Source organism: Saccostrea cucullata, unplaced genomic scaffold (assembly GCF_032062105.1).
Source record: "Saccostrea cucullata isolate Sc308-1 unplaced genomic scaffold, CSIRO_AGI_Scuc_v1 ctg666, whole genome shotgun sequence".
In the NCBI taxonomy this organism is placed as follows: domain Eukaryota; kingdom Metazoa; phylum Mollusca; class Bivalvia; order Ostreida; family Ostreidae; genus Saccostrea; species Saccostrea cuccullata.
This window is the reverse complement of record NW_026919713.1, coordinates 83568-155656: the sequence shown is the minus strand read 5'-3', so window position 1 is coordinate 155656 and position 72089 is coordinate 83568. Positions and strand designations below refer to the sequence as shown.

At 31.4% G+C, this 72089-nt stretch overlaps 1 protein-coding gene across 1 annotated transcript; it reads right to left on the bottom strand.

Moving 5' to 3' along the window:
- Positions 1-52127: 52127 nt before the first annotated feature.
- Positions 52128-61223, bottom strand: LOC134236447 (uncharacterized). The gene is made up of 6 exons (XM_062718635.1): positions 61159-61223; positions 57253-57463; positions 54847-54951; positions 54482-54551; positions 53134-53188; positions 52128-52157 (listed from the first exon to the last, which is right to left on the bottom strand). Exons 1-6 carry the CDS (start codon positions 61210-61212, stop codon positions 52128-52130), a joined length of 525 nt encoding a protein of 174 aa, XP_062574619.1. The 5' UTR covers positions 61213-61223.
- Positions 61224-72089: the final 10866 nt, after the last annotated feature.

Sequence of the window (72089 nt, the reverse complement as noted above, 5' to 3'; positions counted from 1 at the left end):
AGACCGTTACAGATGTTCCCAAAACGCTCCACAGCTCGCTTCAGGTATTTTACTTTCTGTCAACTTCATCAAATAGGTAATCATGTATATTACAAATATGGTCATTTTTTGCAATTCACGCGAGTGCATGTGCATGTATTTTTATGTCATTTCATCTATACTATAAATGTATCTTTAAAAACAGTTTATATAGAAAATAAAAATAAAATCGCGTATAAATCGAGAATATTGTTCATCTTAACATTGTGTTTAAAATGTCCATGATGTTAGCTTGCCTAGGTATACTATCGATATATTTAAGTACTGAGTATCAAAACATTTCATCAAGAAATACAAAAGTTACGGCTTTATCGTCTACACTTTCAATATGTCTCTATATGCTAAGTCATGTAAGTATCAAGGCTTTTTATCAAGAGATAAACGTTAAAGTTATTTTAGGGCTTTGATATAATGGCCATTTAATAACTGCAGATGGTTTTGATATTACGTGGAGTTTCGTCGAATTGTTGGGGTAATTTTGTATCCTTTGGAGAACACTGTACCTCACATGTTTTTCCCTCTGAAGTTTCTGATTTCTTTTCTTTAGGTTTTACACTAAATCTTTACCTTCAATGCATTTCTTAGATCTTTGGAAATGAAAAATAGCAATTGTTCCAATGAAAATTTTTACAAAAACAAGCAAAATTGTGTTAACTATGAGTATAATAAACATTTCAGTGCCGTGTCCGTATGTGTTCTGAACGTCTTGCCTTGGAATGGAGTCACCACTGAAAATAAGAACGTTTAAACAATATTTCTATAGAAACCCTCTTGATTGAATATCCAAAGATACATTTTACTGATTGTTACACTTATCACATTGACATCGACTGTTATTCTAAAAAAGAACGGACATCTTCTTCAATTAATAAGAAACTATAATTAATTGTTTTATAAAAAAAAAATATATTAAAATATTTTAATGAATTTATTACACTTTATTCCGAGGTAATTTAAAGTATCTTCAGGAATACAATGAAAATATTAAAGCTGAAAACGACCCGTAAATAGGCATATTACGTCATTTTTGATATCATTATATAAATTATCTACGATACGTCACAACCAGGGTATACTCCTCGCATTTTTTTTTTACACCTGACTGCTTTATTGTCATTGGTATCTGTATGGATATCACGATGTTAATCATAAAACGTGGTTGTTGGATTCCCATTAACGTTTTTTTTTCAAGTAAAATATTTAGATATTAAAAAGATTTTCCAGACTCTGTGGTATTTTACTTCAATCTCACCGGGATATATCGTATCAACATACATGTACTAGGAATTAGCACTGTTCATTAACAAATTGCATCCTCGATATCTATAAATGCCGCAGCAAATGTTTTCTTCTTTTCACGGATAAGATTTTGAGTTCTGCTTCATATTACAAACAACAATTGTTCTGCTACATGTAAGAACAAAGCTTATTTGATATCCATGACAACATGGCTGCATAGAGGGTTCAAAGTGTGTGATCAATCGACAGCTATGAATATTTCTTTTTAATACTTCGTTGGCACCTGATCTCATCTCTAAAAATTTTCATATGTTGTGCTTTGTATGTTGACGACGAATTTGAATAAGCTTTATTTCTATCTCCAAATTTCATGTTCTCCTGAATAAAATCTACATGAAATAATTGTTTTGTGGAACATTTTTTATATAATGTTTGACTTTGTTTATTCAAATCCCATTCAGATAAAGATAAATCATGGTCTAACCCACAACTACGATTGCTTGTTAACAAAGACAGAACGGAAACAAATAACATACCTTGTTATTTTTGTACAATTAGATATTTCAACACTTTGGTTCATAGACACCAGTCCATAGCACTCTTGATCTGGGGAAGAAACAATATATAATAAAAATCATTTTGAAAAAAAAGGTATAAAATTTTGTGTTTTTAACAATGTCATTAGAGGTAACTACTGATAATGAATGTATGCAGATATGGTATTATATGTAGATAATAGCAATACTTAATTATAAACATAACATATAACGAATTCAAAAAAAAAAAAAAATAAAATAAAAAAACGGAAAAGAAAATCGAAAGCGTATTTTGTTAAAGGTAGTTAAAAAGCAAATTAAATTAAATCCTCTATAGTAAAATTGAAGTGATATAGAGTATTTTTAATTGTATTTAACTCCCATGAAATACATTTGTATGCCTCTGTTGACAAATACGGAGAAGGACAGGTCTTGCATTTAAAATGTTGATGATCTTGAATGGCTTTTCTTCCATTGTTGTACTCTGCACAACTACCTTTTTGTAAAAGAAATAAAAAATTCTCATGGATAAAGCAAAAAAGACAATTTTTATGAACTTCATAGTGATAAGAAACTGTTTAAATTAGTAAATTATGCAAAACATGGATACCTCTTTCTAAAGTAACTACCACGTTGGCCATTTTTTGGAGAAGGTAACATTTCAAAATAACCAAAACGAATTTTAAAGTAGGTAGAAATGGTAAAAATAAAATTATCTATTTCAAACACAACATTTAGTTGAATAAAATAAAAACTGGAATATTGACCTTAATATTTCATAAGGAAACGGATAGCAGAAAAGAGTCGATTTATATTATGTTTAAGTACACATTTGTTGAATTTAAGTTCATTTCCAATAGAAAGTATTGTACAGTAAACTCCATATTAAAAATTTGCTTTCAAAACGTGAATTATTTTTACCTAGTATGATATTTCTGACGGGAGCGCAAACTTCAACTGTTGCGTTTGCAAAAGCATTCATCAAACAATGGTATTGGAAGTTTTCCTTGTGAGTACAGTTCTGCTCTACAATATGGCATTGTTTTCGTTCAGCCTCGGCATTCCATTCAGCCTCTGTTCTTGGACATGTCTTTACGTAGGCAACCGTAGGTATGGATTTTTCACAAGAACTGTCCTGAAAAGGTTTTTAATGCCTATTCACTTCTTTCAGCTTGCAAATTTTTCTACTCTCCGTTTTCAATAGAACACAAGGACAAAGATTTTTTTAAGAGAACACTTGTTTTAATCCTTGTCCAATGAAGTATCAAGGCAATTGAAATATAAAGTCGAGGTAATTCAAATCATGACCAAGAGCAAATATAACATGTTTAATGAAACGTTTTTAATCAATTGTCGAGAAAGAAGTCCAGAGCGCTGGGAAATGCCTCCGAACAATAGGATCTACTTTGCATTTCTTTCTAAACAATTGATAAGAAACGTTTAATAAAACGCGTAACACTGATGATCTCAAGTGTATAGTAGTTTAATAGAAGTGGTAGCTGTTTTTGTTTTTTTTCCTTTGTTTTTTTTTTTAACTTTTTTATGCGCCTGATTAGAAAGATTCGATGACCTTGTGACCTTAACTGTGACCTATATGCTAAATATAGCTTTTTTGAACTTTTGCCGTTTTTTTAACTCTTAGAGATAGAAACTTCATATATTTGGTATGAATACTTCACTGAATAAGTTCTTTCAAGTGCCAACAAGGTCAATGACCTTGTGTCCTTGACTAAAACTTATATGGTAAAAATACCTTTTTCGAACTTTCACCATAACTTTTGAATTGTTGGTGATAGAGACTTCATATTTGGTATGCATACTGCACTACTGAATTGCTCTCAAATGACACCAAGGACAGTGATCGTGTGACCTTGACTGTGACCTATATGCGAAAAATTGCTTTTTTTTACTTTGTTGCCGCCGGGCGCATAATGTTTCACAAACACTTCTTGTTGACTTTTTATTTGTTTTGAGGAAAGGAAAAGTTGTCTCAAGATTTGACAATTCTTATTGTTCATGTCGTTGGTCATTTTTAGTACTTGATATCAAAATCAATCCATGACCTTTTAACTTTGTAGATCCCACATATATGATAATTATACAGTGTTGTTGGATTTTTAGTGCTTTCCATATAAATATTGTATAAGCATAGTTATTGAAGTATCGTTATTTTGAGAATTGCAAAATGTAAGAATCGCATGTTTTATGATGATTCTTTAGATATGTAAATATCCCAGTGTAAAGCCACAGGTCGACCCAGTGTATTTCGGGTTGACATTCTGTCCTTTTCTTTTTTGTATACATAAAGTGATAACGAAAAATCAAATACAGTATGTTACCGGCCCCTGTGTGTAAAGCGTAATCTTTAATATCAATTCTAAGTGACACAGTACAAGAAATTACAATGATTTGTAAGCGCTTTATTGTTTGGATCTTTAATGGCTATGTTTAAAAATCAAAACAACAAAAACAAAAAAAAGAAATATTTGTTGTAAAATTTTAGTGCTGTTTACAGATACTCTTTTTTTCATTAGTTTTGCGTGCTTTTAAGATACAAAAGGCATTTTCATTTACAATGTATATTCGTGCAAAAATCACCTTGTTATTCTTTAGTTGGTCTCGAATTACGTAATAGGACACAGGTACAGTGTACCAGGTTTTGAATTCAAATTTTCTATTATTTGTCAGGTATGACAGAGAATACAAAAGTAGGGCATCGTGGGAATTTAAAACCATGCATGAATAAAGAAGTGTATGCCATTTTGGAGGTTTTTATATCATTCTATTGACTTGTATCAATCTAAGTTCGAAAGGAAGTTCAATTCCAAAAGACTCAGAAATTTGTTTTAAAAATCTTATTAACATTTAGTAATTAGTCTGTTCTCAATATATTATAAGATATGAAACATTAAAAAATTATTGCACAAATGAATCTCCTGCAAATACTTAAAAAACATCAAATGGATACGTACCAAAGATCCTATGAGATGATTTATCACCAAGTTAAGGATAAATACAACCTTCATAGCTTTCTGAATGCGGAAAACAAAGCAAATAATCATAATCACCATTCCTTGCATAGGTATGTTGTTTAAATGGTATCATACAGCCTTAAAAAATGTCCTTCAAAATTCGCAGAAATTCATTTTTAGATAGATTGGGTTTACCAGTATTATATGGCTCATTACTGTGTTCTGTGACATTTTCATTTTTTCAATTATTAGTTATTATACTTTAAACATCATTATAGATTTCATAGAAACATTACAGAATTGTTTTTACCAGATGATTAAGAATTTTCATAAATAGGAAATTGTAAAGAGTTGCATGATCCATAATTCATGACTTCTGTTATGAGGAGGCCTTACAGTGCCTTGACATTGAGCATCTATCATTAGGTTTTCTTCAATTTTGTTGCTTTATTTTTTTTTACTGCAAACTGTGGTCACGCTGGACACTTATGAGCGGTGACTGAAATATAGTTAAAAACGATTACTTGTAATTGATAATAACACAATGATCTCAAAAGTTCCTAAATTCACGAAGTTTCGAGCTATTAATTATTGACAAAGTTCATTCTCTTTTAGATTATATATTATGGCGATGATTAGACCAAATTTAAAAAATAAGACCCAAATACTTCGTCAGAATGAACTGAAGGTCATAAATTATATATATAAAAATTCTACCTAAAAGTAAAAGATTCAATATATATGCAAACAATTTTTATCATTCAGAATTTAGTGAACTTCACGAAAAATTTGGAACAATACTCTCTTTGTAATAAGGATCATTTAATGTTTTATACACTGTACTTTAGGAGAATTTGGTTTCAATTATATGCGTGGAAATCCAACTTATACTGACAGTTCACTTTTGACGGGGAAAGTGTCATAATTTTTTCACATGGTATGTCGATTTTTTGGGGGCCTTGTTGTTTAATTCAAGTGCTGACATTGTTTTTATGCTCCATGTGCTGTTATGATTTTGAACATTTGAAATATAGATATCCCTTTTCCTTTCGCTTGTCCAGTATGCATATATTCAAACAAAAGCAAAAATTATATGTGAAACTCTCCCCTTACACGTCTGTGGACAGAATTAGAATTTATGAACCGTGTTTATATTTAACTGGCACAAGTGAAAGACAAGAATAAATTGAAGATATTCTGCGTGAATCTAAAAAAGAAGTATGTCCTCTTACTGAATTTTGCTGGGGGACCGTATGCAGTTTATCCATTTTTGTATTAATCGCAATAAAGAGTGGAAAATACCCTTTTTATGTTGGTAAGTTGAAATTCTCGTAAAATATTTTCTTAAGAAGTAAAAATTAAGCCAGCCCTCAGCACTTTTTATGTACCAGAGATCACGATGAAATGATCTATTAAAAAAAAACTTTGCACAATAATTTTGCATTTGTGCCGAAGCGATTTTTGTGCAAAGTTAAAGAATATCATAAATGTCCGTCACGTGATCAACACAGTCATGTAAGATCACAGAAATGCTTTACTATATAATACCTGATTAAACCATTATCTCAAGTCGACTGCAATTTCAAACAAAAATCACATATTGAAATTAAAATCTAGCTCAAAATAAAATGTATTTTTTAAAGCCGTTTTAAGCCTTCGGACAGCCTTATCATAACTAAGAAGTTGAAGTTTATTTTCCTTGCCTATACTTGATTCTCAAACTTCATACAAAAGTATTAAAACAAATTGCGCCATGTCCAGCAAATAAACCAATTCCTGTAATTTTTACAAAAGTATCAATTGCTGTGAAAAAAACTTCAGACATACTGTACATCAACATATTCCAAAAGTGATAAAATCAGAAGTGATCCCCCCGAGATTGCAAAGAGCTAGATTCACTTTATGCATAATATTGCACTGAACTTATATCAATTTATTAACTATTACCCTCTTTCAAATTTCATATATTAAAATAGATAAGACACTTGGTGTTTTAATTCCCATAATAATATTTTATTTTGAGAATCCAGATATTTGATAACAGACTTTGAGAAATTGCAATGCTGAACTACCTTCAGCTTAATATTAAAATATGAGTACAGCTCACGATTCTTAAAATAAAACATGCTTTTTGATCTTCAGAAAAAGATCTTTCACTAGGTATTAGCTTATTGTGAGTCAGAAGTTGTACGCTATCTGCAGATATAAATATTTAAAAAAAATACTTCACCTTTAGGCCATTTTCAAAGGAATTTACAGGATATTAGGAAAATGACGCATTTTATGACGTCATAATGCATTGACAGGCGGGAAATTGTGTCATAATTAATAGATACATGGTCACCAATACTCCAAGTGATAAATACTGCATTTGCAACCTAAACTGGGCGGTTTTTATTTTTCAGGAATTCTCAGGGCCAATAAAGCCCAAAGTGGTCTTTGCTCCTAATTCTTGTTTCATAATTTCACCAACCTCCTTTAAATACATGAGCATTTCGCGAGTTCATTCATCCTATTGTCCTTATAGTGAACTTGTAAGCAAACAAACATGTAAACTATGATTTGGTCGTATTTTGGCTGATGTGTTATACCAATTGTTAGTTTGAGTTTTATTTTATATCAGAATTTAGATTGTTATTTTCACCCTTATTGACGGTGCGGTCAGTCATGTGGTCATCTGGCTATGCTTATTTCTATTAAACACATAATCTAACCTTCAATGCAAATGCTTTCCCGTATTAATGTTATAGAAGTTAAAATTTTTACTAAACTAAAATCAATTACATTAGGTACGATGGTCACTTTCTGATAAGTTTTAGTTCTTTTTGAAATCTGAATTCTGAAAATTCTAAAACAAAATCATTAGGGAAGTTTATCAATTTTTAGCATCATGCTATGATTTCACATGAATGATCTTTGCATTTCATGATGAGAACTGGTTTCATTTCTGTATAATAATATTGGAATAAATATATTTTAAAAAAATTACATTGGAATCTGCTTGGAGTTATTAAGGCTAAAAATTCCATTTTGATTTTTTTAATTTTAATGCAGAGAAATTAAGATATTCGGTGAAGGAAGTTTTTTAAACACCACTTATTAAGTTCATAATAAAACTTAATATGACATTTATAGATATATTAGGCAAGAAATTCTTTGATAAAATCAGTGCCTATTTCCATAATTTGATTATGTAGTGTTAAGGTTTGAAATGTAGTAAGAGTGAAAACTGAACACGACGCAAAAATAGACATACTCCATTTTCGACATTATCATATGACATCAACACCAGGATATACTCTTCGCATTTGTTACATCTGACTGCTTTATTGATACGGGTATCGGTATTGAAAAGCGATCCGTATTCGTTTTGGTTATCTTGCATTACCTATATATATTTACATTTTATTGCAGTTACGTTCATCGGTGTTTGTTTGGTTACTGCACTGACCTGAACAACTGTTATAAGATTATTGGTATCTTATACTTCCCTGCATTAAAAAAACAGTGACTAAGTCAGGCTCTTTACATAGGAGTCGTCGGATATAGCGATGTAGTACCAAATAATAATCATTTTAATATTTTTCAACAAAAGTGGAGAAGGCAATAAATAAAATTCAGATACTTCTTCTATTTAAGAGCATCTCTTTGTCGCTGATAAAAATGGTTATTAAAGATGAAAGTTAAAAGTTTCACTTCATTGCTAGGAGCCAATGATCCTGCGTTCATTCAATTCATAACCGTTTACTGGGCATGAACGGTTCCAAAAACAAAAATAACTTTTCCCCGTAATTTTGCATTTTACACTTTTGAATAACTTCCATAACAACAACCTTTAGTTTCAATGAACATATGCCACTGTCCTGCTCATGTGCGAATCACGAGGTAGAGGCAGTAACATGACCTGCTCCGTACCAATCTGTCACAAAAGCTGAACGATTTACCCGAGTTTTATATTTCTTCCATTCAAGTTGATTGTAAGTAAAACTAATTTCCGGTTGTGTGCGCAGAATTTTTTTGAGATGTTTCCGTAGATACTGGTCTCTGGAGCTTTCTGAAAAGTGCTTACATAAAGTTTTATCTTGATTTCGGAAAACCGAGGAGTCTTTCTTCTTAAAATATCCATCAGACGGCTAGAATATTGGCACAGTGTTTCAATTTAAGTCTTTTTTTCTGTCAAGAAATTTCTTATGTAATTTTATAGCACTATCTCTATCATCAAACACACCGGATGCATTTTAACCATATTTAGAGAATCTTTTCGTACATCACATGAAAAATATTTGATTTCGTCTCGCGCATTTCCAGATAAATTTTGGTAAATTAGATCCGCCCACGCAGCACAGTAAAGGTTACAAAAGGGGAGCGGAGCCTAATTTGTACGAGAAAACTTAACTATGACATCATACAAAATAAATTTCATACAAAAGTTCTTTAAAATACCGCAAAATGAGGTGTTTTGATATTTTAACCTGTAGGAAACTATGAAACTACATCAAAACTTACTAAAGCATGCTGTTTTGTCGTTAATTAAATCCCACATACCAAGTTATACCATTTCACTGATCGCATTCCACTTGTGAACGTGACGTCTTTTCGTAAAACGTGACACAGTTTGTATGCAATGAGAGGCAGATCAAGTAACATTTTCTCTACGAAAAATGCATCCTATTATTTAATAAAATATTATTTGCAGATATTCCATAGGACATTAACTTGGATTCATTGTCTTCTACACGATTTTATGAATACAGTTTCTGCATATTTCGTACTTAATTGATGCTGCCATAATTGAGGCTGCCCAAGAACATGGGTGGGTGTTGTGGGGGTTTTAATAAATCTTTCTAGTGCAAGGGCATACACTCAATTAACTCTTAAAGTATTAAGGTGTCTGAAAAGTGCTGCGATCCTGATGAAATCTTGAAAATAATTTAATTATATCAATACTTCATCCCGTTGACCAGGAAAAACTACAGCATTCGGTCGTACAAATATGATTTTAACAATGAAATTGAAGAATCTAGATATATAGAATCGCAGCGTTTTTCAGAAACTACAACGCGAAATGAAAATATTGATACACTAAACTTAGAATTTTTTCTTGGTTATGCCATTGTACTAGTGAAAGAAGAGGGTACAGTTTCAATACAAATTAAGCCCTATATTTTTCTAAAATGTGAAAGTGATATAAAAAATAAAAATTCATTCTTTCTAAATCATAGGAGTTTCCTACAGTAAGAATACCAACCCGTTTTTCTCATATGAACTCCTAAATGCTAATTATGACGTCATTAACCTGTGCATTTTCCCGTATTTTCTCAAAAAGTTGCAGAAGACATAAATTTTTAGTGGAATTTTCTTTCAGAAAACATACTCTGCCACCGTCGCCCAGAAAGATTTTGAGATATGTGATTTTTCATAGCATTTTACATAATCTATCCAAAAATTAAAGCGGGCGGCGGTGGCAGACACTATTTTCTAAAGGAAAATTAGCACGGAAATTAGTCATTTTTGGGCTTTTCTGCATTAAACTTAGAAATGCACCAAATTGATGACGTCATATTTCCTGAAAGGCCCGCCTTTATGCCATATTCTTTAATGATTTATCATATTCATCTTCTCAGCTATTGTTAAAGCCAATTTTATAACTTTTTAAGAACATTAATTTTTTCGGGCACAATAAAGCTAAAAGTGTACCCTCTTCTTTATAGGTAACCCCAATTCTACAGGTAAATTTGCTAAAATCACCTGACGGCTACATCACGTGACAAGTCTAGATATAAAATCTGATTGTCCTGAAAATGTTGTTTTTAACCATAATTACAATTATCCGATATAAATAATTTACTAAAAATAATCGCCATCCCGATTATGAATACATTTTTAAATTACAAAATATTGCGCACCTTAACTGTACTGCGCATTTTTCCTCCGTCATACTACGTGCTGCATATTGAACGTTTTTCATCCAGTCTTTTGTATCCATGTTATTGCCTGTGAATTTCGGAACAGTGCGATCTCGCTGAATATAAACAGTTTTTCAGTGTTTTTGATTCTAGGAAAATCTAGAATGTCCATAGAATTTCTAGGTTTCCCAAAAAGTCATAGGTTACTCTCACAATCTGATTTGAAGAAATCCAAATGTTAAAAGTCTTGAATTTGAATTTGAACTTGGATTCCCCAAGACTTCATTATTTAACATTTCAAATAAAAATCTTGCCAATGCGTTTCATTGTAAAGCAGGATTTACTTATTCTTATGATGCACCCATATTCTAGAACATTTGACTTACTCCAAGGACTTTTGTAAACAAGACATATTATAAAATTTTAAATGTACATATTAATAAATAGTTATTAATTGGTGAGAATTTATATTCCTTTTAATTAAAAAAAAAATATCCTAAAAATCATGAAACAAAAACAAAAAAAAAAAAAAAGAATTGATTCACACATACCTGTAATATACTTTATACTTAGAAAAGCACTCAACCTAGTACATTTTTTCGATCACTAAAATACTGAAACTGTCAAAGAGATGGATAGATATAGTAAAAAATATGACACAATATTTTACAATTTTCAAATCATACAAGTTCTAATATTTCGGAGGTGATCTTTATCCGTTAGAATTAAATTGCACCCATTATCTTTAGACTGATTTATTCATGGGACACTGGCACAAAATGATGTCTCAGCAGTTTCAAATGTTGTAAGGATGTCAGAAAAACAAATCACAAATTTAAGGTAGTTGTAAAGTAATGTCCTCAAAGTCAAATGTCACCTGTCAGACTAAAAGAATCTGTTTCTGATTTTACCATCTTAATCATCTTGATCCAAATCTTTATTTTTACAGTTCTCATAATCCATAGCATCCAGAAATACTGAATTGAAGAAACTAAATATGAGTCATTGAAACATTAAGGTACGTTTTGTAGTAACTCTTTCATTGTGTGATAGATAGTTTGAGAATATCATCCTGGGAAGTTTTGGCTTTATGATTCCTGAGATATTCCTAGCATCTTTTAATTCGAATTATCCAAGGACATCCCAGGAATTCCTTGACCAAAAACATCCTAGGATAATACAAGAACAAAGCTGGGATATTTTCAAGATATTCTAGGAATAAATTTTGAGATTACTTTAGGATTTCTTGGGATATATCAGGATGATTATGCAAAAGTAATCTTGAGCAATAAAAATTAGAAATAGGTAAGGTATATACTGTCATTGGTAATAATCCTCAGTCAATGTCAGCTTGCATAAGAAAAAGGATGTGGATGGTTGCTGTAATTCAAGGAAATGTAAGGGTATTGAATAACAAAGTTAGACTACCTGTAAAATGATAGCTTTAATGGTTCCGATCGTAAATGATAGTTAAAGAGAAAATTTCTCGAAATTAAACTCTGTGTTCAAAAATGATGGCTGACTACTAGTTCTGTATCTTAAATAGTAGAATGTTATTTTTATACCGTTCTCAATTAAAATGAAACACTTATATTTTAAAATTTATTCATCTAAAATGTTTTACTAAGTGTTTATTACAACCACTAACTATGTTTTGTTTATAATACTGTGTTCGTAAAAGAGCTTGTCAACATTTTCAAAAAAATCCTTCACACAAATAATTCTTTTTTATTATTTGATTAATATTTTGCCAAACACAATTTTATTTGAGAAAGTAGATACGGGGAATATGAAATTTAAATTGTCAAACATCAAATATACAATGTCGTTTACATTTCAACCTACAAGTATTGAATTTTATTTAAAAAACAATTTTGAATCTCCTTCCTAACGTCATAACGTCATACATTTCATTAATCAGAAGACTGTTCAGCTTCAGTTACAAAAGAAATATGCACGATACTTCAATGACAACTGATGCAAAAAAAATTCATTGAACCTTGATTCGCACATACATTTTTCTACACGTATGAATAAAATGTTTTAAGCTCCAGTTTTACAAGTCCAGTCATTGCAGTCGAAGAGCAATTTTTTTAGTTTATGTTTTCTTACTGGTGTCACTGCCATAAGAAATAAAATGAAGAAAAGTAATAAAAAAAAGAAATACGAGGGGCGTTCAATAAATGATGCCATCAAACGTATTGCATTTGGCGGTGTACAGCCTTAAGGATAAACAACGTCCTTGACCACCTCGAACTGCTTCATCTGATACTTGCAAAAATAACCAAAATCATCACTAATGATGGTCGATTAACCATTAAGGAGATAGCAAATTCAGTAGGTATTTTCATCGGGGACAATTTTCACAATTCTAAAGAAACATCTTTACCTCGGAATACTGCACGATGGATACCCCATCTTTTAAAAGAAAAACAAAAACGATTGTGTGTTGAAATGTCTAGAAAATTACTTAAAATCTACAAAAATGTGATGCACGACAATTTTCGGAAATAGTTACAGGTGATGAAACAGTGATACACTATTTTGAACCTCAGAGGAAAATTGATGACAAGATGTGTTTTACTAAAAAATCCAAACGTCCTGTTATCGCAAAACGATGTTAGAATACTAAGATAGTATTGTGCGCAATTTTCTTCAATAGTGAAGGTCCTGTAGTACAGGTTGCTATTCCAAAAGGCCGATCAGTCACCGGGCATATATATAAAAATCATGTGCTAAAGAAGGTTAAGAAATACAATGAAAGGAAGAGAACAAAGTCTGGAATCCGCAATATTCAACTTCTTCATGACAACGCCTCAGCACATACATCAAAGATTGTGGCGTCATTTTTGGAGAAAGAAAATATTCATGTTTTACCCTACCCGCCCTATTCACCCGATTTGTCTCCCTTTTTTCTTTACCCAAAATTGAAAAAAAAAACACTTGTCAGGAAGAAAATATGCTTCAAGGAATGCTTTGTTTTCTACCGTTCATCAGTTCAAGAACACCATTCCCAAAAACAGAATATGAATGGTTTCAAAGCATGGATAAAACAGCTGAAGTTATGTGCATCTGTCAAAGGAGAGTATTTTGAAGGGAACTATTCAAAAATCAACAAAAATATTTTCTTGCGTTTTTTTTTAACATCGATGACATCATTTATTTAACCCCCTCCTTATTTCAAATGATTAATTTAGTGATTGCATTTTGTTTAATGTCCTATTCGATAACTTTTCACTCATACATTGATATAACCAAATATCGGTAATGGGGTTTAATTTAGTTCCTTACCTGGCACTAACGGTCATAGGTGTAGACTTTTCTTAGTTATATGAAGATGTCAAAACATACCGATAGATAGCTACAAATTTTGACCTAAAGTTGGCACTCAGGGCTATTGAGCAGTGAGATATCTTTCGTACCGGCATCTACTGCGACACGGGACATCAGTTAACAGTCTCATCTAAAGAAAACACTTTCCAAGTTCAGCAGTTTGATTGGAACCAGCAGCGAACTCCTTACTTAGCGACTCCAGAAAAAATCGTCTAACAATGCGCCAAGTGGGTGACCTCATGACCATTGAAAAGTTATAGAATTCTTATCATTTCATTAATGTTAACCCCACATAAAATTGCATTATTTTGAAGGCAAATATTAAGGACGTATCCATAGGGAATTCAAAAGACAATAAATATAATTTTTAATTAACAATATTTTTAAATTTGCAGAAGCAAAAACAAGATACTTTAATTAATAATTAGAATTATTTTATATTTAAGTATGCTCATTCGTTAAAAGGTAAATCTGAAGAAGGTTTGAACTTTATTCAAAGCCTAAAAATGTTATCATCAATTTTTTGATATACTTCTATGTTTACAATTAAACAAAATATTATGCAAGATACTCAATTATGATATGTATTTTTCCGTTTTTTTCCATGACTACAGTATATATTAAATACCAATATTAACTTTTACCAATTAACTTATAAGCTTATTAACAATAATAACTTTTGTTCAGAATACCTCCCTGCTTTTTGTAATAGGAAACACGTGTTTATTTTTTTTTGTTACGAGACCAATAAATGTTTTAGTTTTAATATTTTTTTCTAACGCAGTGTACCATACAGTATGCTCTAATTAAAGTTCATATGAAATTGAAGAGTTTAATTTCTATTAATGAAATTATATTATTTTGGCAAAAACAGAAACACCAATCAAATACTTTATCATATGTATATACTATATTGTTTAGTATCATATTATACGCGTATACAAAAATTCACGTTATAGATTTTGAAAAGTAGCTTGAACTTCAGGTACCAAAAATTATCCCTTCAATATTTAAAAACACTAACAAAAATATCTCTTAATTCTCGAAATAATGTATATTTACCCGAAGAAGAACCTTATTAAAGTAATTAAAGTTTATCACATTATATTGGGAAGATCAATACGTCTAAATTAAGTTCACATGTAATTCGAATAAAAACATTGAATATGCATTTTCTAATTCAATACAAGATGTGTTTGAAATCAAACACTGATGCCCCCGTATGGCAACATAGCAAATACTAAACTTTTCTTAAATTCAAATTCAATTAATTGGTGCAAAAAGTACGATATTCTCACCGGTAAACCATTGTAAATTTTGAAGGTGGATCAGTGTTTTCCAATAATTACAAAAATCTCCAAGGTCAAGGTCAAAAGGTCAGATAATTGGTATCCAATGAAAGGTCTTGCCACAATGAATACTTATGTAGAGTATAGAAGCCCAAGCCCTTACCCCGTTCATAAGTTATTACCAAGGTTATAATTTTTAAAAAGTAGGTCAAACTCCAAGGTAAGGGTCAAAGGGTGAAAGTTCTTTTTATCAAATGAATGGTCTTGTCAGAAGGATTTTGTATGTGAGGTATGAAAGCACTAGACCCAACCCTTTAAAATTTATGGTCAAGGTTTGTCTTTTAAAGTAGGTCAAAGTCAAAGGTCTAGGTCAAAGGGTCAAAATACTTGGTATGCAATGAGGGGTCTTCTCACAAGGATTACATATACGAAGTATGAAAGCCCTGTCTCTTACCGTTCAAAAGTTATGGGCAAGGCTAATTTTTTTCACAGGTACTATTTCTACAAGGTCAGAGGATCAAGGTTGTTGGTAGCAATGAAAGGTCTTTCAACAAAGATTACATATGTAAAGTATAAATGTCCTGGTATCCACTGTTCAAAAGCTATGGCCAAATAAAAGTTTAAAATTTTTATGTAAAAGTGGGTCAAACTCCAAGGTCAATGTCAAAAAGTTAAATTTGGTGGTACCCAAAGAAAGGTCTTAACAAAAGGAATACACATGTGAAATATGAAAGTCTAGCTTTCACTGAATCAAAAGTTGTGGGCAAGGTTAAAGTTTTTGCGGACAAACAGACAGACAGACAGACGGACACGACAAAAACTATATACCCCCGAAACTTCGTTTACGGGCGCATGGCAAGTATATTTTTGAATTCAAAACTATATTCATCCAGGATTAAAAAAAAAAAGAAATTCATTATTTTTACTTAGAAAATAGACCGGTTTTCCTATTACATATTTTGCTTCTGAGTTAATCCCCTAGCAAGATAAAAGATTTGTTATTCTTGGCTGAAGAGCAGATATCTGTTAACTTATTTAAAACAAATAAAAGATAATAATAGATTTAGTATATCATGATTCTGTATTTTAAAAATACTCTGAAAGATACTAAGTCTTGTATATCAAATATATATTTCCTCTTTTCCAAAACTGCACAAAACATATGTCTTTATTGAAAAGTCCTTCCCTGCTATATAAAAGGAAACTGAATATTTTCGATGAAACTTTGATTAAAACAAATAGTAATGGCATCATCCTTTTCAAGAAGAATTCCTTTTATATGTCTATTTTATCTGATGTTAATTTCTATTTACATGAAAGTAGATTCAAGGTTATGCTTTGGGTAAGTTTAACTTTTAATTAAACTCTAAAAAAATACTAAAAATACAAGATCAGAGATTTTTTTTATATTTTATTAGATCAACCAAATGTTGCATGGGATACATGTGGAATGAGACTACAAAAAATTGCATAAGTAAGTAATTTCATTTATATTTAGTTATTTCATTACAAATTAAAATAGATTACATCTTTGAAAGTTTACAAGTTGAAAAGCAAACGAGCATTGAAATGGTTGATGTATTCAGAAATTTTCTCAGCATGATACATTTTTATAATTTTTCTTTTAAGTAAAATTTAGTACAATGACAATATTTTTTTTTATAGAATGTAAAACAGGATTTATTGGAGTAAATTGTGCTGTTAAATGCCCTTATCCAACTTATGGGGTTGAATGTCAGAAAATTTGCGACTGTGTGGAAAAGTTATGCAGTTTTTCTACTGGGTGTGAAAAACAATCAAAGACAACTTCAATTGGCATATCTGTCTCGGGTAAATACTTACGACCTCCTACAAATCAACCATATGTAAAATCTTGAAACCATATTTGCTCAGCAAATATACTTATGTATTTTTTTTTTTGCATAAATCTCCATTTTAAGTGTTGTTTCGCTTGTTTTATGCGTTGTTGTGTGAATAATATCAGTCTGTTAGCATGGCAGCTAGAAAGCAAAACATAAAAAAACTGAAATTAATATGATCATCTTTGCTGTACTTCAACGACAGCTGGAAGTGATTTGAGTTTTGATAAGGGTACTGCTTTAAAGGTTACGCCTGGTTGTTTTAGCATAGTTCTTTCCACAAATGGCTTTTTCAACTCTGAAAACAAGAATCCACACTAGTGGATCTCTCCAGTGTTCTCTGAGATAAATATGAATTATTGCACCCTTTCTGGAAAACCTATGTTTATGCCTCTAAATGATAAAGATATAGCTAGGGTCCCGCAAACATGTGCCCTGCAGGATTTATAAGTAGTCCCCTTACAATTCAAGTAGTCTTCATGGAAATGCTCCGGAGCTGTGATAGGAATAGGCATGATAACAATCGCCCGGGCCCCGGGGCATTGCAGATTGACTTTCATCTACCTTTCTTTGTTTTTAAACCAAGGCAAGCTACTGACATATAAACTGATGCTACAGATATTTCAACAAACCTGTTGAAAATAAGCATTTTTAAGGATTCATTATCCTTGACAAACGGTCCCACCATGAATTTCTAGGAGAATTTCTAGGTGTTTATTTCCTATTCATATTATTTTTTTCGTTTGAAATTTTTTAAATTGATATCCTTCTTTTGCATGGAAATACATATAATATTCAAGCAGATACTTCATAATGACCTCGCAAACTTAATATACTGTAGATTTCCAAGCACCATTTCCAGTCGTACTTTATCCTGCTGAAGACGTTATACAGTAGATGGCAACAGCCATCTTATTCTTAACACCCAACGGCTCTTCTATAGACTTTAGGACAGAGGCTAAGGCATTTATCGCTCCATTGTTTATTGGAAATCTCATTTCTGAGTTAGCTCCGCCCATTAAATTAATAAACCCCGCCCACTGGGACTGCTTTCTGGGACTGCTGGGACTGCTCTCTGGGACCGCTGGGACTGCTGGGACCGCTGTGGGACTGCTCTGGGACCGCTGTAGGACTGCTGTGGGACTGCTGTGGGACAGCTAAAGCAGTCCAATAAAACAGTCCCCGGGACTGCTCTGGGACTGCTTTGTGTCAGGTTGGGTCTGGTCGGTACTGTATATCTACATTTTAGAAGATCAAAAACACAAATAATACAACTTATTTTTTTTTATTTCTTGCTGTCCTTTATCGTTACGTCTTTTATTACACGAGTACATTGAAATAAAATGTAATCATTTAAGTCATCTAACTCGTTGCATATGCACATTACTTAATTCATGTTTTCGTAGAAATACCCTCTGGCAATATTTTGTTTCCGTAAAGCATTGCTTTCCTCATAAATATATTTTGTGATGACTCTTGGTTGCAAAAAAGCTGTACCGGAGATGGAATGTGCAGAAAAAAGAAGGGAATGTGTTGACAAGGACACAAATTTGACAAATGATACTATTATTAGATATCCTTTTTCGTGCAGCAAACAGGTGTACATGTATGTTAAATGTTAGCACAAAATAAATTACTCCCCTAATAATGTTGTGGTTTGAATTCAAAGACTATAAAGTATGACTAGCTGTATATATAGAAATGGCGGTAAACAGGAAAGTCCCATAGAACGTTTTATTTACAAAATAAATATTAATTCAAAAATGTATTTTCAAACAATTCGAAAACATTTTCAGAAATTAAAAAGAAATTGGTGGGGTTAAGAATCACAGTGTACTTAAAAGTTGTTTTGTGATCTTAACAGTATAAAGTGGACTTAATTAGTGGTAACACGTTTCCCTAAAACACCCAATACATAGGTACAAAATCTGTGAAAACTGAAAAAATGATTCGAAAAAAATCGTGTTTTATGAAAAAAAGATTGAAATATATGAAAAACGTCACGGGTATTTGTAACTAAAAAGTGTACATTTTATACTACGTTTAGTACACCAGCACTTCAAAGTTAAGGAAAACAAGCAGTATCTCTTGGATATTTAAATAAACAACATTTTTTTTCACAAAATACCCTTCTAACAGTATTATGATTGAAACTTAGGACACGTGGTATTGGTTGACTCATTTGAAAATGAGAGGGTAGAACCGTTTTAGCTCACCTAAGCTGAAAGCTTAAGTAAGCTTTTCTGATCACCCGTCGTCCATCTAGCTGTCTCTCCGTCCGTCGGTCTGTAAACTTTTCGCATTCTCAACTTCTTCTCAAAAACCACTTGGCCAATTTTAACCAAACCTGATACAAAGCATCCTTGGATGATGGGGAGTTTAAATTGCTAAAAGGAAGGGCCCAGTCCCCTTACAACTGGAGGTTAGACAAAAATAGCATAGGGTCATTAAAAATCTTCTTAAGAACCACTGGGCCAGAGAAGCTGAAACTGATGTGGAAGTATTCTTGGTCGTGTAGATTCAAAATTGTTAAAATCATGACCCCCGGGGTAAGATCGGGGCCTCAGTAGGGAATCTAAGATGCACATTGAAATATATAGGAAAGATTTTTAGAAATATTTTACTTGAGAACTACTAGGCCAGAAAAGTCGTAATTTATGTGGATACATCCTGAAGTAGTGTAAATTCTAAATTCTTAAATTCATGACCCCCATAGGTAGAGCCGGGCCACAATAAATAAACCAATTTTAACATTGAAATATGTAGAAAACATCTTTGAATATATTCTTCTCATAAACCAATATCCAAGAAAAGCTAAAACGTATGTAGAAGCATCGTGGGGAAAGGTAGTTTTTAAACTGTCAACACCTTGACCCCCGGGGAAAGGTCGGGGCCACAATAGGGAATCCTAGTTTTATGATACATTATTAGAAATACAACTGTATGCATGTATATGAAAAACCATTTGAAAATCATTTTCTAAAGAACCAATGGGCCAGAAAAGCTGAAAATCATGTGGAAGCATCCTGGGGTATTGTAGATTCAAAATTCTTCAAATCATGACCCACGGGGGTAGGGCGGGCCAAAATAGGGACTTCAAGTTTATTACATTGAAATTTGTAGGAAAATTCATTAAAATTATTCTTCTCAAGAAATAATAGGCCAGAAAAGCTGAAACCTATATATGGAATCAGCCTGGGGTAGTTTTGGTTCTAATTTTTCAAAATCATTATCTCCGGGGGTGGGGGGGGGGGGGGGGAAGGCCACAAAAGATATTAAAAGGTTGTTAATCTGGTAGAAAATGATTGATTGATTGTATATTGTTTAACGTCCCTCTCGATAATTTTTCACTCGTATGGAGACGTCAACGTATGACGGTGAATGGCTTCAAACTTAGACCTATACTCGGCACTAAGGGCTATTGAGCAGTTAGGGTTCTTTATCCTGCCAGCACCTACTGTGGCAGGGGATCTACGTTTTGAAGGTCTTATCCGAAAGACCCTTGACTTTCACTTCTGATGCCGAGCGCTTGGCAAAGGAACAGTCACTACCTATTTTTACGTCTTAGGTTTGAAGCGGCGCCGCGAACGAGAATCGAATTCGGGCATCCCGATCACAAAGCAAACGATCTACCACTAGGCTACCGTGAACGGTGGTGGAAAATAAAATCTCCGGTTGCATTACTTTAAAGCTGCTTAGGTTAGCGCTTTGGCTAATGGGCCTCTTGTCAAAAATAGTTAACTGGTAACAGAATATTGCTACAGTATGATTTTTTGAGAACATAAGCTATAAAAAAATGTTTTTCCAGACATTTCTGGAAGATTTTCATGTTTTCAAACAGAAAATGTTTAAATAATTATAGGTTAAAATCACTACAGTTTGTATCTCCTTTAACTTTGCTTTTTGAAATCTGTTGACGAAAAATGGATTTCACTAACAACATTTATTTTTTTTCCAAAATCGCTCAATGCATATATTCTGGTGGACAAAATGGGAGATATCGTTACGAACCCACCATAGTACCTTATTTTGCTCTTAATACGTACAAAAGTATTTTACTATGAACAAGTGACAAAACGTTTAATAAATACCAACGGTTACTCAAACTACTTGTGGTTCAGGTCTATTTTTAATGGATACCAAAAATCGACAGAATGAATACTATGAAAGATATAAAGGGCATTTGCAATGTGTTTTTAACTACTAGATAATATGTGTCATAAAATGTAGTTTGTGCTAAGTACAGAACACCGGTTCTTCTGGGTTAAAGAACAGGATCAGCATCTCTTAAGCATGTAATGAACAACAACATTCATTTCACAGAACAATACCTGTGATTAGATATGTTTTTGGCCATGGAATCCATCGCAGTCAGACAATTGTATTCAAAAATGTTTCAAGAAACGCAGATTGACTTACAACATGGCTTTTAGAAACCTACAAATTAACGTTAAATATTGTTTGTAATTATGAGCATAGTAATATACATGTAAAAATTAAGATAAACAGTTTGCTTTTTCATTCATCAAAGGATTGAAAAAATATTTATCTGCCTTTCCGGTCACCCTTAGATTTTTTAAAATTTCTAAGCGGAAAGCTCCTTTAGCATAGTCACCAACAATGCAATTCTCATTCATCGGATTTGTTGGCTAAAGCCATGTTGATACCTCATTTGCTAATCTGACGTAAAATCCAAGTTGCAATGCAAATGTTTGTGAAAATGAAAATTCAATACAAGACTCCAGAAAATAATGCAATCAAGAATCCTTATTGAAAGTTGAAAAGAAAGACTGAAGTAGATTTTCACAGATTTGATAGGGTGTGACAACTGAACATTCATGTTGTGTTTACTATGTCACTTTCTGGCAACATTTCTGTGAATTATCTCTCTTAAGTCCTGCTTAATCTTGCCGGAACTTCTATCAGACCTACTTTGAACCCTCGGGTCTTACAATTCACAAAATCCTGAAAAAAAAATGCTTCGAAAATAATTAGTAGGTGTTGACATTACCATTTTTATATTTGTCTTTGAACAGGGAACTGACCTGACGATTTTATTCACCGAACGTATACAGTTCGAGTTCGAGAAACCTAGAATTTCATGTTGATTTAACAATCTTGAGCATGGAAAAAATAAAATAAAATGGACAATTTGCTTTTCAATAGGGAAAATGTTTCAAAGTAAAAAAAGTCCTTATTTCATTTGAATTACTCTTTATTTTCTAATATGTTTTGAGTCTTCATTTTTTCTATAAAAGTTTAATCAATTTTTAAATAAAATGGCAATTTAATTTTCCTTGTGCTTTTTCAGACAGTGAAACATCAAAAATTGATCCAAAAAGCAGCACAGTGACAGAAATTATCGAAATGAAGAATTATACAAGTGAAGGTATGAAAAGTCTGAAAAATGTGGAGATATCATCTTAAATTGTTCTATTCATACAGGCACTCTTGATACTCATAGTTGCTATAATCTCAATTTTACCTTTTCTTTTTACTAAATGTAATGTGTCGTTAGATTGCATAACAACTTTTACTTTTTACTAGGACGAGAAGAATGCAAACCTAAAAATAAATACAGTCTCTGTAAGAAGAAAAAATAGAGAATTTCAGTTGTTACATATCATTCATTGCTGTACGGAAATGTAATTTCACAAAATTTACCCACGTAAATAAGCTATAATATGGTGTTTAAAAACTAATTTATATGACATCAGAAATGACAAATATATGCTAATATGTGCCAAAGAACTTTTGATAATACATTTTCAAAAATGATGATGTTTGGCGGTAATGTGGAACACCAAATTGTCAAGGAACACTATCTTAATCGGGATTTGACTCCTTCTCATAAGAAAAAAGAGATACTTACGATATAAATGTAACTTTTGTTGAAAGGATTTGAGGTTGACTTGAGTGGTATACGATATAAGAGATTGATTGATTGATTGTATATTGTTTAACGTCCCTCTCGAGAATTTTTCACTCATATGGAGACGTCACCGTATGCCGGTGAAGGGCTTCAAATTTTGACCTTTACTCGGCACTCAGGGCCATTGAGCAGTGAGGGATCTTTATCGTGCCAACGCCTGCCGCTGACACGGGGCCTCGGTTTTTAAGGTCTCATCCGAAGGACCCGCAACTTTCACTTCAAAGTGCCAAGCGCATGGCGAAGGAACAGTTGCTACCCATTTTAACGACTAGGTCGGTCGCGGCCGAGATACGAACTCACGACCTCCCGATTACGGAGCGAGCGCTCGCTCTAACGTCTGAGCTACCGTGAACGGTACGATATAAGAGAATAGACCGCTAAAATTAAGATGACCGGAAAAAAACAGGTGCAGGACGCCATAGGCCTGCGTTCAGATCGTTTTAAAATAATTCGATCAGTTACAGTTAGGTTTGTGATCGGGTTGTGAAATTGTTTATGAAAACAATAAACGCCGCTATCACTTATTTGAGATGTATAACTTGGTTACTAAAAGGAAATTAAAAACATTGCATATTTTCTGCTTAAATGTATCTTATTATAAGGAACAGTTTCCAGAATACATCCACAAACACTCAGAGCTACATTTTGAAGTTGTCAGTGTTACGCCGACAGCTGTTTGCTAGATTCGATTGCCTGAGAGGAAAATGTTATTTATAGAGATATTCCATTGTTATTTTAGGCATTTCTACAAATTGTTGATCATGATGTTTGTCATTTTTTTCCTTTTTATTCATAGTGAAACAAAAGATATTGAAAATGGTCGTGATTTTAGGGGAGAACCCTCGGGATACCTTTTAGAATCAAAACGTGATGCCACTATTGTTTTAGAGCCTCATTATTTTTCATCGACTGAGAGCTGAAGATTACACTTTCGTTATATTCTCCTGTTCTTGTCTCTTCCAAAGACAACAATTTTAAAAAAATAATAACTACGTTTTCATCTGTATATGTTAAGAAAATAAAAAGGAAATCTTTTGAGACGCAAATCCGACGCTCTCGCATTCGTTGTCAATCACCATTCAAATCTGAGGATTTAAGTTAGAACAAAAACTGATAAAGAAAGAACAAAAACTAGTTAAATGAAGTTCAATTTAAATAAATAGGATATAATTCAAATATTTTTATTAAGGTAGAACATACGTCGTATGACATCATGTGTTAACCTGTGCTAGAACCATTATGACGTCATAATCAATTTAATTTCATTTTTTCCCATACTTTTCAGCTTCAATATAAATTGAAATAAATAAGTAAAGCAATTTGAAATTCATGGAATTCATTTTAAAATCATGCTTAAGTACTTTTTATAACTATAATCAATTTATATATTTTTAATTATAAAACTAAATGACTTAATACATTTCTCAAATTAGAGATACCTGTAAACATCTTTCATTTACTAGCGTATGGATTTTTACCTAAAATGAACAGATACATTCTTATGTAATGAAATTATACTGTAATTAATTGTGAATAGTATGCAACTATTTTGAGGGAATGCAATAATTCTAAAAATTAAATCTTCAGTTGCCAACTTGGGAGTATCACTAATATCTTGATAAATGTGTTTTGCATGATTCAAAGATGTGATGAATAGTGTGTATAATTGTTTGATGTCTATCATGAAATGTATGCCTTTCATAGTTATTTGTTAATCATGTATTAATTGCTTTTAATTAATATGGTTTGTGTTATAAATTTTCTATCAAATATGATATGTTTAAATAGTAAAATACAATTTTTGATAAATATTAACATTGTCAATCTGAAAGTAATCCCAAAAAAGTCATTTTATTAATTAAATTCTGTGTAAGTTCAATAAGGTCAAGAAATGTAACATCTGTAAATAATCTATTTCTCGTTAGTTTGAGGAGAAAGGAAAATATTTTATTCATTCTTTGAGATCATTTTGGTATGTTCTTCATCATATGAAAGATAAAAAGCATTCTGTCAAAGACTTTTGAAAAATATTCACAAATTTAGGGTGGAAAATTGACTAAAAATGAAAGAGTTCATTTGCCTATTTTTTTTCTTAAATGTTGACTTATCTTTTCAGTCAACTGGAATAAAAAAGAAATTATTATTGTTTTTTTCGATTTTTCATATTCTCTTTTTGATAAGTACCCCAAAATATGACTAAAAATGTGTAGTCGCAATCTGTAATTACAAATGTGCTTTTGACTAATTGATAAGCGAGTATTAATTTATCATTTTTAAAAATGTTTGAAAATCTTGTGACAAAGACTTTTCCGACATAGGTTCTACCTTAAGCATTTTATTGATTTCAACAGTACCTTAAAAGCTAAATAAGACTTGAAATTGGCAAACTTCAGTTTTGTATTATAATTTATTTACACTGGGGTTTACTTTTCGCATTCGTTACTACTGGCTGTTTTATTGTCACGGGTATCGACACCCAGTGTTCGTGTCCTGCATAAGTAGAAGAACACTGAAATGTTTTAGTCTGTATAGAGTGCTTGCATTATTTGAAGGAAAAGGATTATAGAGTCGATGCAACTGGATTTTTCTCTGCATCTTTTTTTTACGAATGTGAGGAAATCTTTTCAGATATCGGAACTTCAGAAAATGAAACTAGAAGTATCACAGTGACGGAAATGATTAAACATATGCTTTACACAAGAAAAACAAGCAAAGGTTTGAAAATAAGTTTATTTCACATAGCATCAAAGAATTGTACTATAAAGATGAATTTATCTACCAACCATTAATACTTGAAACATAAAGCCATGTATACATGCTATTTTTTTTCATTATATATACATTACAAATATACAAATTGCAATATAATTTTTGAAAAACATTAATATCTATTTTCGTATTGAGTGTCTCTCCAACGTCAGAGATATACGATACATTCGCCGTTTTTCGTCATTATGCTAATATAAAAACAGGTATTTTCCTTTAAAAAAAGCTGTATATATACAGTTGTATGCTTATTCAAGAAGTCTATGGTTCTATGTTGTATTGTACCTTTTACAAGAGTTGCTAAACTTGTACCGAGTTCTTCATTCATTTTACGTAAGTATAGCACATTTTTGTCTTTGATTGTATGTTAAATTACGTCATTTGTTGAGTTTTTTGTTTAAGCATATTTTTGTAAACATCACAATGAGAAATTCAGAAATGCAAAATTGCAAGGGCATATTCAAGTTTTGAGTTTTTTTATTTTGCAATTCTTTTTAACAAGTTTGTAAAAAAGTGCTGCAAACCTAAATTAATGTGCTATTTTATTTCTAGAATAAAACGTGTTACATGACAATATCATATACACAGGTAAAATTGCAACGTATGTTCAACATATGTACAACATACGTTTAACATATGTTCCGAAACATAAGTTTTCCAAAAAAAATGAGCAACTTATGGTTAACGTATGTTTCTAAATATATGTTGATTATACGTTTTACATATGTTATTCATATGTTTTGTATGATCATATGGTCAACATACGTTTATGTTCATTGCAATGTGAACTAAATGAACTAAATATCAAACCTGTCCTTAAATGCCCTAAATTAACAATAAGAAATCAAAAGAACAAAATTGTAAGCATTAACCCTGCATTTATTTTTCAATTTTTTACAAAATTCTGGCTTCTTTTCCCTAACAGTGACTGTATTGCTTCTGAAATGATGAAGAATATAATTGAATAATTAAGAAATGCCATGATAATTACATGTATTATTAATTAAAATGTGTTGCCACAAAAAGTAATTACCTTGAGCACTTAAGAAATTTCATCAGTCCCTTGGATCATGGTCAAATGATTTGAAAACTTCTCATGTTAAGGCATGGATGGAGCCTACAATAAAAAGATTCTGCTGATTGTTCAGCTCTTGGTAAAACGAAAAAACACTGCAAGTGATTTAGTTATACGTAATGTGATTTGAAACTGTAAAAAAGATGAAATTGTGAAAAGTTTACAATGATTTTGATTACGACAGACAAGGGACAGACTTCAATCCAAAAAGCTCGTTCTAGTCTTAGGTTCAGGTGAGCTTATGAGCAAATATACAGTATATCCTAAAACTTTCGTGGGAAGAATACCGTATATTCGGTTTTATTCGCGGTGATCTATTTTTCGCATTTTTTGCGACCATTTCTACTTCGCAAAGTATAAAACACGCAGAAATTATATTATCTAAAATGTGACATAAAAACATTACCATTTTAAACAAGAAATCTTTAACCCGTAAAAAATAACTTACGCAAAATAAAAACTGTACTAATCTACCCCTTTTTCGCAAAATTTCCAACACGCAAAAAAACCCGGATATACGGTATATAAGAAAGTTTCAAGTTTATTACAGAGTATTTACTTACGTAGTTTATTATATGTGCATATCTAACTACAACAGAGACTCTAGTTTCTCTTGTGTTGAAAAAAAATAATTGAAATGTTAATTTATATATACTATATATAATTAATGAATTACCTGATACTTGTTGTAGTTTTTCAATTCAGTTTTTTAAGTAGGCATATTTCTTTTAATTTCATAAAATTAAATACACACAATTTTTTGACACGTAAATCATGAACACATAAACTAGTACCTTGTATGTCTGCTTTAGATGACAATATTCATCCCCATATGTAGATACTGTGTTGTTTTATGGCCAGAAATTCTCTCCATACCTTATACAGGTTTTTAAAAATGTGCTGAAATATTGTTCTGTAAAAGAAAGAGTTGGATTATTTTTTTTAAAGCCATTACATCATGAATTAAGATACAAATACCAGAAAGAATTTTCCCAGGGAATATTCTTTCCTTGAATAGTCATTAATGGTAAACACTATAATTATTGTTGTATGTACCTGATTTGTCATCACGCAGTCGCCAATAAAATCGTCATTGATTCAAAACATTTGTTCAATCGTCACTCAATGAAATCAACATTGGGTTCTTTGAATAAAAACGGCATTGGGATGCTGAACTTCAGTAGGCCTAATAAAAACAAGAGGTTTTCATTAAGGTGTTGAAAGAACCGTATGGATAACGATCTGAATATTACATTTTTACTTTAATTGCTACACAATGTTTCTACTTTCACTTTCATATCGAGATCGTGTATAATATAGAAGCTTAACTTCTGACAAAAGGAAAACAAATTTACATGATAAATTGGTAATGCTGGATCTGTATGGTTTTTCATTTAGGCTCTATCATAAACAAATCCAAATTTTCCTCTTTGGTCACCAGGTTCGGCTTTTATGAACTGCATTAGACCTGTATCTACTTGTGGATAGGAATGTTGCGCTACACACAAAGTTTACTCCTTCTCTGTAACCGTAATAAATGATTATAACACAATGAACTAGGCCAACAGTCTTAAAAATATCTGAGAGCACTTACCTTCCAACACCCAAGACTTCTGCTGCAGCAGTGACGTCAAATGTGACGTACAGTTTCATCCGATATAAACCGAAACCGGTCCGGAATAAACCAAATCAAAACAGTTTAAATTTACAATAATTTTTGTTTCCACTTGATAAATTTAGTTTTAAAAAGTAAAATATTTTATGAATATTTGAAGAGGGTGGGGTGAGGGTGAAGAGTAAGAGAGTAGACATCCTTCCTTTTTATGTGAGTGTGTACAAAAAATGATCATCTACATTCTTGTAAATAAATATAGCCTACATTCAAATTCATATATGTTTTTAAAAATATTTTTTTTACTTTAAGTCCATTTGTTTAGATTTTAACATAACATAAAAGAATGTGTCCACTTAAGGATAGTGCCGTGGCCCCTTTTTCGGACCCCTCTAACTTAATCTAATTAACTCAAATGTTAATTATTTTATACCTGACTCATACTTTGTTATCTTTGTGGTATATTACTTGCAAAGATAACAGTTCTACACCTTTTGTCCTTTTGAGAAATTTGGGCAAGCATGCGCTCACTATGTATTTCAGCTCTAAAAATCGGACTTTAAATAACAATGGAGATTCGTGATTTGCATTAACCCCTCTTACAAAACAAAGTCCCGTTCTTTAATATTACTCACTTTTAATTTCTGTAATTTTGCAAAGTTGCGATCTAGACCTTAATTGAAGAATTGTTTTATTAATTTCATTAGACGACTTTCTATACCTTATTTTTGCGCAAGTTACAGGGGGGGGGGCACGTTTTGTACATTAAGTGCAATCATTTTTTTCGTGTAATTTATATTAAGCTTTAAAGCAGGCACAGATCCAGGAATTCTTTTTAAGCCGAGGTGGGGGGGGGTCTACGAATGGTATACCCAAAAATGTAAAAAATGAAAACCAGAAATTAATGTGGATTACTGAACTTAGTCTATTAAGAATTTAGTTTATAATTTATGTAAAATGTAAGGTAACTCTGAACTTTGTTGGCAGGAAAATTGAGCTGTTGGACATTTCCTGACGTTGGAGATGATTTATTGTAAAAGGTGTCAAACTCAAAACATATGCTATACATATGTTTGAAATGATTATATGTTGAACATACGTTAAACATATGTTAAACATATGGTTACCACAAACGTATGTTCAACGTATGTTTTGAGTCGGCTATATGTTCAACATCTGTTTTAAACATATGTTCAACATAGGTTTTAAACATATGTTCAACATAGGTTTTAAACATATGTTAAACATACTGTGGAAAATTCATATGTTCAATGTATGTTTAACTTATGTTCAACATATGGTTCTGAAAACATATGGTGAACATACGTTGCAATTTTACCTGTGTACCTTGTAGTGTATCAGCCCTGATACAGGCGTTTTGGACTCGGCGAGACATCGCCTCGGAAGTAGGACTATCTCGCCCTCAGGGCTGAGATATCTAGGCCCATCGTCAAGGGGCTGTCTCGTCCTCAAATTTCAAATAATTATTTCTGTTTAATTTGTTTGAATTAAGAGTAAAATTCATATTTAAGTATTAAAGACAAACATTATATATCTAAACATTTCACCAGAATCTTTAAAAAACATTTTTTAATATTAGAATTTTTAGAAAATTGTTTTTAAAAAGTGCGCCAAATGATAGCATTTTTGACGTATTAGAGGTAACTCTTGTTTACTTCTAGGACAGCAGCAAGTTTTGAAACAATGGACGTTTATTTGCTTTGACAGTAAGACAATACCAGGTTTTCATTTAATGTGCCATTTTTGATTAAATATATATTGTAAACAAAACAAATTTTTACTATAAATCTCAAGTTTACATATTGAAACGATTCGTTGTAACTTTGGTTTGATCCAAAGTGAAAGTAGAATATTTTTTAGTTTGGGACCTTTTAAATGTTTGTTATCTAATGTGCTTCGAAATGAAATGTTTCAAAACACAAGTTCTATTCTTTTTAATGACCAGACCAGGCAAATCTATCTCTATGTGATTAATCGCCCGTTAAGCAACATCTCCAGGAATATCGAAATAAAGAAAGATAACTCTAATATTTTGTTATGACAAAATTGTAAACGTGATGATAAAAAATATCAAAATATTTGTTCTTTTCTTTGGTTTGAGATATATGATATAAACAACATCACACCATTGTTTTGATCTCATCCCTGGTATCAGCCATCGAGTGGTCTCGGCCCGCGCCCTCCGGGCTTGGGCCAATACAAACCGCTCGGGCTGATACCAGGGCCGAGATCAATTCAATTTATTCTCTCAAAACCATGTAAATGGTACATGAGGTACAAAAACATATAAAACATATATACATATAATACAGTGGGTCAAGCAGAAGATGATAATTAAGGAGAACAGACAATACTATTAATTTTAGAAATAAATGTACATAATTGTTTCAAAGAATCAACATCATTTTGGCACATGATTTCACAAAACTTGATGATATTTGGGTTAGAACAAATTTTTTTGTTCAAATAAACTTTTCTCAGTTGGTTTAAAGCACTTCATTCTAAATTATAATGAAAGTCATCTCCTATCTGGTTACTACTGCATAAGCTACAAACTCTTTCATTTCTTTGAGTACCATTCCATCTGCCTGTTTCAATTGGGGGTGGTGATTTGTGGTTCTAAACTTAACAAAAGTTTTTCTAAATTTAAATGATAACAGTGTTAGATATTTTTCGCACTCAAAATTGGTTTTAAAAATTCTATAATTTAAACTTTTTGAATATTCTTGAACTTCACTATTCCACTTTTGAATATATTGATCTTTTAATCTTTGTTTGACTGTAGCAGTTATCCATTCTACTTTATAAAAATGATGTTCGTGCTCATACCATATATTTGATAAACCACATCTATCAAAAATCTTTTGTACAAATGATATCCATGAATTTTTCATTTGCTCTTTATCATGTTGTTTACGTAAATACGAGGGTTGTTCGAAAAGTTCGTTGACGATGTCAATTTTCGTTATATTACTCACTGGAAATTTAATACAAGTACATTATAATATGTAAAAATATTTGTTTTGTTGATATGTGAAGTTTCATTTCATTCGATTTAACACAAATAAATTTAATTCATTTTAAAATCAACATGTTTTGTACCCGCGGAGCACCAATAACGGCAATATAACGTCAACACATAGCGTCGAGAATTTATAAAAGAAACTATACCTATACATTTCACACAGAATATTCCAATGCCCAATCATTGAATTCTATTTCTAAAACTTGACATTTAGTTTTTAAGAATTGATCTCATTGTTAAATTTCCTTTTTTAAGGTTTTAATTTATTTTAGTATTTAACTCTGCTATCACAGAATAAGCAACTCTGAAGCGCTTTTGTCTTTCATTTACGTTTCAAATTTTAAAGTTTTGTTCAGATGTTTACAGTAAAACCGTTTCTTCACAGGTCACTCTCATCCGATACAGAGTCTCTGTCACTCAAATATTGTTTGTACTATTTGTACACACATGCACAACTCGCTTGTAACATATTTTCGTGATTCCTTTAACATTTTTTAAGTTTATTCAGAATTTTTCCTGAGAAAAACACAAAATTACTTCGGTATGTGCTGCTCCGTAACGCTCTAAAACGTCAGCGTTTTTGTCTTTTTTAATAAGGACTACTTATCGTCTCAAGTTGATTTCTTTTCAACAAAGCAAAAAATAAAACCATAATTTGGTACATGTATCGATGAAACAATTCTTAATTTGATTTTCTAGGTAGTTTTTCGTTTTTCCTCCATTTTACAGAGAATATGACTATAGACATTATTTACTGTATTGTCTGTAACTGACTAAATTTTGACCTGCTCCGCGATCCGATTTTTGCATTTTTAAAATCTGGATAGGTTTTTAATCAATCGTTATATTTTGTCAAAATTAATACATATCAATTGGATTTATTGTTAAAATATGTCTACTAAATTTGGATAACATATGACGTCTAATAAAAAAGATATGACAGTTGTCCACGAACTTTTCGAACAACCCTCGTACATATATACATGTACTATTCTATAAAATTTGTTTTCTTTTCCATTCACAAGGTTTGCTCAATATTTTATCATTCTTTAGTAAATATTTATGTGTAATGGAAACCTACCAGTTTCTCCATAAATCATATAACTCGGAATGCTACTTTTCAAATTCAGTATATGTTTTAAATAATGTAAATGTACTCGTTCAATAATATCGATATTTTCATACCCCCATACTTCACAACCATATAACAAAACTGGTAAAACTACTTTATCAAACAAATCCAATTGACATTCGAAGGGGAGATTAAACTGCCTAATTTTACGTATCACACCATACATTGCCTTTTGTGCTTGTTCACATAGGTGTTTTCTTGCTTTACATAATGAGCCTGTACGAGAAAATACAATCCCTAAAAAATTAAAATCCTTGACTACTTCTATGATACTGCCATTATATGTAAAAATATTCTTTGGCCGTCTACCCTTTGAAAAAATAAGTATCTTTGTTTTCTTGAAATTCACACATAATTTCCATTCTTCACAATATTTGTAAAATTCATTTAATGCTCTCTGATTGATTGTATATTGTTTTAACCTCCCTCTTGAGAATTTTTCACTCATATGGAGACGTCACCGTATGCTGGTGAAGGGCTTCAAATTTAGACCTTTACTCGGCACTCAGGGCCATTGAGCAGTGAGGGTTCTTTATCGTGCCAACGCCTACCGTGACACGGGACCTACGTTTTTAAGGTCATATCAGAAAGACCCGTGACTTTCACTTCTAGTGTCGAGCGCTTGGCGAAGGAACAGTCACTACCTATGTTTACGTCTTAGGTATGACGCGGCGCCGCGATCGAGAATCGAACCCGGGCCTCCCGATCACGAAGCGAACGCTCTACCACTAGGCTACCGTGACCGGTTTAATGCTCTCTGAAGATCTTCAGCAGTTTCAGCAAGAATTACAGTATCATCGGCATAAAATAAGATAAACAATTTCATATACAAAAACAACTCATCTTGTATACCTTTGCTAATACTAGACAAACCAACAATATTCTTTTCTGTCAAAAATTCTTCCAAGTCATTAATATATATTGAGAATAAGAAAGGCGATAAGTTTTCACCTTGTCGTACACCAACATTACAAATAAAAAATTCAGATGACAGACCATTCATTTGTATTGTAAATTTTATACCACTATACATATTTTTAATAAAAGTAAAACATTTACCATTGACTCCACTTCTAAGACGTTTGCACCAAAGTCCCTCACGCCAGACTGTATCAAATGCTTGTTTAAAGTCTATAAAGTCTTTTGCTGTTAATTAATGTCTGGGATAAAAATTGTAATAATAGGATATTGTCTAAAGTAGAGTAACCTTTTCTGAACCCAGTCTGAATTTCTTTAATAAGCATAACTTCTTCTGCATAATTTTCTAAACGGCTACCTAATATTCTTGTAAAAAGTTCAAAACAGAGATCAAAACAGCAGTGTGATATTTTATATATTTCATCAGGTTGGATGCATTTTTCAAATATCATGATGGATTTTGAGTTTATATAAAAAGGTTGGGATTTTTACTTACTGCGCATATACGCAGAGAAGTAATACGAGAAATATGGAGTCCTGGAAGAAACTCATATATAGGGCTCGACGTAATGACTACGTAATATATTCAAGTTTAAGATTTTTTTTTTCAATTAAAGAACAAAATATTTTCTTTTTCTTAATATTGGTATTTAGAGATATAGTTATACGCTTGAAAATAAATAGTTGACAGATTTATTGTATGTTGTTTTCATTTCACTTGAAGAATTTTCACTCAAATTGAGACGTCACCAAATACCAGTGAAGGGCTTTAATTTGGACTTTTACGCGGTGCCCAGGCCAATCAGCAGTTAGGTTTCATTATCGTGTAAACGTCTGTTGGTTCGGTTGTTAAAGTCCTATCCGAAGGACCTGCATCTTTTAAATGTCAAAATTCTGACCTTCCTGACACGTGAAAATCAAAATGCTAGCACCTATCCAAGTATTTGTTATTTGAACGTCGGCTTCTAATAGTCGGCGGGTTTGGTTGACACGTCAAGTCTTGTATATAAAAGATCGGGCTTGTTCTTCACCTTTCTTTCTCCTAAACCTTTCAAGGGTAAAGACACATATTTATTGCTTGCACAAAAAAAAAATACATGAAATGTTTTTTTGTAATTTTTAAAAATCGTATGATTTTCCATTTATGCATTGTTCTCAACCATTTTAACGCTTTTATTACTGTTGATGTCCATTGATTCTGACGGATTAGATTAGATTCCAACATTTTACAAAGCAAACAACGCGCACGCGGTTATACTAAAAATGTTTACTTATACCTTTTCATTTGGTTATCAACATAAATAATTTTCTTTTTATTTCATACTGCTTCGAAACCCGGCAAATGCAAAAGTGGAATATGTCCTATGCAGGTAAACAAAAATGAGGAAACTCGGTCGGAGCTTCTAGTGGACATGGACCCAAGTACAAGTCAAAGAAAAGTATAGAAAATTAAATGTAAATCATTTGGAAAACCAGACATTGAATATATAAGTATCATCACAGATTCACAGTCCATTATATCAGGTACATCAATCACCTTTGTATGGCATAAGTTAGTTGAATGTGTATACATGTATACTTGAATTATCGTTTCCACTGTAGATTGACACCAAAATTAGAGGCAATATCTGCCAACATAGCTTTAGAAGTTGGAAGTTGCTTCTATAAATATTTTTTTAAAGTGTTGACTTTCAAAATTTGAACAAGAAATTAAAAGTAACTTTGAGAAGAATTTTAAAAGAGAAGAGGGGGTGGAGAGGGGGGGGGGGGGGGCTAACGGAAAAAAAACAACTAAGTACCAAAAATCAGGCGGAAAACAAAACAAAACAAAATGAATTTGAATATAGCAACCAGTAAATCTTACAAATTAGGTTGCAATAAAATAATCTCCCAAAAGAGCTGCAGATCTACATCCAAGTCATGAAATTTAATATTGATTTATCTCAAGATAAGGACTTGCAGTTGCCTGAAAATTGTTTAAACTACGGTCAAAATGTTATGCAATGAAAATACGAACTAACATGTATTCGAGATTTGTTCGGAAAAATTGTGAACAAAGCGTTATCCTCTATTCAGGTACGATACGCAGTATTGTTATACCTTATAGATAGCTTTCTATATATTTATTACTGATAAAAAGTTCAACAAAAGGAATGTTTATTATATAGGTCTAACAATTTCACTATTGACCGGCCTGCCGGTCCAACATAAGAATTGTTAAACCGCAATGTCACAGCTTCGTCACAAGTAATTATATCATCGTTTAATATCGGCGACACGGAAATAGCCGAAGTTAATAGCAGCAAAAGTTGTTGCTATTAGCAAGGAAGAAGGGAATAGTATGTTTTGTGATAAATAATTTTTGTGATATAATAAAAATATAATTAATTTTGTTCTTTCTCAGATATTGTTTTATACTGATTAAGCCATAATTTAACATATAAAGTAATTGATAATATAATGTGTATTGATTAAATGTTAAGTGAGCAATGAAAGGTATAAGAAAACAGTTATAGACTGGGATTCGGGCAACATATGATTTGTTGTACCTGAAGGTGAAAATGATGCCTTTGGCCTGCGGCCTTGTGCAACATATTTACCTTTAGGTCCAACAAATCATAAATTGCCCTCATACCTAGTCAATAACTGTATACTGTTAAGGCATAACGGAGCTAAAAATACATTTAAAACGTAACACTGCAGCGCAAAGTTGATTTTAAGTTTTAAGTTTTTTTTATGTTCTTAAGTACGCCCAATTCATATAGAGAGTTCTATAGTCTATATATGAACATATTTGTTATGATATCACAATTTGTTTCACATCAACTTACCGGCAAATGTGAGGGTAATTTCTGCTGATTATTGTCATCTGTTTTAAAACAAAGCCATCATACATTTTCCCCAAGCAGGATTCGGTTTGAGGGGACACTCCTCTTACATATTTCCACAAAAGATATTAAATAAATCGTCATTTATCACCTGTACGAGGTTCTTTTATACACATATTATGAATCCTGTCTCTGTCCACGGGTTAAAAAAGGGTAAAAGTCAAACGTATATATTCGTAGGTACATGTAGTTTGAACACGCTGACTCTTCAACAAGAATTATTCGATTATCTTAAATTTTTGAAAAAAATAAAAACACGTTTATCTTAAATCAGCATTCTGCATCTTTATATGCATATTGAAATAAGGCGTAAAATTTATTACACTCTCTCCATTTTTACAGCTCAAGAATGTATTGACTTCAGGTCATTTTCAATGTTGACGTCATACATTAGTAGTTCGGAGAAGTGCATGCACAGAGAACAGAACAGTATTCTCTGGGAAGCCTTATCGTACCTGCGAATAATACCAGAGAATAAACACACGAAAAATGGTCACGTATGATGATGTTACGGTGCAGCGGAGATCAGTTCAGCTTGATTAAAATGTAGGTTCTAAATGACTTCCTATGAGAGACAATTTATCGTTACCATCAGTGCGCCTTAAGGCAACACAACATATGAAATTTTTTATGTATACCTCTATCTGAAATTTGCTATATGAATGAAAATGTGTATTAATAAAGAAAAACACATTATTTTGAAGAGTAGTGAAATGTTTGAAGGCAGTGTTGATAATTTTTCATTCCAAGCAACAGGTTCATCATATTACTGAGCAACCCTCGTGTTTTCAAAAATAAAATATTCTTATTTTGTTATGTTCTGACTGTTACTTGCATTATTATCCCCGATCTATGACGTCCTAGCAAGTAACTTGATAATTGATCATGTAGTTTCACGAAACTTTGGCTTAGACAACGTGTAAAATGATACGCAAACATGGGCTTACAATGCACATGTAGGAGCAAATACCTGGAATATTGATTTTGATTAATTTGGAGTAAGAGTTTGCTAACAGTTATGCTTTTTTAATTAATATACTCTATTGAATACTGAACTATTACACGTAACTACCTGTCATTTGTAACAACTATAAAAATTATAAATGCTCAATTTAGAAGTAGCAGGTGAATGTCACTCCGATGTAAATCCTAGACCAATTCGATCTATATGTACGCACGTTCACCATATAAAACATTTTATTTTAAAATATTTTCCAACTTTTCTAATACTTTCATCTATTTATTAAAAAGAATCAAACTAGAAATATTTTTCTTTTATATTGACAGACTTCTTTATAAGTATAACGAATTTGTCAGGAACAATAATCAATGCTTCGAATCCGGTGCTGGAAACTAATTAATATGGTTGACACTTATCGAAGATGTAATATGTTTACGGAAACGGCTCCGCCAGTGCATGAATTGATAATATTTTTATCGGGTCTGTGCATATTCATCGATATACATGTACAACACAAATTCGAGTGCCTGTTTCTTTTTTAAAATAAAAGTTACCAAAAGATCAACAGGATTTTACCAAAAAGAATCTAATAATTTGAACATCCAAGAAAATGAAGTATGTATTATACATTACATAAAGCCTTTTTGGTAACAAGTTTTGCAGCTACGTCCACTAAACCTGAACTCTATGGCCGTACATGATTGATTAAAATACCAGGATTAAACCTATATCTTAATAAATGCATCAACATTTTCCCCAGTGGAAAAAATTTCAGCTTTGCCACTGTTTTTATAAACATTCTGATAAAACCCTGAAACTAATGTAGCCAATCTTCTTGAGAAATCTTATCTCTTAACTCTTTTCATCCAGACGTTCTTACTGGAACAATTACCTGCTTATACTGTTTGTACTATATCGGTACCTAGCGAAGTTATTGTAGTTAGGGCAACGAATTGCTCGTCGTTTGGATTTATTGTATATGGACATCACGCCTATAACGCATATGGTTACTCTGGGAAAATCTTTTGTCATGTTCTGCAAGATTTTACTTGATTTTTTAATTATTTTTCAATAGGAGGAAATAAAGGCGAATATGAACAAATCAGTTATAAAAAAAATTCTAAGTAGTTTCATTAATTAGTACGCAGTGGTTATAAGGAAGCATGCAAAATATTTTACCTCGACTAAATCAGTGCTACATGACATAAACTTCTGAACACAATTTTTCGATATATTTCTATGGGGGTATTTGTATTTAGAGATGCAACTTAACTCTAGAAAATGAATTGAAACGTGTAAACATTAATAGAAATGAATGATTTATTTTGTTATGCTGTATCTGTCATTTTGATTAAAATCTCCCAACGATGACGTCCTATGTGCACATGAAGTCACTTGGCAATTGATCATGTCGTGTAAAGAGAATTTGGTTAAGATGACATGTACAAAGATACGTAATATGGAGTTTAATGGGAGATATCGTGAATATCATGTGAAATTGTTATTTAGTTCAGTTTAATAAACAGGTATGCTAATTTATTTTAATCGATTATATTATCTTTGGAAGACAGTCAACTATATACATTTGTACATATCCCGGTCGGCCTTTTCATTGTCATTCATGAAAAAAAATCATGCAACAGAACAACAATAAGCTGGATATTTCAAACATTATATTTATATAGATGGAAAGTTTACTTTCTTATAAACTTGGAAAGTGCTTCTAGAATCCCAAGTTAAGCATGGTTTTACGAAAAAAATCTCGGTTCATATGTATAAAATTCAAAACATAGGTTGTGGTTTCACGCGAATGTTTAGAATAATTATTTTACTGACAAGACAGTTGGATTTTAGCAGTATTTTAAGGCAAAATAGCTGTTTTTCAACTATATTATTTACTCAAAGAAATTATTAAACTCCTGGTTTTGTTGTTCTATTAACTTTTATATTAAAGAAAATTTTGCTTTTAATAGAAGTCAGGTGATGCCGTGGCGGTGGTGTACGTCTTTGCGTTAGACACTCTTTTATCTGTATGCAATAGTTAATAACAGTTTACGTTTATCAGCGGTTTCGGTAATTTATCAAACATGATTTTCTTTAAAAAGTCTAAATTTCCCGAGAAATGACTCATATGCTTCCCTAACATACCTGCGTATCAACAGTAGTGCAATGCACACTCAATGTTTAGTGAGTCTCAATACAGAGATTTATTCCTGTTAAATGATTGTTATGCTATTGGTACATGTAATGCTGTCTTTGTGCCGATAATAATTATACAATGACCTTGTCAGCAAATACAATCTATCATTAAGTCTAATGCCGACTAACGATTTTCATACTTATTGTTAGTCCATTATTATACACTGCTTGGACGACGGATTTTTCCGTTATTTCCCGATCATGACAAGGAGCACACGGCGGGTGTGAATGGTCAGCAGGAGATGCTCAATGCTCAATGGCACCTGATCCCATCCCTGATGTTTTGGAGGTCCGTGTTTCTCTGTTCCTATTTTGTATTGTTTTCTGGACATTGATATTGAATACTGTACGTAATCTCAATATCCGTCTTCCTTATGCAAGACAAAGAAGGTGATATATTTAATCATATTCATTATTAGGTACTCGGATCATGATCAGCACAAAATGCCAGCTATCTTCATAGTAAGCTTTTGAAAATTGATATCAAGGATTAAGGAAAGGAAATCTTTTGCAAATCCAAACAAGATGTGTTTATGAAACACCATGCACCATTTTTAGCACATATGTCACTGTCAAGGTCAGAAGGTCATTGTTATGCTATCATTTCGAAGAACTTGTTTTGTAGAGTATGCATATCAAAAATAAAGTCTCTATCTTGCGTAAATCAAAGGTTATGGAGAAGGTCGAAAAAAGCTATTTTAGCATATAGCTCAAGTCATAGTCACAAGATCATTGACATTGTATTATTTCAAGGAACATGATGAGAGGAGTATACATATCAAAAATGAAGTCTCTGTATCTCGTGGTTCAAATGTTATGGTGAAGGTTCAAAAAAGCTATTTTTGGCATATGGGTCACAGTTAAGGTCACAAGGTTATTAAAATTGACATCATTGGAAAGAGATTAGTAGAGTACGTATACTAAATATGAAGTCTCTATCTTTGATGGTTCAAAAGTAACGGCGAAGTTTTAAGCTTGTAGAAAAAACCTGTTTTTAGCATATAGGCCACAGTCAAGGTCATAAGGTCATTGAGTTTGGTATCTTTTCAAAGAACTTTATTAATGGAGTATGCATACAAAATATTAAATCTCTATCTTTTAGAGTTAAAAAGTTACGGTGAATGTTAAATTTTGCAGACAAACAGACAAACAGCTAAACGACAGAAGGATAGGGGAAAAAACCAATACGGTTCCCAGATCTCTATCCAGGCACATAATTATATATCTAGGAGAGGTTATCAAAAAGTTCGTGGACTAGCTTCATAAAATTAAAACCGCTTTAAGCACATCAGTGAATTTTAAAATATCTAGTTAACATAATCTTTTCTATCTAAAGAATAAACCATAACTCATAAATTTTATTTTTTAATAAATTAGTAATGTTTTTGAAAGCAATGGTATGCCCAGGCGGCGCAACCTCGAACACGACGTTTTTGCGACCTATCTGTGACTGAGAAAAACTTTTTTGATTTGATCATTTGATATCCAAAAATCCCATTTATTCAGGTATGTGTCGGGACACAATTAAACCATAAAATGTGAAATTTTCACTTCATTCTGGAAGTTCTATGAAATTTTATCGTAAATTTTACACGGAATGTCAAAACAAACAAGGCCTTGAATTGACGTCAAAAGTAGCTTGTCCACATTGTCTGGTACTGAGGTTTCCTATATCTGTATAGTGATATACTCAGTCATTAGTACTTTTTAGTAATATAATGAATTTTGCGATATAAATATCGATATCATTAAATCTTCCAGGTTCTCACATAGTTGATATATATACAAATATTTCGGAAGTACACATTCCAACAGCTTTTCATTACGATAACAAAACTAAGGTAATCTAACAGCCATGCTTTATGCTAAGCGTATTGACTTTAATTTTTCAATCGTCATTTCCCTAACTCATGCAGCAATACAACTTTATCGCCTTCATACGGGGTTTCTAAATCTCAGTTTATTCGAAACGCAAGAGCATGCTTTACGTATTAACAATTTCTAAAACAAAGTGGGCTATCTTTGTAATTGGCATGCATGTTGTTGAAACAAGAATATCAGAAACAATCTCGTTTGATGTCATCATTTCCAAATTAAAGATGAGTCGTCGATACAATAATCTTGTCAGCAAACACCGAATTATCAACGAATTTTCCATTATATCTTGATCATGACAAGGAGCACACGGCGGGTGTTACCGTTCAGCAGGGGATGATCACTCCTCTATGACACCTGACGTTTTGAAGGCCCGTATTTGGACTGCTCTAAATCATTGCTTAATGAACTTTTGAACTTGAATACTATTCGATATCTTCATATATTTCATGTAAGTTTCGAAGATATGTTCATGGTATCTATTGGAACTAGTACTTTTTGCCTGTGAAGTATGAATCACATTGTGGATAAAAGGTTAACACCAATAAAGTACAGCACAAAAAAGACCCAACCTAACACGCCAGTGCCAGAAAAAGCTAAGACATTTTTTTATCTGCAAAATTAGTAGATTTCAGTTAAGTAAAAATCCAGTTACTTCAATAATATCAACATACATGGAATTATCCCAAAATTGCATACTTTTACATTAAGGTCAGACGACACGTTCCTCAAATATATGTTTTGTATCTCTTGGTATTATATAAAAAAATTATTCATATATGTCATTCTCTTCCGATTTCTACATTGTTTTTAAAATATTTTTAAATATAAGAACACCAAAAATTGTGTTTTAGGCCATTTAGAAGATTACCCATAAGGGTTATATAAGAGATATGACCCTATGGTATCTTGACCAAATGCCTGGTAAGGTACCCTAATTTTTTCTGAGAAAACTTTATTAGGTACCTCTACTTCAATGACGAATTCTTAAGAAAAGTTATATATTTTTTAGGAACGTGTCGTCAGACCTTAAAGATACTTGTACCTGAGTTTATTACCGTATTACAGATACCTTGGTAACTTCCGTGTCATAGTATATGGAGAGCCCAAGAACATGTTTCTATCAGCAATATTAGTAGATATCAGCGATGTATAAATCCAGTTACTTCAATAATATCAACATCTGTATAACAGTATACCACAATTGCACACTTTTACACAAAAAAGTACTAGTAGCTGAGTTTGCAGTTATGTAAAGGAAGCATTCCAAATTATTATTCGGGAAATATAGACTTTCTAACGAAAATTCAGTTTGATAATTTACCAAAACCGCTGATAAACGCAAAGACGTGCACCGTTACTTCTATTAATGGCGAAATGTTCCTAAATTATATATATAAAAAAAAGCTAGCTTAAAAAACAAAAATACCCCGAAGTTTAATAATTTTTTTAAGTAAATAATATAGTCGAAAAACAGCATTTTGTTTAAAAGTGTTGATAGATTCCCACTGTCTTGTTAGTAAAATGATATCATTCCACATGTTCGCACAAAACTTTACCAGATTTTTGAATTTAATACACATGAACCGAGATTTTTTCGTAAATCCATGCTTAACTCGGGATTCTAGCTGCTAATTCCAAAAATTTCAGAGGGAAAACTTTCCAGCTGAACAAATGGTATGTTGTGAAATAATCAGCTTAGGATTGTTATGTTGCATTAATTTTGTCACAGATGACAGAGGAGAGGCCGATGTAACTACGAAAAGTGACCTCCATAGATTTTTTACCAGTGGGTCATTTTTCTACGCAGGGTCAATATTCTCTGACAAGTAGGGTCATTTTTTAACCGTAGAACAACATTCCAGTCCAGGAATTCTACAACTCAACACACTTTGAAAAATGGACTCATAGAAATTTGGCCCCCTTCTTTTTTAAACAAGGAAACCTAATATCTGTGTCTCCTGAAACTAGTATTCTTTTGAAGGTCACCTAAGTAAACTCAGTGAATATTGTGAAATTCAAGACCCCTGGGTAAGGGGTTTTAGTGCCATGGGGCCGGGGGGGGGGGGGGGGGCTAAATAGATTATGTAGGGAAAATGCATTATTTCTTTGAATTTTTTTTTTTATTCTTGGGCGTTAAGTAAACTAACCAAGAAATGTTGAATAAGGATGCTTCATCCCAAATTGTGGATTTCATGGCCCCAGGGTCAGGGGTTCTAGTATATAGATCAAATAGTGAAAATGCATTATTTCTATGAAAATCTTCTCTTCTGTTGGATATAAAAAAAATCAAGTCCATAGTTATGATGAGCGAGAAAATTGTAAATTTCATGGCCCCTGGGTCAGGGGTTCTGGTAATTGGATGGGGCTTTATTGATTATTTAATGAAATGCATGGATTCTCTGAAAATCACCTCCTCTGCTCCTAGATATAAAAAAAACTAACCAAGTACATACATGTAGTTATGACGAGCAAGAAATGCTTTCTCAAAATTATGAATTTTATGGCCCCTGGATTGAAGAGTTAGGGTGGAGCTCTATTGATTATATAGTGAACTCATAAATTATGTAAAAATCTTTTCTTCTCCTGGGTAATAAAATAAACTAACCAAGTATATAGATATTTTGAATTAGGTTGCCTCTTCCAATATTTTGATTTTAATGGCCCCTGCATCAGGGGTTCAGGATTAGGGCGGGAATATATTGATTTTACAATGAAAATGTATTAACTCTTTAAAAATAATTTCCTCTGCTCCTGGGTATTAAACCAATGAACTATGTAACTATATACATAGTTATGATAAAGAAGGATGCCTCTTCAAAAATTGTGAATTTCAGGCTCCCGGGTAAAAGGTTCTGGTGTAAGGGCGGAGCTCTACTAATTGTAATTAAAATGCCTGATTCGTTTTTTTTTTAAATCTTTTCCTTTGCTCCTGGTTATTATGCCAATGATCTAAGTACATATTTATGATGAAGAAAGGTTCCTCATTCGAAATTGTACATTTCATGACCCCTTACCGGGGAATGGGGGTTGTGGGGGGGGTGTTTCATACTCTGAAAATGAATAAATGCGTGAAAGTTGTTCCTTGGTATTAGTCAACCGTTTATGCTAAAATAAAATTTATGATAAAATTTCCAAGATTTTGAAATTTCTGGCCAAAAGATCAGTGGTGCACAACCGGCTATAAAAAGAATGCATTTCCTTTTTGTTACTCTGATCTACCTCTGGGTAATAGGTAACTCACCCATTCTCAATATAAGGGCACAAATGCCTCTCTGATTTTTTAAAAAATGAAGTTCAAGATAACAATTTTTCTATCAATTACCTTTGAAAGAAAGTATCTGAAGATTTTGTTTCCAGATTTTTTTTCATCAAATTATAATACATGGAATAATGACAAGACGATAAAGTAGAGGGTGATTTTATTCAGAAATGTAGCTTGAAATGTACGTTACTCTTTCTTCAATGTCCAAAAAGATATGTAAAAAAAATGTTGTCATTCAAATCACAATTGGAATATCTCATCTTGACACCAGCACATCCTACCAACTCTGTCAGCAACATATTTTCTCGGCATACGAACGTGCGTTTGATTTTTCCTTTCAAAAAACAAGGGTTACTTTTTGATCCAGATGTATAAAAACATTTTTTAAATATATGCTTTAAATTTCTCTCTCTGTTTTGTTTAGAGCGATCAGTTTGGAATCTTGTCATTTTCTATAGATACTGGAACCTAACATGTACATGTAGTAAAATTCTATTTTGTAGTTACTGTCTTTTTAACATATATCCATGCCGATTTAGAAAACTGCGTAAATGTAACGTACATTTCAAGATAAATTTCTGTTTAATAAAAAGCTTAAAATTAATCTAAAAATTCATCGTTTTGTTTCAGTTCATTCCAAAAAGATTCTCTATGTAATCGCATTGTGTTATATGTCACAATCACCACTATAAAGATACGATTGCTCAGAATATGAGTAGGTATGTACATTTCAAGCTTGTAATAATATGTAAATAAGTAATAAGAAAATACTGAGAAAAAAAGCAATTATTGACATAAAAATCATTTCAATGAAGCGTTTTAAGGCAGTAATTTAAGAAATTATAATGTAACAAAAGAGGTTATTTGTCATCAACTATGTCTCGTCACTTCGGTAACGTTCATTTTACATATTATTGGGGAGTCCCCTCCACCTCAGTTCATTACCATTCTTTTGTGCTCTTTCGCTGAAATTGACACCGGTCGTAGCCTAGTTACTTCTACCTGTGTGCAAGGGTACAGACAAAAAAATATAAGAGTCAGACGTATTTTGCTATGATCTAACAAATGCTCGTGTATGGCCATTGAAACTTAACATAAATCTATATTCCGAATATATCCATCGACAGTTTGTTAACAATTTCTTTTAGTATGTTGCAACATCGTTTTTCAAATCACAAACATACCTGCTTTTCAGCAGATCTGGAAAAATATAAACCAAAATGCAATGATTCAAACAAAACTGAGTATTGTGTGCCTTTCAGTATTTGAAATGTACGTGACCGTCTTGTGTTCTGTGTTTATTTGTTTTGTTTTGTTTCTTTTTTTTATACCAATTATAAGCCTATGCATACATTGTTTTATTTTGAATTATCAAAAACAATTAAATTAATATTGACGAAAAGTCGCATATTAAAAGTAAACCACCTGCAGAAAGGTTGTCAAAGATGAATTTAAAACACTTAAAAATAAATTTTCTAGCATGTTGTAACAGTCTAAAACATTTACGAGGATTGGGGGTGCATTTAGATGGATTTATGTGGCCAGTTGTCAAATGGATTGTAATGATAATTTTGTTTCGCTCGTGTAAACGCAATTCATTGACTAAATTAAAAAAAAATGTCAGTTAGAAATACGTAAAATGTACGTTACCATACGTAACGTACATTTCAAATATAAAAATCAATTCTCTTCCACAAGCGTACGTTAGACACGCAATATATTGATACTATTTGAACTTGCATATCATAAGAAATGCATCATACAGGTTTCGTATTCAGAAATATATACCAGGTATCAAAATTATATTACATAAAATTGACCTTAATATATTTTTTTTTCCTAAGCAGAAACGTTTCTTTTCATTAATTTTGGGATTTAGCCGACCTCCAACCTTTGAAACTTTCCTTTGTGTACACATTCGACTGTGTGAAAGTATGAGAATACATGAAAATTCGTGCGAGATTCACTTAATTCGAATTTCATGGTAACGTACATTTCAGTAACGTACATTTCAAATGATCACTTTTAATGTAAAAAATAATTTTTAATTGTGTTAAGCAAAACGTCTTTGCCAGTTTACAGGATACAAGGGGTTGCTTATTCAGAGTCGTCTCATATTTTCTACTTAATATATATTCTTAATGGAAGAATATAGGTAACGTACATTTCTTTCTTATCTCTACGATTGAAAATGTCTTTCATTCCGTAAACATATTTATAAAAGTTGCTCAAATTGTTCATTTTCATGTTACATTATCTAAGTAGGAGTAATTAATCCTTTGAAATTTCAAATTTAGCCCATCAATAAATAAAGGAGAACAAAACTATCAAGTGTATAATCTTTGTGTTTGCTTGTAATTTGGTTGAAATAGAATTAAGCGACAGGGACATTGAACAATAAAAATTATTTATTATCACAAAGAAAATGTATTTATTGTTATGAAAAGAAATATATATGATACAAGGTTTAACTTATCAGAAAATTTTTACTTGAGAATCAAAACTATATATTACACAGAGGGGATTCAGAATAATATTTGCCTCGGCGACAGTAACGTACATTTCAAATAGGCTACTATATTTGAATTTGGAACTCCTTAAATACCTTTTCAGATCGATAATTATATGAATTCTTATTTATTGTTATATGACTATTTATAATGTTGATTTAAAAATTACATCAGTGGTATTTCTTTTAAATGAAAATGAGGCGACATTATTTGAGCCCTTATATTGAGAATGGGTGAACTAAAGTAAACATGCAAAGGGTATAGTTATGAAGCAATGGTCCCTCTTTCAAAATTGTGGATTTCAAGGCCTCTAGTTTAAAACAGGAACCGAATTCAATTGTTGCAAAGTTGTTACATGATGCTCAGTGACCCATAACAGGCCCATGGATCTCTTGTTTATACTTACAAATGTAAGGAGGGGGGATGCACTTTACTCCTCCCCAACATATATTTGATTGAATGTCTTAATAGTAGCATCATAATCAATGTATCTGGAATGGTTTTTTAGCTTGTGTAATTCCAAGGAAAATTTATTTATTGAGGGGCATAAATGTTTCATTTTTGGGTGTTTTTTATGAGGAGATATCAACTAAATAAAATTCCATTTAATTAATTAATATCAACATTTGTATTCCATGCTATATCATAATACAAAAACGTAATACTAGCTAGGTATCTTGGTAACTTCACCCCCATATGGTGTGGAGAGGCTATAAGATTGTATTTATCAACAATATTCGTAGATATCACCTAGGTAAAAAAACAGTTAATTCAATGATGTTACAATGTTATATCTTTATTTGTGTGGTTAAACTTTCAAATGCCTCACGAAATAAACTAGAAGTAATAATAATGAATGTTAAACTGATAAACTAAAATGATAAATTGTCAGTCATGTTTTATGTTGAGAACCTTGAAGAAACTTCTTATTTCATGTAACTGTAACAGTAGATATCAACATTTTAAATATCCAGCCACTTGAAGAATGTTAAAAAATTTCCCTAAAAAATGTTTTACAACAAGTAAAAATAGTTATAGGTATCACTACAGATACTTCGTTACTTGAGCAGGTCTGGGCGATTTCTAAATAAGGAAGTCAAGAACGATAACCGTGAATTGCTATTAATACACAGAATAAACAAGGCACTAATCTTTCTGACCAATCAGATAACAGCATTTAGACAAACCTATGAGAGAATAAATAAAACACGTGGTTTTTAAGTTTTTTGTTCAAAAGATTTTTTTAGAACAAACTTTTTGTAAACTTTATGCGCATTTGGGAATAATATAATATTTATGACAATTCTACCGTGAACAAACACGACTTGAAAGCTTGGAATACGTTTTAAGTGGGATAAAAAAATCTGTCTGTAGGAGTTAGCAATCCCAAAAGTTCACTTACGTAAAAAAATTGATACAAATAGGGTAAATTTTCAGTTTTTAGAGCCTGACATAAAAATCTTATCGAAAAGATAACAGTCTTTATTATTTTTGAGTGTTTATTACAGAATACTAGTAGTCCATGCAGTTTCTGATATGCGAGGTAAGATATTGGGATAAAACGCATTCATTTATAATATTACAGGATTCTCTTTTCTCCACGTTAAACGCCTTTTCTTATGCCCATTTAAAGTCTGCATAGCTAAGTATTCGGCGCTCATGAAACCCGTGATAATGCAAAACTATATTATGTATACTCCATACGATAAAGACTTGTGTGAGTTGATCTATACAATGCATTATCGATGAAAATCGGACGGATAAGCAAAATTATATCTACCATCATAAATTATATTCTGGTAAATGTTATAATTGAACTTGATAAAAACTTGCTGGTGCGATCTATACCTCTGTAAACGATTACATTCTATCGCGCATAATTTTTTTTTCTTTACCGAGATAAAAATGTCAAGGTTGTTCACGGTAAAAATGTGGGGAATACCTTATTCTTCAAAAGTTTTCAACTTACTTCTATAGATGTTTTGTTAAAAAAATCTTTTTGAGTAAAAAAACAAAAGCACCTGTTATCTTTTTTGTTCTTTTAAAATATGTTTTGGGGTGTGTGAAAATGCTGTTGTCTGATTGAACAGGAAAATAATTACGTGTACTTGATGTACATTTATAGCAACTTTCGGTTATCGTTCTTGACTTCCATATTTAGAAATCGTCCAGACCTGTTGAGTGATACATCATATTCTAGTATCATATTAAGGAAATTGAAACCAAAATAAATTTATTATATTGTATTGATTTCTTTTTAAATGCATTCAATATATTACTTTCGTATTTTTATGATACTATTACTTATGTTGCCAGCAGTTGACATTACTCACATGTCGTAGCTAGTTACTAGTTGCTACTTTTATTTTCATTTATCAAAGATAAAATAACCTTTTCATTTTTAGGAAATTGAAACAAAAATATTATTTTGTCTTCATTTCTTTTTAAATGTATTAAAAGTATAACTTTTATTTTATTATGTTACAGGTACTTATGTTTCTAGTACATGTAGTGGACTTTACTCACATGTTACTAGAAACTAGTTTTATTTACTTTTTAAAGTCTGTTACTAGTAGCCAGTTACTAGTAGCTAACTAAACTTACATATCAAAGCCAGGTACCAATAGCCAACTTTACCCACTTGTCTTAGCCAGCCACTAGTAACCAGTTACTTGTACATAACTTTACATATCTTTCATTATATATTGGAAGAGGATGGTATAAAGCGTACCTATAGAGTATCATAATCCAATATTTTAAATGTAGCATTTTTGAGTTACTTTACATTAAAAATACTGCACAAAAAGAATTTAAAAATATATATACATGTAGTAGTAGTATCTTTATTGGTTTAATGCATATATTGCCACATATAACATTTCTTTATAAACAACGGTTAATATGTGTTACACAGGTGTTATTACATATTTTTATAAACTGAAAGGAAAAAGAAATGCATAAGAACATAATATGGTAAAATTTTCTGACTATGTGACCGAAAATTATGAAAATTGGTCAGATGTTTATTTTGGTTTCTTTGCACTAAAATCACCACTCAAAACTACTCAACCATGAAATGTATGGCATCACGTAGGGGAACTGAAAAAAGTTAAAAAAAAAATAAAAAAAAAAACAATACGTGCATGTTAATGATGATAATTTTGTAATAAATTTTGTAGTACCATACTATGCATTAGAATTATAGACATCGTTTTTGCATATTTGCAGTCAGTATAAATTTCTTGCAACCGTGGTATGGCTGACAGAATCTACTGCGGGTTTAGTAATTGAATTCGATATTGCATAATTGAATAAAAAGGCAAAAACATGCTGATTTACAGATTGTTTTCAACTTTTCAACCAAATAAAGGTGTTTTTTGGTTGTCAGAGAGTGAACTTAAAATGTTTCTAACCAACCATGACGGTGACATTGGCGCGTACCAACGTCACAACAAGGCTTTTCATGACGCCACCTCAGTTTTTGTCAAGGCATTATCTACAAAAATTGGTATTTATACAGCAGACAAACATACGCACTTTTTCCACCCTAAACTGACAGAAACTCTCAGCTCTAATTTGGGCCGTGAGCTTGGCCAGCTAACGTCGATTTTCTTCTCAAACGCGCACGTTTGCGTCGTTTCCGTAATGTTTTTTAGCATGTTTACACAGGAAAAATGTAGCTTATATTTGTTGATACTTTTTTACAAACATTCAAACCTGCTGGGTTCTGTATATTCTATCCTAAATTGAAAATTTGCGGGATTCGATTAGGGGGGGGGGTATTTGTTGACTTTGGAATAATACAGTTAATGTCAGCTATCAAGTCTACCGTCAGAAGGGTTGACTTATAATGCTAGGAAAAAATAAATGCTCTGGTGAACCCAATGCACAGGAAAATCAAGTTTGTTGCTGATGCAAAAGGGAGATTATGAAAATCTTAAGTTTTTTTTTTCTTTTTTTTGGGGGGGGGGGGGGGGTTCACCATATTGATATCAATATCTCAGGAACTACCACTCAAAATCCCGCGAAATTTTGGTAACTTGTTGATTAAAGATGAATTAAAATGTATGATAAAAATGCTGAAAAACATATTTGAAATAATTGTTTTTATTTAATTCAAAAGTTTAATATGCGTTTCTTAATCCTTTCAGTATACAAATATGTAGGGAAAAAAGGAAACAAAAAGAAGTAAAAAGAACTATGCAGGTGTCTTTTGTATTACACATGTATTAAAATTTACTGTATGGTAAAATTTTCCCTCTTTTTAAAACATTCAAACACAAATTTCCCCAGTTTTCTAAGTATATTTTCTGAATCGGAATTAGGTAATTCAATAAACTTTGCCATACTAGGTCTTACATAATAATAGTTTTAAATATATTTTTCTCTTAAATCAGTATAGAAGTTACATATAAGAACAAAATGATTTTCATCTTCTATTTCGTTTCATATACAATTTATACATTTTCGTTCACGTGTGGGACATTTTTTTATCATATCTACCAGATTCAATCCGTCATTTTGGCCAATTTGGTCAATTTGGATGCCACATGCTAAGTTTTCATGAAGAGTTGTCTCCAGATCCTCCAAAAATAATGAAAATAACATTGGAGATAGAATGCCCCCTTGTAAAACACCTAGTTCATTATCAAAAAAAGTTTGTGAGGGAACCATTTACGCGTACAAAACCTTTCACATCCTCATACATGGCTTTAAGACCTCTTAACATTTTGCCATCAATACCTAGCTTTAATAATTTGTAGAAAAATGCATTCCTATCCACCGTATCCAATCTCTACGGAAATCTACAAAAGCACAAAAATGTTTGTTTTTTTCCTTTTGCAATATTAAAATCAATAGCGTTCTTTAATACATAAGCAGCATCAATAGCGCTAAAACCTTTCTTAAATCCATATTGTGCATTAGGTATAATATTGTTGTCTTCCGACCATTTTTGCAATCTATTATTCAAAATACGAGATATTTTTATTAACTAACTACACCTAAAATTCTACATGGAAGACTACATGTGTACGAAATGCAGAAAATGATGTTATTAAGATGTGGATAAAGTAATTTAAACATCATACAGATATCTCGGTGGAGATATGCATAAACTCTCTACTAGAAGAAAGAAACGAAACATTTACCACAAATATTTGGATAAACAATTAAAACAATACCTTTTGTCAAGGCCAGACAACTAATTCATAAATTTGAAAGGGTGACATTACATCGGCTGCGCCTCGGTTGACAATAGTTTTCTTGGGGTGAAAATTTTCAATGTTATACTCAACTACATGCTATATTTATTATATTATACTGAATGTTTTATACAAATACATATTACAGTTAACCGTGCGGGCATAAATTTAGCGCAGTTGCTATTTTTTGGAATACCACCCGTCGTCAAGCAATGTTGACTGTTGCTACGCATGAGGGCGTGGCTTCATTATTCAGCGGGTAGTAGTGTTTTTATCAAATGTTTCTCGACGAATCAGATTTAAGTAATTTACATGAAAGTATAATATAATTAGTTATCAAATGGGTCAATTAGAAATACCTCAGTTGAATATTTATATTTATTTATTACAAATACAAGAAAAATACATTTGAATTATTTTAAGCGGAAACCATGTCCATGTCCAATTAAACAGTCGTAGAGTATTTTATTTATTTATTTTTTATTTTATTTTTTTTAACTATTTCGGAATAAACAATGGCAATTGTTCCCCATACTACAAAAAGCACAACTGTGTTTATTATGCTTAACATATATACTATTTTGGTTTGCATAGAAGTGGACTGAATGCCTTGCCTTTGGTCGGATTCACCGCTGAAAGAAAAAGAAAACATTCACTAGTTAAAAATAAACAGCATTAGCATACAAAAATTTAATATTGTTACTATTATATTTAAACCTTTGATTATTATCCCTAGAAAAATATGGCCACATCTTCCTCATTAAGTTTAAATTAGCTGTAAAATAATAGATATAAAAAAATTCTTTTATGAATTTATATTTTTGACAAACAAGTTGTTTAAACAACAATATCAGCAGTTTCGTTTAAAGTCATTATTTCGTAAGTTCTACAGTCGAATCAATGACCTTGTCAGCAATTGCAAAATACATATAAGAGAGATGTTGACTGACATTTTTTATACTAACTGTTAAGCCATTTTATACACACTAACTTTTTTCCTCTATAGGTCAGAGACTAGAAGAGCTTATGCGATAGTAAGGTGTCCGGCGACCGCATGTCTGTTTGTCCGTCCGTCCAGCTGTCTGTCAGTCCCTCTGTAAACAATTTGTCAAAATGCTACATGTACGCGACGCTAGCTGAGCTCGCTACAAAGTATGAGCTATCTATTAATTAGTGCTCAAAATCGATATTTACTATTAATCTTCGAAAAATATATAATCAATACAGTTGACCTTAGAAAGTACTCTTTATTTCTAGATATAATAGACCTTTTATAAATAATAGTATTATGCAGCATCTATTTTTTGTAGTGGAATAGCATATTTTAGTTTTAATTTGTTTATTTTATGGAGTAGATTATAATAATCTCATCATCCTCAAGTTATTTGCTTACTGCAGTAAGCTATCAGTTATATTATCAAGGACACCCTATGCGTTAATCAAAGTGTTTCAAAATTGGAATACTACATTTGGCAGAACTTTTAACGGTTCACTTTATTATCATAAATCTGCTTAAGTTCAGCCGTTGTGTTTCCTTCGCTTCTATTCTGTATTGGACTTTTGAGATTGACAACTGTTCGTTATATTAAAACATAAAATGTAAGAAAAAAAAAATTTTCAACTTTTCTCATCTCTGATTTTTTTTTTTTACAGAATTCGTGTTTGTTCTCGATTTGTTTGTTGAAACTAAACTTAAGTTTATTATCTCAAACGTTCATCCATTGCTGATTAAAATCTTTATGAAAACATGTTTGATGGAAAAACCCTCAAGAGATATGCACTTATTATTATATATATTGTGTGCCAATCATTTTTGTAATTCATACGTTGTTAGACATTTCAAACGTCCACGCTTTTGAATGTAAAATGGTCTTCCTTACACTTTTTTGCAATGAATTCATCAAAGACAAAAACATGAAACATACCATGTTATTTTTGTGGAATTAGAGATTTCAACATTCTGTTTCATCGACACAAGTTTGTAGCATTCTTGATCTGTGGAGTAAACGATGGTTCATATAAACGGTTTTTAAATTCGTAAATATGCATTTTTACATTGTCATCAGATGTAATTTATGAAACAAATACACATTTTTTGTCACTATCTAATAGAAAAAGCAAAACTAAATAAAGAAAAAACATATATTACAAAAGACATGAAACTCATCAAATTAAAAGTATTGCAAACAATTTTTTTTAAACTATTGAAGGGTCAAAAACTAAATTGTTGTATGATAAAACACTTTAAACTATTTTTGATAGAACTAAATCTTAAACTCAAAAGAAGTACATTTATAAGCCTCTGTTGACAAATATGAAGAAGGACAGGTCTCGCATTTAATTTGTTGGTGATCTTGAATGCCTTGTCTACCATAGTTGTATTCTGCACAATGACCTTTTAAAAAACAAATAAACTTCCTCGTGAATATAGCAAAAAGGACATTTTTATGAACTTTATGATGATCTTTATTATTAAGCTTTGCAAAATATGGAAACCCTATCTAATGAACTTACACGGTTGGCCATTTTTAGAAAAGGTAAGGTTTATAAAAAAATATCAAAAACGAATTCTTAATTTATAAAAGAAATCCTAATTAAATCCCATGCATTTATAACTAATTTCCCGATCATGACAAGGGGCACACGGCCGATGTGACCGATAAGCGGTGCTCACTCCTCCATGGAACATGAGCACATATCTGATGTTTAAGGCGGGACCTATGTCGTTCTACGTCAAAGCAGCGTCATGTGACGTCACAATAGCGACGTTTGCATTTACCTGTTGACTTGCAACTGTAATATAGGCATAGCATTGTGAATAATCAAGAACGTACACAATTTACAAAAAGAAAATTTATTTATCATTAATAACAGTTCTATTTGATTTATGGAGTTTGCTAATATTAAATTTCTCTTCCTTTGGTTGATTATTCATAGGAATTTCATTTGAAAAGATATATCTCCATAATATGTTGATATAATAGTGCAAAAGATGAGATAATATTCAACAAAGAAAGTGGCTTGAATCAAGGAAATATTGTTTACTTAAATGTTTAATATAAATTTTATTTTCTGGCTCAAACTATGAAAAAACAAGATGTGTTTGTGAAACACTATGCGCCCGGCGGCAACAAAGTTCAAAAATTCTATTTTTAGCATATTGATCACAGTCAAGGTCACAAGGTCATTGATCATAGTGTCATTCGAAAGAACTTAATCAGTGGAGTATGCATACTAAATATGAAGTCCCTATCTCCTATGGTTCAAAAGTTATGGCAAAAAGTGTAAAGAGCTATTTTTAGCATATAGGTCACAGTCAAGGTCACAAGATCATTGACCTTGCCGTCGTTTGAAAGGACTTTATCGGTGAAGTATGCATACCAAATATGAAGTCCCTATCTTTTATGGTTCAAAAGTTATGGCAAAAAGTGTAAAAAGCTATTTTTAGCATATAGGTCACAGTCAAGGTCACAAGGTCATTGACCTTGATGTCATTTGAAAGGACTTTATTAGTGGAGTATGCATACCAAATATGAAGTCTCTATCTTTTAGTGTTCAAAAGTTATGGCCAAACAGACAAACAGATAAACAGACAAACAAACAGACAGGACAAAAACAATATACGCCCGGGATCTATCGATCCGGGCGCATAAAAATAAGAAATGTACTTGTACCTATATTTGAATTGATTTATTGAACATGCAGATTTTATTGTATAAAGGCATTCCTAGGTTTTCTTAGGTGTTGCTTGATAAGGGGGAAATGGGGGGGGGGGGCAGAATGATTTGAATCAAGAAGAAAAGAATTAATCTGATTAAATTGTTTCTAATCAAAACATAAACTCGTTTGTGCAAAATAGTTTTATACTCAGATGTTTGTCAGTGCTTACTTATCTTTTTTTTAGTACAGAAGGTTCAATATTCATGACACGAGTACGAAAATAAAAGATAACGTCATATTTCTCGTTTATTTTATCATAAAGGTATACTTTTTTCTTTGTTAAAATAAAGAGATGAATCATTTCTTTCAACAAATATGAATCACATTTTCACACAAAGACTTTTTAAGATATTGCCTATTATGCATGTCGGAATTGTAAAAAATACGACAAGAAAAATGGGGTGATACTAACATTGCGCTCCATTTTAATTTTTCATGCGAGATGAATTACAATGAATTAGCCTTCATTTTAAAGATACAAGTCGTATAATTTAAATACCTGTTGATTTTGAATTTATTTTGACATTTTTGGTTCTGTTTATGGCAAATTTCGGGTAGAACAAAAATGTCTGAAAATAATCTATTTTTAGCATTTTACACTGTTTTTGCACGTGCTCCTGTGTAAAAATAAGCATATAAAGGTATTGTTTTTAATACCTTAAAATTAAGAGCAAGTGGCAAGGAAAGAAATGTCAAAGTTTTGAAAAGTTCACACAAAGACTTTTTTGGACATAGGTCCCCCTTAAGAGGTCCGTGTTTGCTCTACTCCTATTTTTTATTGCTTTTATGGACTTTGATATTGAATACCTTTCGTTATCTCCATATTTTTCAAGAAAAAATAAGATATTTACTTTAAAATATAAAAAAGAAAAAGATAACAAAACGAGTCGATAAAATTTATTTTTTATACTTACAATTTGTAGAATTCTGTAAAATATGCATCAGATATTGAATTGGAGAAAAAAAATTTAATAACCTATTATATTTCTGGCTGGAGCGCACACTTCAACTGTTGCGTTTGCAAAAGCATTTATTAAACAGTGGTATTGGAAGTTGTTTTGGGGAGTACAGTTCTGCTTCACAACATGACATTGTTTTCGTTCAGCCTCGGCATTCCATTCAGCCTCTGTTCTTGGACATGTCTTTACGTAGGCAACCGTAGGTATGGATTTTTCACAAGAACTGGCCTGAAAAGGTTTAAAAGCCTATTAATTTCTTTCTGCACGATGTCCGATAGCAGCCGTTAATTCACACAAAAGTTATGTGTGTAATGGGCACAACATTTTCAGTGAAAACGCACTGATACATTACACCTAAACCATGAAGGTTCCTTGTACACTTTATATCAACGTTAAAGTGTAAAGTGTCATGTAAAGTTTTTCGTCGTATTTCAGCATACGACATTTAACTTTTCTTTTCTCCGTTTATCAAAGAACATCAGAACCAGAAGGAAAAACTTGTCGGCAGGGGATCCTGAATCTTCCATCGTACCTGATTCCACCTCTGAGATTTTGGACGTGCAAGTTTGCTCTGCTCCTTTTTTGTCTTGTTTCAATGACTTTTGATCTTGAATACAATTATGTATTATTGAAATATAGAGTAAAGAATTCAAATCATGACCAAGAATAAGGTGTTCGAAAGAAAGGCAGGTATTTCTAGTAGTACATTTTAGAATTCTTTTGACGAATAATGAGATTATTGTATTCATCCAAGTATCATGCTACGATGTTGAACACAATCTAATTTTACTTCACATATTGATATGAATAATTTCTAGGTAGTTCAGTGGTAGTTCTAGTTGGTTTTTTTTTCTCCTTTTTGTTTGCGTTTCCTAGCTCTCTTTAATCTCTTTTCATGACTTCCTATCCTTTTAATTCGTCCTAAAGAAGCGACAGGGCGTCCCCAAAATTTGTATAGCTCGGGTATTTTGTTATATTCGCTTTGTTTGCTTTTTCGCCACCAAAACCATTTCAATTTGCAATGTATATTTGCGCATTAAATCACCTTATAATTTTTTGTTGGTCTCGAATTTTGTAACAAGAAACCACGTACAGTATATCTGGTTTTGAAACCAAATCTTCTCTTTATTTGTTAGGCACGATGCAGAATTCAAAAAGAGGACATTGTGGGAACTCAAGCATCTATATAGAAATATGGGTTGTTCGTTTTTAGATACTTTAAATTTTTAGAGAAGTCATGACTTTGTGGAAAATCATTCATTAAATAAAGATGTGTGTGTCAGTTTGAGGCTTTACTCGAATTTACTCGCCTATAAGTCGATTGCATTTTTTTTGAGGTTATTTTGGAGGGATTTGCCCTGACCCGCTTATAAGTCGGTAAAACGTTTTTCCCAGAATACGTTAACTAATTCAAATCAATGCTCTGATCTTTTAACCTAGTTTTAATTAATATTTCAAGAAATACATGGTTTCAAATCAAAACAAATATTAGTAATGTGCACTTAAGGTAGGATTCTTCTCTGGTTTCTGACTAGATGAAACATTCAAAGTATATTTACTTATATGTCTTATATATTGAAGTGTAAGGAATTTAAAAGACCATATTTTTCTTTCCTCATCACAATTGTACATCTTTAAATAGAAATGGTAAACTGCGTTTCAAAACTAGCAGGGACTATATTTTTGGCAGAATGGTGGTGTATGAAAATATCTTCTTTTCTGCCTCTCAAAATTATGAAAGAACAATGAATTTAGTTATAATTTTTACACAATCGAAGACTTGGAGAAATTTTCAAATGTAAGTTGAATTAATAATGAGGGACTAAACTTTCAAAATATATCAAATAAATATGATTTTTCAAACAAACTAGAACTTTATTAGCTTTTAAACGCTTCTTATCAAAGTGCAGATTTGAGCCAAAAATCCATAAAAAGTATTTTTTCTCTCTTAGCAAACGATCAAAACTTTTTGTTTTTGTATCATTTTGTACATTTATAAGACTACTTTATTATATGTGAAAATAAGAAAAAGTTAAATATAGGAAGCATACGAAAATAACTAATATATCCTAAAATATTAAGAAAAACAGAGCAAATTCTGATTAGCCAGTATCCAGTTAAGTTAAATTATTTATGTAAATTTGGTAACATCATGCTATAGACCCAATATATAGTAATATGTTTTTATGCAAAAAGAACATTTTTTTTAACTTCTGAAATAGAAGTAGGTATCACATGATTGGCAACAGTTATTTTTTATTCTTTATGTCAAGGAAAAAGATAATGACCTTGAGCTGACCTTGCCTCTAATATAAAACAGTAAAATTTAATTTCACTGATTCTATCACTTACTGATATTGTCCTCTTGGTTCTGTGAAAATTTCATTAATTTTTAATGATTAGATATATGAGAAAAATCCTACCTTAAGGGGGGACCTATGTCGTTCTACGTGAATAGCGACGCTAGTGTTTACCTGTTGACTTTTGCAACTGTGATATAGGCATAACATTGTTATTAATGAAATAACGTATACAATTTACAAAAAGAAAATTTATCATCATTAATAACAGCTTTATTTGATTTATAGAGTTTGTTAATTATAGAATTTTCTTCCTTTGGTTGATAATGCATAGCAATTTCACTTGTGACGAAATACCTCGATGATATGCTGATATATCTAAGTGCAATAAGATACGGTAAAATTTAGCAAAGAAAGCGGCTTAAATCATGGAAATATGTATTATTTTATGTTTACCATTAATTGTATTTTCTGGATAAAACTAAGTAAAAAATAAAGAAATGTACTTTTACCTATATTTGCTTATTCATTTATAGTATATGTATATTTGATAAAGTCATTCCATTAATAAGTGTTGGTTATGATGGGGAAATTTGGGGGGGGGGGACATAATAATTGGAATGGAGATGAAAAGAAATAATCTGTTTTAATTCCTTCTAATCAAAAAAAATACTCGTTTTTAGCATAATAGTTTTATATTCAGCTGTTTGTCAGTGCTTACTTACCTTTTTTTAGTCCAGTCATTTCTTTCCAAAAATATGAAATTCAACATAAACAAAGACATTTTAAGATATTACCTGTTATGCATGTCGGAATTGTAAAAAATACGACAAGATTTTTCATGCGATATGAAAGACAATGAATTTGCCTTTATTTTAAAGATACAAGTCATATAAATAAAATACCTGTTGATTTCGAATGTGATTTGACATTTTTGTTTCTTTTTAGTGCGTATTTAGGGCAGAACAATAATGTCTGAAAATAAACTATTTTTAGCATATCACACTGTTTTTGCACGTGCTCTTGTGTAAAAAAAACATATAAAAGTACTATTTTTAATACCTAAAAATTAAGAGCAAGTGGTCATGAAAAAATGGGAAAGTTTTGAAAATTTCACACAAAGACTTTTCGGACATAGGTCCCCCTTAAGATGAAACGAAACTTATTAAAATAACATTTTGAAGACACTTGCACTTTTTCATGTGTTCAAATAGATATATGATATGATATAACCAGACTTTGTTCAACGATACTCTTTCAAACTTTTTAAAAAAAGTACTACATATCGAACTCAAAAAATTATCAATTTTTTCATCATTCGCCTGTAAGTCGAACATACATGTAAAGAATTGGACATAAAATAAACTCCCAAAATAATGACTAATAGGCGAGTATATACGGTACATTATTTTATCGATTGGAGTTAATTATAGTTCAAAAAGTAATTCTATTCCAAAAGACTTAAAAATTTGTTGTTCAAAAATCTTATTGAGACATAGTGATTCGTCTGTTCTCCAAATATCCGTTAACTTTTTCATGATGTTATAAGATATGAAACAATTTAAAAATCTTAAAACAAATGAACCTCCAACAAATACTGCAAAAAATCAAATTGATACTTACCAAAGATCCTATGAGATTATTCAACACCAGAATGAGGATAATTACAGCCTTCATAGCTTTTCGAATGCGGAGTTAAAAGCAAATAATTTTAAACAACATTCATCACATAGGCGTGTTGTGTAAATGATATCAGATAAGAAAAAAATAGACAGAAACATGCCCTTCAAACTTCTCGGAAATCCATTTTTAGATCGATGCCCATGTGCTTCTGTAACATGTTTATATTTTCAGCTTTTGGTTATTATACTTTGAACATTATAGCAGATTTCACAGAAAAATAACAGGATTTTATTTTACTGGAGAAAGAATTTTATTGAATAACAAATTGTTAAGAGTTACATGGTCTTTCTAAAAATATAGTTTACCTTTGATCCCTTAATTTATTAATTTCTGTTGTGAAGAGGCCTTACAGTACCATGGCATTGAGCATCGAAAATAAGGTTTTTCTTCAGTTTCATCGCTTTTTTACTTCAAGCTGCTGCCATTCTGAACATTTATTAGCGTTGACTTTTACATGATTAAAAACAATCGCCTATAATTAATACTAAATACAATCATCTAAAAAGCTCCAAAATACAGGAATCCCAAGCTTTTGTTAATTTTTCACAAAGCTGCGTTTTCCTCTCAAATATGAATTATGTCTATGAACTGTAGTTTTTTTTTTTTATTTTTATAAAGGAATGCTGATTACATGTAAAAAAAAAAAAAAATCAATATGCAAACCCTCTTTCTCATTCGGAATAAAGTGAATCAGAAGAAAGGGTTGTTTTTAATATAAACAATGATAAAATAAGAATGCCAATGATAAGAACAACCATATAATGCGGTTTGCAGGAAACAACGTGTTTAACAATAACGTCTTTGTAGTAAGGATTATTTTAATCAATGAAATTCATTTGAAAAATATTGATTGGTTGGAATTTTGCATGTGGGAATTAAACTTACACTCACAGTTTACTTTAGCAATTCATCAAAATCATAATTCAGTGCTTATTTGGATAATTAAACATTTCAAGGTCAGTCCCCTAAGTTGAAGTTTATTTTTCTTGCGTATTCTTAATTACAAAACTTTCTACGAAAGCACTAAAACCAAAAAAGTCATGTCCAGCAAATAAACCCATTTGTTTAATTCTTACAAAAAATCCCATTTATTGCTGTAAAAAGGTCATTTTCAGTTTTATTTAAAACAAAGGATTCTATTTTAGATATCATTTAGAACGATGGATGCGAAACAAATTCAGAACAACACTCACATTAAAAGTGGTTGAAACAGACTTTGGATAAAAAGGTATTCTATCAAAATGAGCTCTGATTACATCAAAATGTACCTTTTGTAAATAATAATTCAAATCAGCATCAACACTGATACCAAAAACATGGAGATTTGATATGTATTTTTTTTATTTACTGTATACAGTTGGTTTTATTTATGTGGTAAAATTTTTAAATGCCTCACGAGATATAAAAGTAGCTATAACAAAGAAAACTGATAAATGTAAATTGTCAGTCATGTTTTATGCGGAGAATCTTGACGAAATTTCTTATCAATTGTATCAGTAGATATCAGTTTCTAAATATCCAACTACATGAAGGATGTTTATATTTTACCCTAAAAATAATCATGTTTCACAAAAAGTATAAATAGTTATAGATACATGTATCACTACAGCTACTTTGTTACTTGAGTGACACATCATATACTAGTATCATATTAAGGAAATTGAAACCAAAATATTATATTTTATTGATTTCTTTTTAAATGCATTCAATATATTACTTTCGCATTATTATGATACTATTACTTATGTTGCTAGCAATTGACTTTACTCACATGTCGTAGCTAGTTACAGGTTTTTACTTTTATATTCATTTATCAAAGATGAAATAACCTTAAAACAGGGTTTACTAGTTGAATTATTGTGTCAAACAACATAACAATAGTACTGAGTGATTAGTGATTTTATTTGGCTGAATGGGCCACAGCCACTTCAATGCAGGAGCTGAGGGACTAGTCCATACTTGAAAACAATTGTAAAAATGTTGAAAAAGAGTTCATCGAGCCTACCGGTAAGCCCAATATCCGCATGCCTGGCGTGAACTGCTGGTATGTAAGGTTGCTACAATCAGGTGGCCGTGACAAGGACTTTTATTTACATTTAAAATCAGTTATTAGTAGCCAGTTACTAAAAGCTAACTTTACGTACATATCGTAACCAGCTACTAATAGTAAATTTTACCAGTATCCAGTTACAAGTAGCCAGTTATATGTAGCCAATTTTACATATCTTCCATTTAATGGAATAGGTGGGTATAATTTGTACCTAGAATACCAGAGGTCAAATATTTCAAACATAGATTATAAAGGTGATTTGAATTAAAAAAAAACTCCACTAAAAGAATTCACAATTTTTTTTAATAGTTTCCATCTAACTACATCTTAAATTCTACATGTATTACTACATGTATACGAAATGCATAAGATAATGATATTAAGATTTAGTTAAAGTAATTTCAACTTCAGATCTCTCGGTGAAGATATGCATAAACTCTCTACTAAAAATATACCAATATTTACTACAAAAAATTTGAAAAACAATTAGAATGATATTTTTTATTCAAAAATATTCAAAGTGTGAAATAACCAGGTATCAGTTGGGTTGTGTGCTGTTATTTGTTAGAGCCAAACAGTGGTGATTCATGCCGATAATTTCAATTTTTGCTTCATCTTATAGAGAGACATCATTGGAAAACATTATTTTATTTTGCTGATTTAAAAATAAAATTTCATAAATGACAGGACTTATAAAAATTGTTAAAAACCAACCTAATTATCATTCAGTTTTAAATAAAATACAAGTTTCACAGTTTTTTTTACTGAAAAACTAACACAATTTAAATCACATCAAGAAAAAATTACACATAATTGAAATTAGATTACATGAGAGAAAAAAAAAGCAACGTCTAATTTAAAGTAAATAATTAAATAAATGAAATCCATATATAAATATATATATATATATATATATATATATATATATATATATATATATATATATATATATATATATATATATATATATATATATATATATATATATATATATATATATATATATATATATATATATATCAGGGTTCTCCATCATTTGAGATTTTACTGTGTTGCAGAGTTTACGCGAAGCCCTAATATTTCGCGGTATTTTCGCGAACAAATTCGCAACTGAATCAAAATTCATTATAATTACAAAAGATTACAAGCACACACTTATCTAAAATTCGCTAATTCGTTACACAAATGGTATGGTCGTACATACTGATAAAAGGAAAAAAAAGTTCTGAAAAGCAGAGGAAATTCTGGCCGATAGTCGAACTACTTAACATTTTTGAAAGTAGATTTGCCAAGTTTATTTATCAGGTTTCTTGATCGAGTTACCGCATTACAAAAAAGGAACTTCAGAACTGTATAATATTCTAAAGAGTTCCTTGAACATTCTGAAATTTCAAAATTTTCGGCAATTTATTTACATCAATTAAATGACTTCAGCATGTTCAGTACTATGTTATGTTTGACTTACAGTGCTTACGTAATTCTAGAGCCGTGGTTCTGTAGGAAAGACATAATTATGTAAATATTTTTCATAAATAATACATTTGTATTTTAATGCAACTACCAATTAAGCGGTACATTGAATTGTGAAAACAATTTATTTGTCTTTGTTCCGTCATGCGTAAAGTCCGGCGAGGGTCAAGGAGATAATTGATTGATTACGCAAGGTGAAGCCCTAGAAATTAAGTGTTATAACTTTTTGAATTGAAAGACGGTAGAATTGTTTGATTAAAGTTTCAGATAAAGAGAATTTGTGTGTTTAGATTTTCCAATTATCACAATTCTTACTGTGTCGGCAAAATTTTTACTGTGTCGCATGCATGAAGTTTGAATCGTTACTGTGTCGGAGAAAATTTTACTGTGTCGGGAGCAACACAGTAAAACAGCTCATGGAGAACCCTGATATATATATATATATATATATATATATATATATATATATATATATATATATATATATATATATATATATATATATATATATATATATATATATATATATATATATATATATATATATATGGTGTCCCAAATTATATGTTACACTTTTTAATCGTTATAAAAATTTTATGAATCAAGTTACATTAATAAAATTTTAATGTATAATAAAATTGTTATAAATTTTGTGTCAAGTGTACATTTGTCACAGTTTTCTCATTAATCATAAACATTTTTTTCTTTAGAATCACACGTCATTTTACAACCTATTCCAAATAACGTCCCTTTGAATTAACATTGTTTGAACACGATTTCTGAGGTTTTTTTAACCAACCATTAAATGTAACATTCTAACAGTTAAGAGGTTTTTCCACATTAAAATTGGGTTTCACCAAACAACAAAATTTAAGAATCTTTTGAAAAACATTTTTAAAACAGAAGTGGGCTTCATCAGAAAACCATGCATCTGTTAAATTTTCAGAGTCGGGTCTTATTCAAATTCAATGGGTAAACTCTAAACAACTTCTAATTTCTGTCTCTGTCAATTGCTACATTACATATAATTATCTATATATATTGAAACAGAAAAAAATCCACAGTGCTCGGTAGTTTACAGGTAAATCTTTTTTAAAAAAAGAAACACGAAAACCTTTAGTTTAGCTTGAGCGCTTTCATTACAAATCTTTAAAAGCTTTATAATACGTAACATAGCAACATAGCGTCATAATAAGCGGAACATTACATACAAACGTCTATTGGACGTCATAGTCAAACTTTGCGGGAAAACTGTAAAATGAAAATAATAAGTGCAATTTTTACAACAATTATGCTCAATTGTTTAGTCTAGGTTTGAACATATGTTTAAAATGTTTTTCTTTCTCACGTCTCTGAATATCACTTTCACTTGAAAGTTTGTAAAAAGGAAATATAGTGAATTGCTTATTTCCACAAGTATCCAAATGTTCACTCAGAGGGATTTGCCGACATTTCGGAGAGTTAATATGTTGTTGGTGGACACGCACCCGGGCACGCAATTGATTGCTCGTTTCCCCGATATATAATTCTTGGCATCCAGCACACGTAATTACATATACTACATTTTTAGTGGCACAAGACATGTTTGCATTGACTGTGAATTGTCTTCCATTAAAGTCATAAGTTGATCCTTCCATTATATGTCTACCCGTCCCGCAACGCGCGTCTTCACACTTAGTCACTTTAAATAAACAATTCACTATATTTCCTTTTTACAAACTTTCAAGTGAATGTGATATTCAGAGACATGAGAAACAAAACATTTTAAACATATGTTCAAACCTAGACTGAACAATTGAGCATAATTGTTGTAAAAATTGTACTCATTATTTTCATTCTACAGTTTTCCCGCAAAGTTGGACTATGATGTCACAATAGACGCTTGTATGTAATTTTCCACTTATTATGACGTTATGACGTTATGTTGCTATGTTACGTATTATAAAGCTTTTGAAGATTTGAAATGAAAGCGCTTAAGCTAAACTAAAGGTTTTCGTGTTTCTTTTTTAAAAAAGATATATATATATATATATATATATATATATATATATATATATATATATATATATATATATATATATATATATATATATATATATATATATATATATATATATATACATATCTTAAATTATTAAACTGTTTATCTTAATTTTTCAAATATACACCCTTTTCCTATGACTTATTTTGCCAGATATTAGGAGTTATTCGCCTTAGCCGCCATCTTGTAGGACAAACAAGTGTATTTACCTCTTTGACCCAATTTTAACATGCATGCAACAAATATATGTGGGAAAATATTTACAATTTTAAACTTATGAATTGATAAAAGCCTTAACAAACGTATATTCATAAGAAAAATAGTGTTATCTTTACCTCATTAACCAGAATAACATATTGAACTTGGTTGAATAATGAAGGGATCTGGCTATATTGCCCTACAAAATGGCGGCGGCTAAGGGAAATATGTGATAGGAAAAGGGTCTATTAGATAGAACCAATTTGTTCTTTAATAGTAATTTGCAACCAGTGCAACAAAGTATCACGAAAATGCATATTTAAATAAAATTGTATAAGGTATACAAACATCCATAAAAATTAAAAAAAACAAAATTTATTATTGCCTAGCATAGTATTTTCAAAGCTTCGTGTCAATACATAAAAAAACCTTAAAAACTCTTTTGTGATTAGTATATGGTTACATTGGCAACGTATCAAAAAAGTTTGTATTTGCTTATGTTTGATTATGTTGTGTAAAAAAAACTGTATGATTTGCCATTTCTTTAAATATTGAAGGACACAACGATTCAGCAAATCACTAGAAACGGTCTGTTCCTATTAAGAATAGACTTCTTTTATGGGCCATCTGCTTTGAACGAACATATATTAGTATATTAAACCTATGTAAACTAAAAAGCATGATACTTGCCCTGTTCAGATATACAGGTTTGAAACTTTAAATTGATATTTTTGATGATCATTAGAAATACCTCAGTTGAATATTTGATAATATTACAAATACGGGAAAAAATTGAATTATTTTCAGCGGAAATTGTGTCCTTGTCCCTTTTAAAAGTCGTAGAGTATTTTATCTATATATTTTTTTTTATTTCGGAATATACCATGGCAATTGTTCCCCATACTGCAAAAAGCACAACTGTGTTTATTATGCTGAAAATAAATATTAATACGAGCAGAATAGTGGACTCAATGTCTTGTCTTTGATCGGATTCACCGCTGAAAGAAAAAAAAACATTTACTTATTAAAAAATAAACAGCGTGATCTAGCATGCAAAGATATTATTTTGTTACAATTATAATTACGTCATTGGATATTCGTCCTAGAAAAATAAGGCCACATCCACTTAATTAAGATTAAATTAGATGTTTAAAAATAGGTATACAAAAAGATTCTTTAAAGTTGTTTAAACAAGAATGTCAGCAGTCTCGTTAAAAGTCATTATATTGTAAGTTCTATGGTAGATTAAATTACCTTGTCAGCAAATACATTCAAGACAAATGCTGGCTGACATTTTCCATACTAACTGTTAAGCCGTTGTATGCTGACTTTTTTCTCTACCGGTCAGAGACCAGAAGAGCTTATGAGAGAGTTAGGTGTCCGGCGTCCATACGTCTGTTCGTCCGTCTAGCTGTCTGTCATTCCTTCTGTAAACAATATTTCAAAAGCTAATTCTCCTACAGTTGTTTTGCTCTGATTTCTGTATAACATGGGCATACATGTACGATGACGTCTCTATATGAGTGCAAAATTATCGAATGGGATGTTAAACAATATAAAACCAATGAATCATTCTATTTATGCAAAGTTTCAAGTCAAACTGCTACTTTTCTCTACCTTTGTTATACCATATAAGTGGACATTTTAGCGAGACGCAAATTTAGCGATTTGACCTTAAAAATGGGTAAATCATTTTTAGTGAGATGTAATTAAAGCGATTTTAAAAAAGCTCACTAAAGAACCTATTTCAAATAAACCGATATTTATAATTAGCGATATTAAATTTTGCCGATCTTGGCACCCTCGCTTATAATGCCAAAGTTAGATCCTCGCTAAAAATTCTATTTATACGGTATGTACAAACCAGTAACACTACAGTTTTGACAGAGACTTCTATTATTTCTGTTTCAATGAATGTGGCTTCCATCATCCACGTACCTTAACTTACCTGACTCGACACTAATCTAGTGTTTTGACAGTGTGGTACATACGAGGTTTTTAATAGATTTTTAATAGTCTAATAACTAGCTGCAAATCAGTCATAATCAGGAGCCCTTTGAACATTTTGGGAATCTAAGAAACCTGACGTCACACAATGGGGAGCGGACTGCAAACCAGGGCCAACTTATGGAGTATGTATCGAAATACGTTAAAACATTTACCAGAGCATTTTCTCTCATTATCTTTGACATTTATTAAATTTAAAATAATTAAATATCTCAGAATTGTAGATATTGGAAGTGATTTCAAATATTCACATTTCGGCACATTTTACAAACAATTGAAGAACTCCATGACTTGATCATAATGATATATTTGTATCTTTCTATTATATGCAATTATAATGGCAGATTCAGCTGGGTTACGGAATGCACACCATCCCTATGATTTGGAATGATTTTTTTTTTTTTTTGGTTATTTTTTTTTAAATCAGATACACAAAATAGCGAGAAAAAAAATTACAACGAAGAATCAAAATATGCAAAATTGGATTTGATAAAAATTCAAGATTTTTTTTTTTTTTTTTATAAAAAACTAACAATTTAATGAAAAGAAAAGTCAATTAGTTATGAGAGATTCTTTCTACATATTTTGAGATAAAGATATTTAGACAGATGTACACATGTACATGCAAAATTTTGGAACATTTGGTATATTTATTCTGCTATATCTTGGTTAATATGAACTCGTGTATACTCGTATGAACATGTAAATGGAATCAATCATGTTCATGAAAATTACCTCGAAAATTCAAATCCAATTACTGTTATGCAGTAAATACAAATTCTGTATTTAAAAAATTAATATTCATCGATGCAATAAATTTTATATGTTTGTATGAAGAAAACTTTTAATATTTAATTTAAACAATCTTTTATTCACTGGTGTTATTGTGAATAGGATTGGGCAGCAGGCGCAGCCTTTTTTAGCCCTCTCCCTACATTTAGGTCAAGGTACAAAACAAAAAGTGATAATAAAAGAATGTACAAAAGAGGAGAGAAAAAAAACAAACAAAAATGAACAAAGTAACATAGAAAAAAATTCAGAAAAAGTCATATATAGAAAAATATACAAAAGAGAAAAATAGAATGAACTTTTAATATCTCAAAAAAGAAGTTTCCTGGACCACCAGAAAGGGCTTTTCATTTTCCCTGCATTCTCAATGGAAAACTCAAAGTGGCCTCCTTACTAACTTGCATCAGACTTTGTCTGGATTTTCAACTGAGCATAGGGGGGGGGGGGATTAAGACTGTGATTCGAAGTGATGATTTTTTTTCAATTCCCAGTGCTCTTGGTTTCATTGGTTTATCATCCTTTAAATAACTTGATCCGCCCCTGATATGCGGAGAACGATATAAGTTGTGTTTGATATATTATTCATATTCAAGACAGTGATTAATAATAAGTTACGTCAATTATTCCCCAAGAAGTTACTTAGGTACCATTTTTCTTTAACTTAAATGTTGCAGGTCCGTCAGAAGCAATTTAAGTTTTTTTCTTTTATGGGGGGGAGGGGGGTGCAGGCCAAATTTTTTAGTTTAAAGATACTATCAAGTACAGTACCAAGATTCCTGAACAAGCAAAAGAAAACCTCGTTTTTATTTCTACACTGTATATAAAACTAGATCGTAAGATGTGACTTATTCCTTAGAAGTCTTTATGAATAGGCTATTCCCCGTGCGTTAGTCAAATGAGGTTACCCATGCTTTGAAATCTAATTCTTAGTTTTCTTAAATCTTCTAGATTCAACTTTTACATTGGTATAAATTGTGAATGCACTGATCCCCGTTTGTTAGTTAAGTGACCTTGCTTTGAAATGACACTTTCTGAATCCTCTTAATTTTATATTTATATCGGTATAATGAAACATAGTTAAGAAGTATATCATTGCAGGAGTAAGAAAGATTCCAGTTTTTTTCAGCCAGGACTATTTCCCGAGGCGAATGATATACTTTAACTGTATACTAATCATATAATACATTTTTGGAAGGACGATGTGACTGACTTGGAAAGAAAAGTATCTGTATGAAGATGCAAGTCCTTTACAATTACATTTCCTAATACACCATGACATGATGTGCATACCTCAGTAAATTTTACACAAAGGAAAATTTACTCTTATGTGCATTTTTTGTCTTATGAATTGATTTACTCATGCAAAAATTCTGCACAGTTGAGTAAATTTACACTTAGTCAGAAATAGAGGCTAATTAACTTTTGCATACATTTTGTAGGAAATTATTCGTTCATGTGTGTAAATTTTGTCGTATGCACTCGCAGCAAATTTACTTATGTTTGTTTTTTTGACAGGTTTATTGCATAAATCTCCATTTTATGTGTTTTTCTGTTGTGTTTGCATTAGCGTGTAAAATATCAGTAAATATGGTGGCTAAAAGGCAAATCTCTTAATGAATAAGGAGCCATTTTCTCCTCCGAGATAAATTTTCGAATTGGCAAAAACCAGAGCATCTTGCAACCTTTCTGGCAAATCTTTGTTTATGTCTATAAAGTTAAAGCTGTGGTCGCAAACAAGTGCCCTGTAGGATCAATAAGTAGTGTCCTTACTACTCAAGTTGACTCCTTGGGAATGTTTCGGAACTGTGATCGAAACATGCATTCAAGCAATCTCTCCGGCCCAGCTACCGTTTAGCTCTTGACTACTTTTTTTTTGCTTTTTATTCAGGAAAGCTACTTAAATATAAGTTAATTTTACAAGAATTTTAATAAACTCCCTGAAAGTAAGCTAGGTATCCTCCTTGGCACCAGGTCCCACCATGAATTACTAGGAGTTCATGTTCATTTCCTTTTCAAATATTTATATTGTTTAACGATTTTTGAGATTGATCTCTGTTAGTTTTCTTCGAACTTTTCATTCTCGTGGAAAATACATAATTATCAATATTCGAGTAGATATTATATAATGGCCTCACATATTTGATGTACTGTAGATTCCCCAACACCAAATAGATTCCAATCTTCCTATTTCTGAATACGTCAACCAGTAGACGGCAACAATCACCTTTTTCATTACACCAAACGGTTTTTCTACAGTCTTTAGGACCAAGGCCAAAGCATTTTCCAACATTAAGCAATTTTTTAAGATAAATCTTC

Excerpts from the sequence above, each read along its gene's own strand:
- LOC134236447 (XM_062718635.1), bottom strand. The coding sequence starts at position 61,212 with ATGAAGGCTGTAATTATCCTCATTCTGGTGTTGAATAATCTCATAGGA. Across the intron at positions 57,464-61,158 it reads ATAATCTCATAGGATCTTTG|GCCAGTTCTTGTGAAAAATC; the intron begins GTAAGTATCAAT and ends AAACCTTTTCAG. Across the intron at positions 54,952-57,252 it reads TCCAGCCAGAAATATAATAG|GTCATTGTGCAGAATACAAC; the intron begins GTTATTAAATTT and ends GTTTTTTAAAAG.